Here is a 61,023-nt window from a genome sequence, read left to right as displayed (position 1 = left end):
AACGACAACATGACATTCTTCACATAATAAGAATTATATATAATATTTCAAATACTATATATATTTTAACCAACAACATTCTAAGATAATAAAAATCTATACAAATATATTTGTTATATAACAAACCTTACTGTTTCTAATAATATTGTCATATTATATTTAAAAGTAATGTCTCACAAATGATAAATACAAAACAGATACTATAAAAGTGTCACAAGTCAGAATAATAATCCCTGAAACAAATTTGAAGAGACAGGCAGAACATTTACATACCTGTTACACTTAAGTTGTTCATTGTTTATTAAATACAAGCTCTTGCTCGCGGCTTCGTCCTTGGAACTCGATAATAAGCTCGAAGAGAAGTGCATAGATTAATATCATATGATCTCGCAGGAAGTACAAGTAATTCGAGAATGAATTATAGTATATATCTTTTTCTTATCTCTGAACTACATTAATGAAAAGTTCCATCAACATCCGCTAAGTGGTTTTTGCGTAATAGAGTAACTAACAATATCAACCACAGTGCGCTTCAAAAAGAACTTTCTGCCTCGCACCACCACCCTGTGGAATCAGCTGCCTCACGACGTATTTCAGATTCAATATGACTTAGGGTGCTTCAAGCAGGGAGCGTACCTTTTTCTGAAAGGCCGGCAACACACTCTCCAACTAAACAAGTGTTCAAGGACGGCGTTGACCACTTACCATCAGGTGGCTAGCCTGCTCGTTTATCCCCTATAGTATAAAAAAAAATTTGCAGGATTTGATGCAAATCACGGCGTTTCAGTTCCTTTGCAGCAACCGTGATCACTTTCATCTCGTATAATATAATATATTAATTAAAATTCTAGATTTACAAACTTATAGTACGATTTCAGTAAATTTAATAACGACAATGATATAATCATTCTTTAGATTGAAATGTCGGAATGGGAATTAATTTGTTGCAAGTCAAAAGTCCGTTGGCAAATGAAACAAATTTCATAAAATTATACGCTTAATACGCCTTTAATTTGCAGTATTCTTTGATGAAAAATTATTCATCTCGTGTGCCCATGAGCACGGCTACAAAAGAACCGAAACGTCGGGTTTATGTACGTATAAAATAACAACAAAACGCGTAGTAAGATCCGCAAACCTTCAACAGTTTTATTTCAATTTGATGTTCTTTCTTTTCTTCTGAATTTCCTTTTTAACTGAGCGAAGCGGATCTGAACATGCGAAATTCCACTTCAGCCACATACCCATATTTTTATACAACAATTACTCAAGCATTACAAACACGATGATAATTTCTAATGATAAGACTATCAACTATTTTGTCGTCAATCTGTTTTCATCTTTATAAATAAAGTCTGAGTTATATGTGATAAAATAAACTAACAACCCAGGCTATAGCGGATGTTATAAAAAAAATATCAACATTTTTATATAACATTATCGTGTTCTCTGTAAAGTTTTTAAAGACGGGATACAATCACTCTATCCCAAAATCATAAGCGACAGAATTATCCTCATAAATCATAATGTGTTACGGTTTGTTAAGAAATTATGTCTTCCGTAATTTCCTTTTCGGATTATGTTTTAAGATAATTAGTAATTACTTTTTTGTGTGGTTTTTTAATTTCAAATTTAATAAGCACAACCTAAATAAATAAGTAAACACCAAATGAAAATGTACTTCATAACAATCTAGTTGTGTTGGGGTGACATTTTTAATTTATTACTGTACGGTGACTGTAAACTTTTCTAAAATTTATCAATACTTGCTTTACTTTCAAATATATACATATATATATATATATAAGTAGATTTAATTGAAATAGAACTTTCACATACAATTTGCTCTTTGACCTATGTATCCTATTTTATAATTTTTTTCATCATGACTAAATAATAAATATTTTAGAAAATATCCTTATTATTTTATTACACCTACAATTGTAGTAGAATTTTTTCTCCTGCGTAACTAATTCATATTATAATTATGCTCACTATAAATGTAAAGGTTTGTATATTTAGTGATTAAACAAAGCAAGAAATTGAAGAATACATGTGGAAATTTGAACTCTAGTAGGGAAATAAAAAGAAACTTCTCTCCTTAAAATCACACAGAACCTCAATAAATTATAGTGTTCATATTCATAATTTAACCCAAAAGATAGGACTGTTATTAAAACAAAACACTGGCAATTGGCATTAATTTTTTTTTTTAATTTATTAAAATTCAATGTTTTCGTTTTCGTGGTTTAAAAACTTCGACAATATCATGGACTGTGCCAGCTATGTTTATAGCGCGGAGTCCTTTACCCTGGAATCAAACATTATAATAGAAGATACGATAAAAAAAATTACTATAAAGAATACTGGCTGTTACCTGCTACTTCGTTTGAGTAAAAAAAAAAATTAAAAATCTTTTAAGCACCCGGCATCGGGATAAAAGATAACCTATATCCTCTTCCAGATTTCCATATATCTGTATACCAAAATTAATCCAAAGCGGTTCAGCGGTTTAGTCGTGAACACGTAACAGACAGACAGAGTTACAATCGCATTTAGAGATAATTAAAAATATAACTTACGACTGCTTTCGCGCCTTTTCTGATAGCGCCTATTGGTATTCTAGCGGGGCTGGCCTCAAGTGTATCAAACACGGACATTAGACATAACATAACTAGCAGTACTGCTACCAGCTTCATATTATCTGCCTGTTTTGCTCAATGTATTCAAAATAATGTACTCTTAATGTAAAATCACGCTTATTTTATACCACATTTCTTTTGTGTGATAACTGATAAGGATTCTTTGAGATGGGTACTGTACCGCGTACTTTTGATGTTGATTATTTATTTAGCACGTTTAAAATTTAAAGTACCTACCTTGGAAATGATCTCATCGTATCTGTAAACAGACTTAAAGAAATTGTTGGACGCAAGTTCGAGAAACATCTGTGTAGTATTGCATTGCGGACGTTGCTACCAAAACTATATTTTATGATCAAGTTTATATGAAGATATATATAATAGCTTGAAACTAGATATTGTTTCATATAAAAATATGTGTGTTCATCACAAGAACTGGAAAAACCTGGTTTTTGTGCGTATATTATTGACCAAGAAACCATATTTGGTAAACCTCAAGAGTACTAATGAACACACATACATAAATAAATAAAAATTTAAGTACGTATTTTACCTGTTATTATTTAATAACATCAAATATTTTACTATGATAACAAAAGATTTGTATAATTTTTATTTATTTTGTTAATATGTATTCATAAAACTATTCTTCTTTATTATCTGTTTTATTAAATCAAAATTGACATTATTTCCATCTACGCATCCCAAAAATTTTTTTTATTTTGAGAAAAGTTAGTTCTTATTTTACTAAATCATTTTAAAAACAACATTTTTTAAAACATTTTAAAATACCATAAAGGTTGTCGTTACTCGTAATTATTACTCAAATGTTATTGATTTAAATTTACCTACCGTAAGAACGAGATCGTAAGACGGAAATACCATTCATTCTCAACAACACAAACTGTATTAATGAGTACCTACTTTAGTATTGTAGACACGAAGCACGTGTTACCTGAACTAAGATATACAATGGAAATATTATACCACAATAATTATTTACGCACGCCGTGGTTGAGGTAAACTGTACGTTTAAAATGTTTAGGGGGTTCAGAAAATCCCGATGAGAAACGAAAACAGTGGGGAAGAATATAAATACAAAGGACTACGGATTAAGATCATTCGATAGAAGTCGTTGGTTGAGTTGAAGACAGCGTGTTGTAATATCATCAATATGAAGCTGTTCAGTCTGTTCCTAGTCGTTCTGAGCCTGATGTCACTCCTCGGAGGAGCGCTCTCTGCTCCACAACCTGGCAAAATAAGCGCCATCAGGAAAGGCGGAAGAGTCATTGTAAGTATTGCCAAATATCGTTCTTTATTAAATATGTTCAAAAAATCTGTTTGTTACTTTGTTAAATAGAATATTTAAAGTAATTTAATTATTTTTCTTACAGAAAAAAGGTTTGGGCGCGATTGGAGCTATTGGTACCGGACACGAGGTTTACGAACATTTCAAAAACCGTAGAGGTTGAAGAAATAACCATTAATATATACTGAATAATTTATTAGTTTTTAATAACAATAAGGTAACTAACTGATCCGTAATATATATTTTAAAGATATATATATTTTTTTATTTCGATTCCCAAATAATCATGTGTTGCATAGATTATAACTATTAAACCTCCTTTATCAGATAGCTGTCAAAATTAGTAATGAAATTAGGCAAATGACAAATTTGAGATTTAATATACAATACAAAGTACGATTTGCAAGTACTTCTTAAATTATTACTATCATATCGAAGTAAACTCAATTAATGGCGTCACAATGAAAACCAAGTAAGTTATATATTTTGATTTAAATATTGAATTTTTTTTTTAATCCAAAACTTAAGTATTAAAACAATATCAAAAACTATTGAAGTTGTAAAAATATTAAAAACTATAAGTAGTTTCGTTTTTAACTAGTGTATTACGAGGATTTTTAGTAATGACAAGAAAAAACACAATGCCATAACTGATAAGAGATAGCCTATAGTCGATTTACCATACTAACAGCACTATTTCAACCACATAACTGTCAAAACAATGAATACAGATTAAATACAAAATACTTGTAAAATAAAAATATAGGAAAAATTATTAATAATTGTATATAATTATTTTAATGTCTATCAGTTATATTATCTACGCTGTACAATATACATAATTGTACTATACTAGTTTCTACCTTGACTCTCTTTACGTAAACGTCAGAATTGCACTCAGAAACATATTTACAAAGAGTACTAAAACCAAGCATACACTCGTAATGACGTACATTGCAGCCCTTTCGTTTTAAATAACCTAAATCTAAACCATCTAAGGTGCAACCCACATGCATACAAAAAAAATCATTAAAATCGGTTCAGCCGTTTAGAAGTTTATTGGTATACACACGTACACGGAAACTATCCACCTATCTTTTTAAGAATATAAAACGTAATTAATATATTTCAATAAAAGATTTTTCGTCATCAATGTTGTGATGCTTTTGGGACATGCTTTTAAAGACTCTATTACTGGCAAGCATTAAAATTTGCACTCGATTTGTTTTTCTTTCTTTTTTGGTGTTAGTGTAAAATTAACGGAAACCTTTGTTTATATTAAGAATGCGTTCGAGATAATGGAATACAAAAAGAAGTGGCCATAACTGTTTCCACTAAAAAAATCAGATTTAGGCGCCTCTATTCTTTGATAAGATGACGTCATAAAAATATGGCTGTGATATAAGATCCAAGTAGCTCAAACATTGTATTTTAATATATTAATAAATAACCCCCAATGGTAGAGAACGAAACTACTACTATGGATATAGAGGAAATAGTAGAAATGAATCAACGAACCATTTCCGAGAGATAATCCGTATATAAAAACAATAATTTAGTAATATCATCAAGCGGCTCAAAATCTATAAGCAATTAATATACATAAACGTTGCAAGTGGCGCCATCTATGCCGAACTAATTATAATATACTATAATTCTTAGAATTATTTTTATGACTGATTACAATACTGAACCATTGTAATTTTGTAATGGCAACTTTTAAATATCAACCTATATTTGGAAACTATAAATACTGATTTCAGCCATTTTGTCGGACATTACTGGAAGTAAAGCTGAACATTCAAAATCAAGTCTGAAACTGTATCTCCGTATACTTATTTATTGAAACATTTATTATTGAAAACAATAATACACACATATAAGTACTTAAAAGGTTATATAAACTTAAATAAAAAATACCTTTATTCTAATCCAAAGCGTAGGACTTTACATTGAATTTCAAACGAGTAACAAAGAACTTGTTTATGCTTTTATTTTAGTCAAAGGCCTTTACTTTTAATAAAAAAAGAACATTTTTTTTATATTACTTTGAATAAAAAAAGAACAAAATTTTAAAATCAATGATGCCTTATGTCTTTAAATAATGCATCGAAAGGCCAAATCTTCCGAAGCACGACATATTGCTTAGCATTGCGTAAATATTAGCGATCGTTTTCTTAAATCGGCATATTGTTATCGATATTTAGAGTTGATGAGCTTATCTACTATTGATCTTATGATCATTCCTATTTTCTAATTACTAAAATTAAATTAGAGAATTAATATATATGTTTTTAATGAAATGCCTTAAATATAAAAAACGCATCGAAAATACTAAAAGACAAACCAATCTTTTTTTCTTTGTAAGAAAATTGTACAAAAAATTTAGGTGTTCGTTTTACTATTATTAAATATATATTTTTTATTTTAATACAAACGTCAGATTCCAAACGACTACTGAATAAATTCCAAAGACTCAACTAAGGTTGGAATTGTGACAGACTTGACATTAGCATTCACGTCAGAGGTTACAAAATATAGAAAACTTGTTATTATGATATATTGCTGTTCGTGCTTTTGAAAAGTTTTATTTTACATAAATATAAATCTTCGTTACATTAATCAATTTTTTTTTTTCATTGGTCATGTAATTTATTTGTGTCGTGGATTACCAGTAACTGTCAAATATTATTTTAATTAATAGTTTATTTTTCCTATTTCTACAAAAAATCTTCAATGAAATAAAAATAACTAATATGCAACTATTGCATTTTAAAGAATAATGTTTTTGTGGAAGGATCATTCTTTGGAACAAATACCATTGAAACCAATTATTATAAAAATAAGTATCAATTAAAACTCTTAATTTTTTTTTTAATTAAAGATAAGGAAATAGTATTTAAGATTTATTTTAAACATAAATTTATTTTCATTTTGCTTATAATGGATTTATTTAAAATAAAACTTCTTTCTCTATGGCTAAAAAGTTTAGAAACAATATTTATTACAATTTTTACTTAATAAATCTTATAGTAACAAACAAAAATATCAAATTAAATACAATACCACTAAAACAATATAGATATTCATAAAAATATGATCCAAATTTCTTCTATCGGTATGTTTTTAAAAAATATATGTAAATATATTTCCATTTAATATAACTGCATTAAATACGGAATTATGTTGTAAAAAAATAGACAAAACATTTATTGATTTTTGTCATAATATACTAGTGCAAGTTATGTGTCAATTTTGAAGCATCTTTTTAATAGAGGTTAGGCGTTACGGTATAACCTTTAATGTCATAATAAAATCAATACTCGGACGGTTTTCTTCATATTGTTGTATCAGTGCCTCGGTAATGGTTCATCAATTGACTTTGTTAATAAAATTGTATATAGCTGATATCCAAAGCCAAGAGCTGACATAAGACCGTTCTATTTATTCGAGAAAAAGTTGTAAATAAACACCTTCATTAAATAAATACGAGTTTAAGACCTTGCGCAGAATCAAAAATGGATCCCTCGGTTTCTGCTTTTGCGGTGTACCAGTCCAAGAAAAACAATAAACAAAAACCAAATAATAAAAAGAGGAAGGTTAAAAGACCGGTCTCGAAAAATGTCTCTGCTAAGAACATGAAAGAAAATGCCATGAAAGAAATAAGTTTGAAGCTCAAACGAAAGCAGAAAAAACTCAAGCAATCCAAGAACATTGTGAAGAAAAAATCTCTTAAAAAAAATAAATCAAAACAAGTGATCAAAAATGAAATGAATGGTCAGGCTGCCAATATGGAATCCTCCAGCTCAAATAATAACCAAATAACAGTAGAACAGACCACGAAAATACCCAAACCACCTATCATTGAAGAAGTTCCAGAACTTGTGCCAGCACCGAAACTCGAAAAGCAGGAGGTTGATAGTGCATGTTCATGTTCAAGTAGTGATGGTTTTGAGTTTACGCCAGTCACAACTCACAGTAAGGAAGAAGGCCTTAAGGTTTTCACATGGATGCTCACACCATTTGATCCTAATGAATTTCTTAAAGAAATATGGGAGAAGAAACCTTTGCATATTGCTCGGAAGAAACCCGACTACTACAAAGATGTAATCTCAACTCCAGTTATTGATAACATGCTGAGGACAGAAAATATTCAATTTACAAAGAATATTGATATTACATCATATGTAGACGGCAAACGAGAAACTCACAACCCTGAAGGTCGGGCTAATCCACACCTCGTCTGGGACTTCTACTTAAATGGCTGCAGCATAAGGCTATTGAACCCTCAAACATATGTACCGCAATTGCATTTATTGAATGCAACACTTCAGGAGTTCTTTAATTCCTTTGTTGGGGCAAATGCTTATTTGACACCACCAGACAGCCAAGGTTTTGCACCACACTATGATGACATAGAGGCTTTCATATTGCAGACAGAAGGTAAAAAGCATTGGCGCATTTATAAACCCAGGGATGAGAGCGAGATATTGCCTCGGGTGCCATCAAAAAATTTCGATGAGAGCGAAATTGGGGAACCAGTTTTGGAAGTCGTTTTAGAAGCTGGGGACATGTTATATTTCCCGAGAGGCTACATCCATCAAGGGGTGACAATTGATGGTGAACACTCACTTCATGTTACAATCAGCATGTATCAAAAGCATGCCTGGGCAGATCTGCTCGAAAAAATGATTCCAGCGGCTCTACAAATTGCCATAAATGAAAATATAGAATTCAGGGAAGGTTTGCCTCTCGATATTTACGACCATTTTGGTTTGGTCCACTCCGATACTAACACTCCACGAAAAGCAGAAATGGAAGAGATTGTAAAGAGACTATTTAACAAGATCAAAGATTACTTACCAATAGACGAAGCTGTCGATCAGATGAATAAAAAATTCCAACAAGATGCATTACCTCCCGTCTTAAGCGATTTCGAAAAAGCTGTCACTGTATTTGGTGACTCTGATGTTATGATAGAAAACGGTAAAGTTACCAACAGAGTTGAAATCGGTCTCGACACAAGGATAAGACTACTCCGTAAGAATATTCTAAGAATTGTTTCCGAGGAACGTATCAAGTTGTATTATTATGCTGAAAACGCTTTAGAATATCATGGAGCTGAGCTGCCGTTCCTGGAAATCGAAGAAGATTTGGCCCCAGCTATCGAAACCCTCATAACCACATACCCTGAATATGTTTCTGTTGAGAACCTTGATATTCCAAGTGATTCTGATAAGATTCAAATATCAGACGCTTTATGGAGCCGAGGTCTCATCATGACCGAATATCCTCTGGAAACTATTGACGATGAATAATCATTTTACTTCTGAATGTCTAGTTATTAATTTTAAGATTATCATGTTATAGATGTTGTAACAAAAAAGACTATGTATTCCGAAGTCCTGAAAATAAATAAAAACAGTACAAAATATTTTGTGAAAAAGACCTTTTATTTTGTCAGAATTATGATAACATCCCATGAAAATTCTATTCAAATAAATACAAGTTATTAGTAATGAACATCATACTGAGTTGGTAAAAAGAAAATTTATATCAAAATGTATGAGAAATTGAGCACCTCATTCATTTATAGCACATTTGATTAAAGATATTTTAACATATACATTGGCTTAATCTACTAACAAATGGCAGGTTTTATATTTCACTAAATAACAATATTTTTTTGTGTCATACTGAATAATCATTCAGATGTACATAGGAACAAGTGATACAATGAAATTTATGTTATACATGATGTACTAGACCCGCAACTTATATAAAAAAATGAGGATTATAGCAAATTATTACATCGACATGCACCAGTTTTATTGTCTTAAAGCTGCCTTTAATTTTATGGGTACAAATTATGTTTCCGATTAGTGAATTTAAGCCTACATTGATTTTAATTCACAGTAGATAGTTCGAACAGGAAGCCGATTTATGCAGCGACTTCACTTTTATTGTGAATTTCCATGTGGGCCTTGGACGCACATTTGTAATGCTTTTTCACTTCATTATTCATACCTTCTCTATTTCTGGCAATTTCTATAGCATAAAACTGTACACGAGGCACTAAAATGGTATTCTGTTCCGAATAATCACCTTTAGTGTCAGCACGCATTAAAGTACCGAAACTGTAGTCTTCTACAATTGTTTTAAACTTTTCACAAAATAGACGCCACCTTGCTTTATTAACATTATTCTTGATCTCGTTTTCCTTTATGTAGGAGACATCAAGGTCAGGAAAATCTTGTCTAAAATGGGTATATATCAGATCATCATGCGGAGTCAACCTAAGCCATCTTGTGTCCACAGAACAGAGCACCTGGAAATTATTAGTTTGAAAATTAATTGCCTGAGCTTTTAGAATTCGTTTCTTTATTTAACTTTTTTATTTAGTTATAATATTGAAATAAATCACAAAACAAATAAAACAATAGAATTTCTAATGAAGTAGTAACAAAAAAAAATTGAAATATAACCTACATTGAAATAAATATCACTATGTTCCATAGCTCTAGCAGCCCACAGATGTTCGAGGGTTTCATCGTTACCGAACTCCTCAGCAGGTCTTGTTAATACGTCCTGAAATACATAAAATTATAGTATCGCAAAATAAAAATAAAAAATAATAGATATGCTAAAATATTTACTATAACTATATGTACTTGCCATTATTGAAAGAAGTGAAAGATATAATCCACGATTAAAAACTAAGGATGGCTCTAATTGCGTCTTTTACTAATTATTTAAGAGTTAAAACAAATTAATATACACTCTTTTGGAGTTGGTAAGTAAGTAGGTACCTATGTCTTAACAAGTTAACTCTCATGACCGGGAATGTGAAGACCGTCAATGTCAAATCCAGACAGAATAAATATAATTTATAATATAATTTACAAATCCAAAAATTCTCACACCACAGAAAAATAAAAAAAAGGATAAAAGATACAGAAAAAACTTGATAAAACTTATTTTGTCTCTTCCAGACAACGTAAGGATAATATATATAAATATATAAAACAGAGGAAAGCAGTAGGTCTTGGTGATATAAACAATAAGAAATAATAATGCATAATAAAAACAAATTATCAAACTAAACAATATTAATTTTAGCAAAAAATACAGCAAATATATTATTTTTTATTGTTGCTTAAAGAAAAGAGTACCTACCATATTTTAAAATAACGTACAATAAAGGTTGTTTTAAATCTTTTGTATAACGGAAGTGGTGCTATAAAGAAATTTAAAGAAACTGGTAAACCCGGCGCTCTGAATTTCAAATAAATTCCAATTGTTCCTTCAAATACAAATCCTCTTTGAACGAAATAATTCATAGCAAAAGAGAAGGAACCATGTACATCCTAATAATAGCGCATGGGTACACAATTGAAATTTGCATGAATTATAGAGATGTAGTTGTATTTGCGTAACCAAATATGAGCCGATGTTTACGGTAAGAAATCTCTTGAGTATATCAAATTTATCATCGATTAAATTAAGATATAATTAAAAACAAATTAGGTTAGGTGCCAGAAGAGAAATTATATTCATAAATTTCTGTTCGAAACTTATAATTTTCTGTTAAAACATAATATCATCATTTTAACACAACTAAAATACAAAATAAACAATAATATAACTATTATTTATAATTTAAAAATACATGTGGTAAAATTTTATATACGAATAGATATAATCACTGAAATATAAACGAAGTTTTTTTTTTAAACAGACTGTTTATTCATTTCAGAAATTAATTCACTAATTTTATAAATACAATGTCTAATATTTGTAAAAAATAAAATGGCTTGAATATATGTATATTATGTCAAATGTGAATGAACAATAGTAGTATATAATGGGCGTTTTTATCCTAAATTAAAATGAATTGATATTCATTATAATAATAAAGAAAACTCTTTTCTACAAATTATTAATAATTAATAATATTTAGAACTATTTGGTTTATATGGATGGTTTCGTTGAATTTTTATTTTGTAGGTTGTTTGAATTCAATTAGTCAGGCATCTTATTTAAAAATTGTAACTGAACGCTTCGGTAGTATTAATAGGTAAGAAAGAGACAAGCAAATGTGTCATAATGAAAAAAGAGGACAAAACATATTCGACAGACATCGTCGAAACTTCGTATTTCACTAAAATGTTATTGGCTGTTAGAAAAGAGGGTGGCGCATGCGCGTTTAGCCGACGCCATCTCTAAACTACTGTGCATAATACTTGTTGAAAGATTTCGATGACTTAAGTGTATTTCGTGTATGCTAATTTGTGTTTAAAAACGTTTACCATGGATAAATTACGTCGCGAGTGAGGTCATGTGCTTGTTCTTATAATTTGATGACTTTTATATTCCAATCAGCACTGACGGCAGGATCTCGATCTTGCGGAAGTTTCTTAGCTATAGCAACGCATATTTTTTGCGGCTATCTCTACCGCGCTCCCGATACTGCGATTTCATGAGCATTTTCCATCAATTGTATTAGTGGTAATGTTAGAACTTTATAATTTTGGTTTTTAACGCGGGACATTGTTGAAAGTGTTATAAAACGGATAGAATTTACCTTGGCGGCGTTCTTGCGCGCGTACGCTTATACATAGATACAAGTCGTATTATGTATGAATTATTGTTTTGGGTCAAAGACATCGTAGAGTTCTAAGTTGCATCAACAACAGTGTAAATACAGTCTTTATGTTTCAGCTTTAACTACGGTGAAGCAAGTGAGTTTTAAGTTGATATGAACTCTGCTTTAAAACCAGTGTTGCCCCAACCTGGGGTTCCTCAAGCTGCCGGCCAGTCGAGTCCCGCTAAGGGGAATGTTGCGACCGCCAACCACGCAGTAGGACTGCCCCAAGGCGCGCAAAACTCTCTGCATCACGGATCAAATAACCTGGTTGGTCAGAACCTAGTGCATCACGTCATAGTGCCACAGCTTCCCTCACACGCAGCGCCCTCCATGGCACCCGTGTCTGCTAACATGGCTCAGATGGCACAGAACATGAGCCACCATGGAAACTTATCTCACGTTACACAAAACTCAGTGACCCCAGCGAATATCGCAGTTAGTCCAAGTAAAAGTGCTACTACTAGTTCTCCACTCAGCTTAGTCCAAGAGAGCAAAGCTACCCCATCTCAGCCCTTAGCCTTAACCAGAACACCAGAGAAAAAGGAGCCGGATTCGACAGGAACGGCGAATGGTACAGTAGAGTCCCCGAAATCAGGGTCAAGTGCACCAGTTGCATTAAAGCCTCAAAACCCTGAACAGAAACAAGACAAGCAAGATATAGCTAAAACCTCACCAAGTACAACCAAACCACCTGAAAAGCCAGCCAGCACTCCACCGAAGCCTGAACCGTCAAATCCAGTCAGCCAAACAGATAGTCCGGTTCAACCTAAAGTAGCCACTGCCAATGAACCACCAGAAAAGTCACCATCAAAACCGACGGAATTAAAATCGTCACCAACAGCTGATGTAGCACCAACACAGAGTGATAGCAAACCTGTCCCTGAATCAGCAAATGAGAACCAGGCTCAAGAGAAACCTTCTACACCTCAGCCAGAAGTTGAGAGTGAAAGCGCAAAGGTTGAACCTGTTAAAGAAGAAAGCAAAGAAGAAGAAGTTGAGAAACCAGCTCCCGAAGTAGAGGAGAAACCAGAAAAGAAACCAGAGTCCCCCAAAGAACCAGAGGTAGAAAAAGCAGTAAAAGATGAAAAGGTGGAAAACAAACCTGATGCAAAGGCAAATGCAGCTAAAACTGAGCCAAAAACATCTAAACCAACACTAAAATTGGCAACAGTGACGCCACCTATGAGGAAAAGGAGGCAGGTTTCCGAGAAAGAAGCTACTCCAGCCAAAAAAGTAGCTGAAGGTGACAACACTCCAGACACAAGAACTAAGAGGAATAGGACTAAGGTAAGAAGACAATAGATTTTAATTTCCTAAAATCTATGGTAAAATATAGTAGAAACTTCCTATCCAACCTTCATACTTCCTACCTTATAACCTTAAATTAAAAGTTTACAAATTGTTTATGGTATTTACAATACTAATTCTAATGACTGTATAAACAAATGCTTAATGCTTTAGATATCAGTACATAAACATATTTGACCGTTCCTTTTCTTTAAGTCTTATATCTGTGCATACATAATTTTAATAGCGTTTTTTTCTACATTATATATAATGTATGACTGAACAAATATGTTGTAACAAGTTATTTATTACAACATATTATCAATGAAATTACAATAAGTATGAGAAATAATTTATATCACTGGAATATTTTTAGTTCATGAATACCACATGTTCATGTATAAAACATAATACGCATGAACTCTCAACAAATTTAAAAATGCGAAAATTATCTTAAAGATACCAAATAAAGGGGCAATGAATGTGTTCTAAATGTTGATTGCCTTACCATTAGTACGTGTTAACAAACTAATAGTTGCCAGTTCTTTTATATACCTGTCATTACTCTTGAACTGTCTGTACTCAGTTTAGCATTCCAAACTTAGGTAACAATACAGAATCTCATTGTTGAAGTTTATTAATTATAGTATTATTTACTTCTAGGTTCAGCTCTACCAGTCACCGACTCCTGAAATAGCGATGGCGACTAAACTATCAGCTTCAGCTGGACGTTCCACACCGACAAAGCAGAACGATGACAAACTCATTGTATTCTACAAGTATGTTAAGTCACTACATAGTCTATGAAATTAATTTTATTATATGAAAATCGGATATTATAAGACTGACCAAGAATTTTTTAAATCTGTAAAAAGGTTGAGGTATTAATGAAAGTTGAACACATCATGCATTGGTGTGGTTTACTAGAATTAAAAAAAAAAAACATAAAATTTAATATTGGTGAAATAACCTTGAGCTACTGATAACATATTTATAGGAAAAACAAAGTATGATAGTGAAGGTATGCATTCTTATTTAAAATTTCTAATGTCACAGAATTTTATATTAAACTTTTATTTTCTTCATAATGGTAGAATATTCATTAATAGGAATGCTCGTTATAAATTAATGTTTAAGATAAGTACTTTAAAACATGCCTTTTTTTTATTTTTCACAGAAACGAATACTTGGCTGTACGTAATGCAGAAGGAGGCTTCTATGTGTGTCAGGCCGTGCAAAATGTTTACCGGACGACGAGAAAAATCAAAATACGTTGGCTCTCACAGGACAAATCTGATTCCACTGGAGAGACGTACAAGCCGGATTTTTATGACGTTACTGGTACATTAAAGCTTATATATATATATGTTATTATTCATTATAATTTAAAATATGTATTTCATTTAATTTCTTGTTAATTCTGGAACTAGCATTATTATTGTTACTATATAATATCAATTTTACTAACTGACCTTACAAGATAGGCTTAGTATTGTCGCTAAGACCGCTTTATAATAATTTTGTAATTAATTTGTTAGTAATTGATTAAATGTTTCTATATACTTAGTCGTACATTAGTTCTCATATAAAATATATATATTACAGACATGGAGTGCGTATTGACGACTTTATCGCTGTCTCGTGCGAGCGGAGGAGCTCAAATACTGAGGGCTGCGGAACGTGAAAGAGCTCAGTCTATACTGCAGAGGGCGCTGGGGGCGGAGCGCGGGGACAACTGTCTGCTTCTCACTGAAGAACATCCTGATGGTTGTACGTAATATATAGAAGGGTCTTTGTATCAAAAATACTGTCTGTCCTTGATAGTTTGAAAGAGGTGGGCAATTTAGCATTTTGAGCCCTAGAGGCGGTTTATTTAGTAAAAACTATCACATTTTGTGTGAAGCCAGTGGAATGCTGTAGTCGGGAATAAGGTCATTCATCCACGGAGATAATCTCGGCAACCGTATGTCCTATCGAGTCGAGGTTTTTGTTGTTAGATAGCCTAGCTATCTGGGGCGGCTTTTATCAAAAAAATAGTTTGGACAACCAATTTCTATTTCCAAAGAACGTCGAAAAAATGGTTCCGTAACGAAACGCTAAGGTCGTTTAACTTAACTGACATCGATAGCTTTTTTCGATTGAAGCGAAAAATATGAAGGTGCATCTCCTAGGGCTTATTGAGATTCTGGTTTAGCCATCCCATATAAAGTAAATATAGTGATATAAGGTCTTTTTTAATTTGCCAGAACTAAGGTCTTTGATCTGCTCGAAATATGATGATTTACTTTTGGTTTGACCTCATTTTGATACTTTGGGTCGTTTTATCTTTATAAATAGATTCATATCTGTTTAGGAGTAAAAGATGTCCGTGACAATTTTTTTTTACACCTGATTTTGCTGCCCAAATTCCAGTAAAAGCTTTTAATTATTAAATATGAGAAACCCAGAGGTCATGATATTTGATTTTCCACAAGACTTCATTGGAATTACTAACTATTTCCGGCCGTTTTGTGATAAATCTTTTTATATAAGTATTGTTTTATCTCAGTGTGCTAATCGTCATATTCTGTGTAAGGCCAATAGTTCAATTGCCAGAAATAACTATTTTCTCCATTCAGTTTAATGTCCTTCAAAATTTGTTTAGTTCACGTAACAAAACACTTGTATACAATACAGCAGTGGGAATTTATTTGGTTACAGAATATGATGCTTGTCTTTAATTAATAGAAAATAAGAGTTAAAACATTATATTCTACAAAAATTATGTCAATGGTATGGCACTGTCATGCGGCCATGGTAGAAATCTGTTTGTCTTATCATGTAGATCTCTCAGTTTCTTGTTCCTCTCGATCTGTATTACGATACAGAATATTTATTTAGCACCTAAAACGCGCTCTGAAAATGGACTTAATATGCTTTTGCTTATATTTGATTTTACTGCTCCGGAATCTATCCTTTCGACGCTCAAAATATACTTAGCAAATAATGCTTTGAGTATAATACCCTAAAACTTTACCTTACAAGTAATGACACTGGTGTATAATGAAAAACATCCTGGGCTATAGTTTCTTTGCGTCTATGTATGCTCTGAAGGAAGGATTGATGTGTCTCGTTTACTCCACTCCACTCCTCTTTGCTACTTTAAAGATATTTTCCATTCATAAGGCACTCCTTATGAACCACTGTTCATAAGAGTTGAGAGTTTCTTTCGTGTACTTTCTCGTCTTTAGACCTTGGAAGTCCTTGCATTGAGTGAAGTTTAAACGACTATATTATCTGACAGTTCACAACTTTGAAAAGGTGGTGTTTTAATTATGTTATCTTCAATGCTGTTCCTTGCATTCAAGTGCTGATCTGATCAGACCAGAGAAGATATCTTTAATGGCACCAGCCATCCAAATTTGAGCTGTCCTACAATTAGTACATCAAATAACTAATTCGGGATGCGTCACATTTCGTCATAATGATTGATTAGTTAGGCATTCTTGAGAACAGGTTGTGGTGACATTCGCCTTTATAGATGAATTTTTCAGTTTAATTAAAGTAATCTTCCTGATGCCCTTGGACAAAAAAGACACATTATCTTCCTGGAACCAACTTTCATAATGCTCTCTATAGGATATGTAGTACAAAAAAAAAAATTATAATTACTATAGCAATTTTTTTACTTTTGAGTACGTCTTAGTTCCTTTCAAGAAAAGTTTTATATTTTTCCCGTCATTTTGCCATTGAACATTAACAAAATTAACTATCAATATATTAAATGTACCTAACAGGCAAATATAATATGTGTTTAAATGACTTTCCAGTGGACCTGTCATTGTATACGGACGAATCGCAGTTGGAGAAGAAATCGCGTAAAAGAAACAGCTCAAAAAGTTCCCCGAGTGACGCTACCGAGACTGCAGTGAGTAACCCACGAGATAATATTAAAACATAGTCAGAAACAACTATCTCTCACACTTTACGGTGTAGATATGGTTTAAAACTTCTAACCTAAAACTGAATGGTAATTGTAAATTACTAAATTTCACTTCAGCCTGCTTATGCACAAATATTCTTAAACAGAAAATATTTATGGTCACAAAGCCAGTTAAAATGCACACTTCTAACTCTGGAATTATATTTGCAAGAGAAGTTATTTTCATTAGTATGAAGATATATTATAGTCTACACTTTCATTATGTTTTCCTGTTAGAAGGAAGAGGCGACGCCTAGCAAAAAGGCGCGAACGATGCCAAAACGCAGTCCGAAAAGCGTCCGCAAAGCGAAATCCGCTCCAAAAACGCAAAAACGAAAATCTTTAGGTAGTACGCCCACAGTGGCGACCTCTAGCAAGGTAGGCATAGTACGACGGATATATAGAAATGTACGTATCTGCCGCCATCTACTACATACGTGAGCTAGGCGTGTGAGGCCGCGAAGCTTTGACAGTGACGTTTGTTGATTGACAGATGACAGTTGATTCAAGATTATTATTTTTTTTAATTTTTTATTTTGACTTGGATTCCGTTTATTTAATACTCTGAGGCTATTATAATATTATTTTCAAAGCTATCGTTGTTAGATATTGTTTTGCTGCGTTTATTTTAAGAGCCTAATTATTGTTACTTGTCTCGAGCTAATCTTGAATCAACTGGTTTTGATAATTTAATTGAAATTACCATTAAATATGTAACAAGCAAAGCGGACCGGGCCGAGTTAGTTAGTGAATGGATTTGAATGGATGAGTGTACTTATATAAACTGTGCATGCAATGAAAGTTAAGAATACGATGTCAGTTGTATGGGTCGAGGTATTTATTTCTATTATTTCATGAACCATCGCAATTCACAATCATCCATACAGTTGTACTAAAAATTGTAACAGACGCAGGTCTTATTATTTTTGTTCAATATTAACGTACAAATGAAATTGTATGTTATCAAGTCTGTAAGTGATAAATATTTAAATAGAGTAATATTTGCAGAGTTAACTGAGGATGTAAACTAAACTTTATTCATAAATAACGATTTTTTTTTTTTTTTGGTAATTTTTGGACACAAGGAAATAAAACGAGAGTATTCTGATACTGTATTTGTGCAATATTCTAAACAACTATGTTTCATTCACTTTCATCTATCATTGCTTGCTTTTTGTGTTGTTTTAATTATTTTTTTTTTTATTATTTATTTAATGTTTTATATAATTTAATTTTTTGGTGATTTGCAGGTTTTTCAAGTATATTTTTTCTAGCATGTAACTGCATGATTTGGGAACTTATTGTAATGATAAAATTTAATTAACTTTTAAAGAGTAATGAGTGAGTGTTATAAAAAAAATGTGTAGAGAGGTGTTGCTATATCAATAATTTAAATTTTCAGACCGCTACAGCTTTGAGTGAGAAATCAAAGAAGACTCCTCCAAAGAGAACTACAGTGAAGCAGACGAAAATAGATACTCCGACTGCCACACCGAGAGGACGACGGGCTACTAAAGGTTTTCATTAAAATCGTCCACTAGATATTTCCTTTAACTTTAAAACTGGACTCTTTGTGCTAGTTTTTATACTTTGTAATGTATTCTGACTGTATGTACATACCCATTTAAGGATTTTTTTTCATATAGTCAATGATTTTAACTAACTGACATCTTAATTATATATATACAACTAATATTTAAGGCAGATTGACAAACTTTTTTTATATAAACCAAAATTGACAATACTCTTAACTTTGCCAAGAAATTAAAGTTTTATATTTGTTAGGAATTGATGTCATATTGTGTCCTAAAAACCAGAAAATGTATTTTTTTAGTATAATTTATTTTGTCATTGTTTTTCACTTATTGCTTTATTTCAGAGAACAAGGCGTCACCTATAGTGCCAGTCCCATCGACATCATCAGGCAAGACCGGCAGATCTCGCCGTTTGCCGAAATAACACGAACTCTGCCTCCGTGACAGCTGTCAAAACGGCCGTCACAACAGCTGTCAGCTCACGGATGACAGCTGTCAGAGTACCGACGACAGCTGTCAAAGTACCGATGACAGCTGCCAGTTTAGAGACTGCAGCTACCGAGAGACAAGTGACCGCTGTTCGCACATAGACGATGACAGCTAGTGAATACTAAATCTGCTGTCATCCAACTGTATTTGATTGACGTCAAGGCTTTAGGTTCCATTAAATTGTCGAAATTATTTTTGTGTTATCTGTGTCGCTATAAAAAATATTTTCCTAATAATTATTCAACCAGTCTCTCAAAACTAAAACTGTTTTAGTTAAAATAAAATTGGTATTTGTATGGTGAGCTATTAAGTTTTATGGAATATAAATAGTGTCTGAAATTTATGATGTAATTCTATTGTCTTGACGTGAATAATCACAGTTTAATGTTAACGAAAGGACTGAATGCTGCCACAACATACTGCAAAGAAAGTTATATTTTTGTTATGATATTTTAATGGTGTTTCTGTAAAGTTTCCTTGATTACTTTTTTTTTCATTATGTTATACAGTTAATTTGTGAGGACAGAAAGTTTTACCGGTTTATTTTATTCACTAACCACGATCGTTCTGGATGTTAAAGTATTGCCATAATAATAAATTAGGCCCTTTTATTGTGTTTTCCTTCATGACTTTATATACATGTGGTTTAAATAACAATAATAGAGTACATTTATATATCTTTATTGCACTGACGTTTTTAAAAGATTCATAGGAAGTTATATATATGAAAATTATTAATTATTGTCACCAATAAAACGATGTGTTAAATTATAATAAGTGAATACTGTACATACCTTTTTTTTTTGTCTGTTGACTGCATTTTGTGGCGATATAACTCGTTTACTTTTTTTTTATATATATTTTTCATTACTGGTAACTTTTTTTAAAAATGTTTATAACGAAAATTATTGAAATCATTCTTAAAATTAAGTAAATTCTTATATAAGAAATTAATAATTTGGAAACAACGATAGCACAAGGTTCATACATTTAGTATTTTAATGAGAGTGAACATTTTATATGGTTCCCGTTGTAATAGTGATAAATAAGAATTTAATAAACTAGTAAGTCTTTGGTGTCCGTCAATTTACATTCAGTAGGATTATCAACTATGACCTAAAATGTGTCTTATATGTTGTTGCAAACTAGGATTTGACATCACAAATACATTATGAATTGTTTTATGTATTAACAAGCAATGTAAATATATATATATAAATAATTAAATACATATATTATCATATATTTTGGATGTTGGGACGACTCGATTATTGTCGTTCCATCATTCGGTGTTAGTGGGTTCGGGGTTTTTTCACCTCGTTCATAAAATAAGCAATAGTTTAATAAGTTTCATTTTCTTTATTTTGTATAAGGTTAATAATAAAAATTCTAAAAAATTTAGTAATAACGTTTTTAATGGATTGGAAATTATTGTATATTTAGTACAAAGCATCGGAAAACGGTGACAGAAATATATATCATCAGATGTCGCTTGGTAATACATTATTTTGATATGAATTGTGGTTATTTTTTAAATCGGTATATTTAAAGCGCATGTATTTGACGAATCAAATTCTAAGTCTATCTGTTCGGACCAATCATTTTAGTGGGGACACGTTTGTATACCAAATGATTGTTTGGAAATGTTCATTGTTTAGTGAAATGTAATAGAATTATGTACACTATGAGAGCATGGGCGTGCGGTGGACGGGGCCCGGTGAACGTTTTGGACATCGGACGACGCAGCTCTGTTTGTTGAATCACTTGTATTCGATAAATATTATTGGAATACGCCAGACCGTACATCTTGTTGAATGTTTTCCGTACAAGGATGAACTTGTTGTTGTGTCTAAGCTCGGTGAGCGTGTGTGTGTGCAAATCTTAGGTGATCTAAGTACCTTAAATTTAGATTGTATTTTTAAATAGTATAATTTCTAAAGAGAATATAAGTTTAGTATGTAAATTATTGCGTGTGAATTTTCTGTTTGGGGCGAGTGTTGACTGGTGTTCGGGTACAATGCCGTACATGTTTTAGCGTTTTATACAAAGATGTCAGTCGAGATAACTATTGTAACAGAAAGTCCACAGATTTATATGCAATTCAGAAATAAATATAAATAATTTAAGCAAAAAAACAGTATCTTTTTTATTTTAATACATCATGCGTTATTTACTGACTAAATAAAATCAACTTCCGAACGTACAAAATATGTAAACGTGTGTATATATATATATATATATATATATATACACAGGACATTGATGTCATACAAAAAATTTCATCAAAGAAACCTGCTTCGACAATATTTGAATGTATCACTGACAGAACTATTGTCGGAGATTATCTAGTTCGGTCATAAACCCACATTGACACTTTCATGTGTAAATAATTATATTTCAAAGACTTGAAACTGTCCGTAAGTAGTATTGAAAAACTTGTGATAAGGGTGTTTATTAACTTAAAGATGGTGGCCTGATGAGATACATTCATATAAATTGGTTTCGTCAAACTTCCAAATCCCAGCATGCTGAGCTGAGCTTGTGGCTTATAGAACTAATTTAGTGTAGTCTTAAAATCAAGTACATAATCCCCCCTATAACACGGTACTCTTATAACGCGATTTCATGTCCCTCGTATAACACGTGTTTTCCCGATATAACACGGGGATTCCCAAATGTTCTTGGTTTGATTTTAATAAAACGCATATATTTCGTTCATAACATAGTTTTTCCTTAATATTCGATTTAAACCCTCTTTAACAAGAAAAGTTAAACGTGAATCATTTGTATATAACGCGTTATACGAGGTCATACGAGCGCGTTTTATGAGAATTTTCGTACAACGCGTTTTCCTATAACGCGGAACAAATATACCGTGTAATAGGGGGGATTACTGTATTTTGGAATTTAAGTTATTAGTACAAGCTGCTATTATAAAAGTAAGGAACTGATATGCGATACAAAAATCTTCTTTATTGCATTTTGCACTATTTAAAGAATTTATTGAAGTTGATAGAATTTTCGAATATGTTGTTCGAGGTAAAGTTTCAGTCTTGATTGTTATGTTCGGCGTTTATTCTACCAATGACCAACAAAATGGCGGAAGCCAGTATTTATAGCTTTCAAATACAAGTTGATACCCAAACGTTCATCATCGTCATCATCAGCCTATCGAAGCCCACTGCTGAGCAAAGGCCTCTTCTCACACGGAGAAGGCTAGAGCATTGATCGCCACCCAAACGTTGCCATTACGAAATTAACATAGGTTAAGTACTATAGTCAATTATAAGTAATTACAAATAGTTATTTATATGTTTACTACATAACTTAAATTTAGTATCACGTTCCCACAATTGTATCCGGGCAATATCCACAGGAACAATAATTTATTATTATAATCAATCATTAAAATAAGTGCGAGGATTTTAGTATAAGTACTGCACGGATGGCGCCATTTTCGTTATTTTTTGTTAGTGGTATGTAACGTAAGTTGTACCAGTCAGTTTATTCAACTATAATATCAAATCAAAGTTATAATTTTAACCAATATAAATATGAAATCCATAGATTTTATTAATAACTTTTAAAGTAGCAAGATTTCAGTGAATATGCATAATAAAATATATATATTGTAAATTCTTTACTCGTTAGAAAATACTTGATGAAAACTATATGTGAATTAATTCAAGGGTATAAACACATGTGCATAGTTTATTATAAGCAAAAATATGTCATTTCTATTCTTAAAAATCCTTAAATAATCGTTAAATAAAAAGCATATCTGAGTTTTATGTTTTGTATTTCTTAAATCTATGTTCACGAGGTCTCCATAGCTGTAGCTTGTTCCTCAGTGTATTTTCCCTTTCCGCCTCCAGTGGCCAGGTGTCTACCCTTTGATCTGCGATCGAGTATCGCCTTACGATCTTTGTTCATCTTCAGTTTGACGATAACACACTGGAAATTTTATAATTTTTAATACATGTTTTTGTTTAAGTACAGATATGGTTGTGGTAATTAATATCAGAGCCATGGAAGTGTCTCCGCACAAACAATGTCTATGATAATCTGGCACGCCAAATTAACAATCAACAAAGTCTTAGTAATAATATATCATCATTATAATTAATGTATATAACAAATATAATATGTGGTTTCTATTTAATTATATGGAAATAAGTTTAGGTATTTATGGTATCTGAATGAAATAATACTGACCTTTGATGGATGGATGCCAACATATGCGGTGGCACCGTTGGCCTTTTCTCTCTGGATCCTCTCGATGTAGACGACAAACTTTTTACGGTACACCTGAACTACTTTACCGATCTGTTGGCCTTTGTAATGTCCACGTACTACCTGAAACAATTACCAATTTATTAGACCAAGAAATAATTATAGCTTGTATATATTATTCGCGAATATGGTATCAGAGCCAATTTTTGAACCATGGTGTACGTTTGTATGCTCTTCATGAAAGCACTACAGAAAACCTGAAGCGCTAAACATTTAGAGTATACTATACAGTACAGTCTGTGAATGGTTTGTATCATCATATAAATAGCATATTATGAATGAAATAGATTATTGATTCATAAGTCATGTTATTTTAACAGGTGTATACATGTAACCATACTATTTGTATTGAATAATGGCCACATGTATATAATGATATCAATATAGTTTAATTGTTGACAATGTCTTATAATATTGATACTCATTTTGCACACGATTTAAACTTAAATTAACAGAAATGAATTTAAAGCAATTTAGAATGCTAACCTCCTAAGTTTATATGGCGGTATAACAAGAATACTAAGATAGATAATTATAAACAATAAAGAATGTTTAGTGTTTTAAGTTACCTGTACTTCATCGTCCTTGCGGATTGGCATAGACTTAACATTGAATTTTTGTTTAAGCTCCTTTGAGAGTGGTGCAGACATCAGCACTCTTCGGATGTGGGAAGGAGCACTGAAATGCCTCTTCCTGTTTTTCCTCCTGGAGGACGTTACCAGCTTATTGTACTTCATACTGGTATCCCTCGCTGTGAACGCAAAATAACCACGTTATATTCCACAGTTACGAAAACATTAGGTTAACAAACTATGCATGCTAAACGTCAAGTTGCCGCGACGAAAATAGCGATTGTAAATCATGTATATCCGGAAAATAATCATGTTACTATAAAGTCTACGAATTATTAATTGTAATATAAACTTAAGGAATAGTATAACAAGCCGCCTATTGAGATTTTTACGGATTTATTAACGTACCCGAAACGACACGGCAAAGAATCGAATCTAAAAAGACATACAGATTATAAAGACAGCGACATTTGAATTACTAAGTTGCCATATAAATAATAAATATTAGATACTAAAATGTATTAGCATGTTCTGCTATAAAAAAACATTATTTTTTTTATTCTTGTTGTAAATGGGAATAAATCATATTTTAACTTTAATTGGTAGTAATGTTACTTTATAATATTTTGAATGATTCTATATTTAGAAATAAAAATGTTTAGACGCTGGAGTTAATAATTTATTTTATATGACATAAAATGAGATATGATATTTATTTATGGTAAAATTTATAATCCTTTATTATATCAACATTACAAAATTACTGCAGTATCTGTTTATGAAATAACTCTAATCTTTGCTATTACAAATGAAATCATCAAATTAAATTAACCTGAATTATGAAGTACCTGACTTTGGAATTGAAATACATGGATATAATGTAAAAGAAAAAAAATACGTTAAGTTAAAAAATATGAAAGTAGATAAAATAAAATTCTACTGATACGTTCACGTTGTATCAAAATTAATCATATTATTTTTATATAATCCGCACTAAATAATATGACTGGTTCATTCTTGTACGACTCATAACAGATTAAAAAACATTAGAATGTTGACACAATGGTTAAATTATATTTCGCTTATTGTTCCTACTCAAGTGATAATTGAATGGTTGGAAATGAATGGAATGTTCAATAGTATAAAGCTTATTTTTTGTCTAATTTATGTATAAACAGTATATGTTTTTTAAATAGGTTAGAGCAGAAGCAAGTATAATGTAGTACTCAATTCCATAAGTCATCATCATCATCATCATCATCAGCCTATATTGGTCCACTGCTGAACATAAGCCTCTCCAATTGCACACCACTGAGATCGATTTACGGCTACTCGCATCCAGCTCCTGCCAGCCATCTTGCGCAAATCGTCACTCCACCTTGCCTGAGGACGTCCTACACTACGTTTGCCGAGACGCGGTCTCCACTCAAGAACTCGTTTACCCCAACGGTTGTCGGTTCTGCGGCTAATATTGTCAGCCCACTGTTACTTCAGCTTGCTAATCCAGTGGGCTATGTCGATGACTTTGGTTCTCTGCCAAATTACCTCATTTCTGATGCGATCCCTCAGATAAACGCCGAGCATAGCCCTTTCCATAGCTCGCTGAGCGACTTTGAGTTGGTGAACTAGCAGTACGGTTAGTGTCCACGTTTCGGCACCGTAAGTCATTACGGGTAGGACGCACTGATTAAAGACTTTCGTCTTTAGGCATTGTGGGATTGACGATGTTAAGACTCGGCGTAACTTCTGAACTCAGCTGAACTCTTCTACTCACCTCGTCCTCCAAATTGTTTCTACCCAACTGCAATACTTACTCCAGATAGACATAATTTTGAACAACTTCGGGAACGACATCGTGGACTGCAATCGGTTCCGATAGAACATGTTCATTGAACATGACCTTGGTTTTGTCCAAATTCATCCGTAGGCCGATGCGTATAGAAGAGTCAGCCAGGTCATCAAGTATCTGTTGTAGGTCCTGTAGCGTTTCTGCCATAAATAATAACGTGTAGTATCAAAATTAATATTTAAAGCATTTTTACTGACTTGCAATGTTTGTTTGTATTTGAAACTAGAAAATCGATTTAAAAAAAATCTTGTTAATTTACTAAGATTTCCGCTTGAAAAGAAGTATGTGTTTTCACTAAAGTACAAAGACTTTTTCGCGATAATTGAACTTGGAAAGTAAGTAGACTCTAAAGTTGTCGAACGTCTCTCACTTTTCGTACAAAGGCAAAGAAAGCTTGTTTAAACAAAGGACATAACCTAAATGTTTGCTGTAAGAACTCCATAAAAGTTATTAAAATCAAGTTTTTTTACATACACATTAACGCATTACACTTAACAAGAGAGAGAAAGCTCATTACGTAATTGATTAATTCTATTAAAATTTAAAATTTATATTTTTTTTGTGAAGAACGTCAAGATAGGTGAAATCATACCAAAAAGAATCTGAGGGGCACACGTGTTTTTTAAAAAAAAAGCCTCTTCATCAGAATCACAGGTTTTCTATATTAAGTTGGAACTGCTAATGTTTTAATGAAAAGTATTCAATGAGAATATTCTGTCGTAAAAATTAAAGTCAATACAAAAGGAAGCAAACAATGCTGATATGAAATATCATTCAACAGGAAGCGCCTCTGTCTTCATGAATTGGATGATATAGGTCTCGAAATTCATACCAATCATCTGACTTGCCATATCTTATAAACATGTGAGAGTAGGGTGGATCGTAAGGATATTAAATAAGCCCGTCAGACGCGGGCTGTGTTTTGTTATAAGTACCATATCGCCTTGTATAGCTGCTTGCCTGCGAAGTGTTTTGGAAGAATGCTCAACGATAAGTGTGAATTGTAAGTGATCGCAACGTTGAGTTGGTAGGACAATTATCCTAGGCGATGTTTCTTGCATAACCACCCTCGTGTGGCCCCGAGTGGCTTTTCGTATCAAAAAAATAAAATAAAAATACCCTCATAGTTATGACACTGTTTTGTAATGAAACTAACTTGAAGAGAATCACTTTACTGTATGAAGGTAGTTTCGATTAATAATTATTTAAACGTTAAAGTTCCCAGTTTCAGGGTTGCGAAACTGAAGACTGGAACTATTTTACAAAATTCAAACCCTATTCTTTTTTTATTGTTTTTAAATGATTTGCTTCAAAAATATTAACTTTAAAGTTCGAGTTACACAGGCAGTTTTTTTGAATTCATATTTATCAGTTTTTCATAATTTTAGTTTTCTTTTTAATATTATTAGATGTCTCTCATGGTCGTAGGAAAATAACTTATTTATATTATTTTTGTTTAGCTGAATTCTAATAGTTATTATATTTTTATTATTTTTTGTGCTTTTATATATTTTGTTTTTATTTATACTTATGAAAATTAATTTGTTCTCTAAATAACCTATTTGAAATTTAAGTATCTATAATATTTTATTACATTAAAATATATGGCAATATTCATGTTTTTATTAGTTTCTGTTGTAACGATAATGCTCAAAAGGATTCGTATCCAGAGCCGTAAAAACATTTACAAAAAAAAAATTAGGCTTTGCTGTGACATTGACATTTATGTTAATGGAGGTCTTAACTCTAAGATTATTTATGTAACAACAATAAAATCTTCACCCACAGATAATCAGTTGTAATAACATCCTAAATATATGATTAGCGTTTCAAGTTGCTAAAATACAGTTTATTGGGTTTCAAAACTCATAGTGTCTTCCAAAATATTTCCAAAGATATTCCGTTTTTTTTCTTCTGATTGATATTATCGGTGGCACGGAGGCACAATATATTTTTAATAAATAATTAATCTATGTCATAAGCATGACTTGTCTTAACTCAGCTCCTATCGTTGCAATAAACAAAAGAAAATTTTAATGCCAATCCTCAAGCTGTTCCCGATGTTAGATACAAAATTAAAGATAAGAATAATCTTTTTAAATTCAAAAAATTAATAAGTTGAAATAAAAAAAGTTACTTAAAATGATATTACTCGGAGGACAGGAATTTGCATATTATGATCGATGTTTTTTTGGTTTGTTTTTATGGTAAAGGAACCTGGGAGTTTTATACTTTATGGGATAAGAAATGAAATAAAGCAGAAATCGCTGTTTTAATAGGACTCGTCTAAAACTCAGATATGTATGTATATTTAAACGGCTACGTATTTTATTACATGCTTTTTTATTTCAGACTTTATGAGCTTAATAAAATATGATAAAATTTTGATTACTCTGAGACATTGGATAAAAAAACCATGAAAAATTTAATATTGATTTCAAATAGAGATTTTCGAGATTTGTTTTGTATTGGATAGTGAATAAATTTTGATAAAATGAGAGTATTTTTGTAAATCATTACGATCTTAAACCTCCTTTTCTTTTAAAGTTCAAAAAATTATTCAGATTGTTAATAAAACGTACATATTGCTTAAGTGTGTAGCGTTGTAAGGAATGTTTTAAAATTGAAAACGAAAAAAAAGCTGAACTATCAACAACAAAAGACTATCGAATACTTACACAAAATTAAATCTGACATGAAAGGTGTTTATTCAATGTAACTGCAAATGTGTCCTCAAACCAGCCTACTCTATTAGTCGATTCAACTCAAACACGCAAGCATAAAAGTTGACAAGCGAGGCGGGAATTGTTTATTTGATGTCTTAGGTTCCAGCGACCCTATGACCTCTGAAGCCCAACCCGAATGCGTGGCCAAGAAACTGGAACGTAGATGGCTCTCGCGGCGGATTCTGCGCAGTCCTAAATTCGCCCGGGCTTCAGTGAGTGTTCAGTGAATGAAGCCTGCGTTTAGGGATCGCACGCCTATTGATATGAGTGTCGTGTTGTGATCAGTTATGACAAGGTGAACGGAGAAATGGCTGCGTGCTCTCACGAGCTCGCCGCTTACCTACCATGGGCGGAATCATAGGTGAGTGAAGGTCGAACATTATCTCTGTGCTGGCTCCGGCTCCGCCGAAGACGCGAGCCGAGCGAACGCACGGCAGAAATAACCGCAGACCTTGTAAATACATGACATTATATATTATGCTTGACACTGAAAAATATACCAAAATATTTATTAGTATATATAAATGATTTATATATATTTTTACATTTTCATACGAAATTAAATCTACATAACCACGTTTTGGGCGTAATTTAATTGATTATTTTAAAATAACAATTAACATGACATAAATGTTGGAGGCGTGTAGATTATATTGCTAGGGTGACATCCAAAATACCGATTTCCATATTAATAAGCGAGTTAACGACTCCTATAATTAATATTCAATACAACCTTTCCAATTGCATTATACGTGTTTGATGTATCTGGAAAAATATTGAATAATGGAATGGAAAATATAAGGAGATGTAATTTTAAGTCATGGAAGATAGATCAAACTGCTGGCATGTGATGCATTACACATATACAGCTCGGAAGAAAATATATCACTGACATTAAACTAACTGACAGACATGAAATTTAGTTAAAAATAATTTAATAAATCGTATTGCATATGATAATAGTACGAGTACATTTTATTGATATTTAATATTAATAAGGATGAAGCTAAGATATTTATGTTTTATATTTCATTTCAACCTATAAAAGAGCCGTCAATTTTTCCCTAACAAATTCCATTAGGGTCTGTGACTGTAACGCATTGATATCGCCAGGTGCTCAGGAATAAACAGCACTGTCGGATCTTTATTTCACGAAAACATTTACACGTCAACGTCACAAGGCTTTTTGATATATTGAAATAAATGCGCATTTAAAATAGATAATAATGTGTAATCAATTAAACTATTAAAATATTTATATATATTTTTTTAAATTATTACAACGAAATTAATATATTAAATCTATCGTCTTACATCCGACTCGCTAGATTCTGGAGTATTAAAATATGAATGAGATCTAAGACTTCCGCGAGTTTTATTCATTTAAATGAAACTAATATATTTCGGATATACTACATGTGACATCACATCTCGTCTGCCCGTGATCACGGTTGCTGAAAAGTGACAGAAACGTCGGGATTATGTAGTTTTAAAATAATAAAATCCGCGCAGTATATCCGAAAATATATTAGTTTCATTTAAATGTATTAAAACATTGGTCGATTCATTACATGTTTAGTAAATTTGAGTTCAAGTGAACTCGTATGTTACGGAATTTCCTTCAACCATTAAAACCGTACAACTGATCGCAAAACAGATACGTAGACGGTATGCTATGATTTATTTGGCAACGCCATAACTCGCAACTTCAGTACCAACTCCAACCATAAAGCATAGTCAATTATATTTCTCTATAATCTATGACTCTAACTTAAAGAGGATGAAATCGTTAGTGTATTTATATTAAATTAATATAAGGCCAGCATTCTAAATGGCCAGGAAAGGCCTTCCATAAAACGTTTTCCCGAGTGATTTGAGACAATATTTCAAGGTTCCCTAAAGTGTTAAAAAACATTGATCCAAATCAAACCATGATAACGAAATAAACATATTAAATATTTACGTAACTTATAAGTTCACACGTAAATATTTAAGATATACCTTATATACCTTCAGGTCCTATAATATACGTCGATATCAATTTTGCTAACCTCTTCGGGGATTTCAAGACGAATGTGAATGTATAGTTTTAACGAGGTTTTTTTATCTAGGCAACTGTTTTATTATATTGCTCTTAGACCCAGTTATGTTGGGTAATAGAAATATGTTGGGTAAATAAACCCTTTTTACCAACTTCTCGTTTGCTGTGATGTTGTAAACACGATCGGATCTAATTAATAAATAAATGTGTAAATTTGAGACAGTTCTATTCCCATAGGCATTTTTTTAGGACTTTTTTTTTTTAATTCCTCAGCATTAATAAAAATATTCTACTTTTATATTCAATAATAATTCCACTTGATTTCGTGATTCAAACTAAATCCGAGTCGATGTTTTTGGGCGTATAAAAAATTTATAAGTTTAATTGAAAATGACAGAAATATATAGAAAATAATAGGATCATTATAAATAAAAATATTTCCATTAAAATAATTTTAAGTACATACATTAGAAATATTTGAAATTTAATATAATATAATATTATGCAACGGTGGCTTACTTGAAGCTCGGCACATGTACGCTATAAAACTGTTTCGTCTTATGAATAAGTTATCAGGGAATCCTGAACTCTTTCCTCTGCCCATTAACGGCTCCCATAGCATATCTTCATCCCTTTTTCTCCCATAAAGAGATGAAAGCGGGAAAGGGATGAACGATATATTGGTTGGTAATGACCGTAGAACATGGTAGGAGTTTATAGGTTAGGGAACAGTCCTTGATAATCTTGTTCGTATTCCGTATTAATTTAAAACTTGAAATGAAAGAGAAAATGTATTTAAATGCAACATATACTTTGTTTCATTTAATTTTTTTAATGTAAATAATACATTCATGTAAGTATTTACACTTTACAACACTGTTCTTAAATGTTTTTGACATAGCTTTGCAAAGCATTTGAAATTTTTTCCAATGAATCGTGACAGTTAGATGATTTTGTAATTTAAATTTATATCAACATTTGAAATTTATATTTGCTTATTATGTGGTGAATTATTATATAATACATTATTGTTAGCAGTTTTTGTTTGCAAACCACTTAGTTACTGAGTATTTTTGTCTTAGCCTCTTGCTTCTAAGCTATTCTGAACGATTTTGGCCAAGTCACTGTGAAGTTGATTAATATGGTGGCGATGAGAATATTCTTTTGGAAATGTATTTATTTATCTGTTATATTTTATTTGTTATGAGGATCACTATACAGTTAATACTATATAATTTGTACGTCTATATATTTAAATTTTTGGGAATCGTTCAAGGAGAATGCATAGTAAGTATTCTAATAAATATGTTTTTTTTTTATCAGAAAATATTGCTGTGTAAATTATATGAATGTATATAAAATACTAAATGGGATACTAAAATATGAATTGAAAAAAAAAAAATTATTTCAGTAATGTAAACAGCAGCTGATTTGATAAGTCTTTCACATAATATCTGTACGTAAGCTAATGAATTACTTTCAAACTGTATGTTTTTAGGTAACGCTCACGCTTACTGTACCTCGATCTAAGTTATAACTGTCGTATATGCTATACAAGTGAAGAGATAAATGGTTGTAATGAGATTTTTTTTTAAATATTTTCAGTAATAAGCCATCACCAAAATTTAAGTGACGCGTTCCAAATTTAAATCAATCCGTCTAAAGTTCACGTATCGTTTGTTACCAGCATTCTGACATATTCCCTGTCATATTTTATGAATTTATTTCAAATGTATTATTATAAATAATTTGTTTAATATATATACTTCGCACCTATAAATTATATTAAGTTAAAGAATATTCTTTTCTGACAAACCACCTGAGGAAAAGTGCGTACGAACAGAAATATATTTTACTTTCAAATTCAAGATTTTATTTATTTTGCCCGTAATATTAATTGTGTTATTATATAAAGGTCTCGCTAAAAATATTTTTATTTTTCCAAGTGATAGAGAGCATGGAAAAGATACATTACGGGGTCGGTTATGAAAATGAAATCTGCAGAATGTGCCTATGTTTAATTGAAGTCGAAAAATAGTTAGTGTTTATCCTCTTTGTGTTCTTGAATTGCAACCAAACGCATCAATGGAATATGAAGATTTTTTTTTTTGGCGCAGCGGACATTCATGACGTGTTATAAGTAACCATAAATTTTAAATCATTTGAATATAAAACGCCGTTTAAAAATGAAGAAAATCTTCCGAATAGCTGTATTATGGCAAATAAGATTATTGATTAATGTTTTAGTGAACTCGCTACTTCGTATTTGTATGTTATATTCAACAATTTACACAAAGTATATATTTTGTAGGAAGTTACGGTGAAATTGCACCTCGTATTTGGGCTGTAGTACCATCCTCTCATTGAAGATCTGGGGTAAAGTAGCCATTATAATTTCCCTTTTCCTGCTATCCTTATCCCGTTTTCACTTTTTATCCAAACTGCTCCCAGGGCGATAGTGATCATTTTAATGTCAACAAAATTTTCTAAATGATTCAAAACTCGGTACTTCTCATTGATATCAGTGATGGGACCAAAAATATTTTTTAATATTATTGTTTATATTTAATATATCTTTGTATAATTTTATTTATAAAATAATTTATCATTTACATATTCTTCATTTTTCTTATTTTAACTGTTTTTTTTTAAATCATATTTTTTTTTTAATTCGTGTCCATAATGGGGTGTAAACGATGAGCTCATTAAGTGTCATGCTACAAATGCCTAATTCTTTATGATATGTTACATTTTAAGGACGTTTTTGTTCTTAATATTTATTCTCAAATCTTTATTCATAAATTAAATGTATAAGTGAATGTTTCATGTCTTATTTTCATATCATTGTAATCCTTTTAAGGGCATATGTACACATAGTTAACGATATAATTTACCTCCACACCCATTACTAATTCCGCTTTATATAGAAGTCTTTTATCCTTTAGTTCGATTTTCTACTCGACTACTTAGATAAGTAATTGATTTTATTCTCTTCTGTAACGTAAAAACTATGTTTAACTTCCTGGAAGAACACATTTTATGTCATTATGTCTTTTAATGAAATTAATATTGTTCGATTACTACGCGTATTTTATTATTTTAAAAACTACATACTCCCACGTTTCGGTTGCTGCAAAGTATAAAAATAAAAATACGCGTAGTAATACGAAAAGTGTTAGCTTCATTTAAATGAATACTCGCGTGTTAAATCTCATTGCGTCCTTATATCTTATTATTTTACAGTATAGTAAGCTTACTAGAAGTCTTGCATCGTCACACTTCATTCTTATCGTTTCCCGTTTCTCGTTCAATAACTTAATAAAATAAATACGAAAAATTTCGAAATGGTTTACTAATGAAAAACTGAAGACGCTTCTATAGAGTGACAACGCAAAGATGTGGGAAACTTCACATCACACAGTTACAGTATTGAAATAGCAGTAAAATATTAATCTCTGTCGAGTTTATAGCGGTTTTAAGACGAATAGATTGTCAGTTGTTTCGTCCGAGATACAAGTTAAGTACATAACAACCTCTAACTTATAACAAGAACCACACACGACGTTAAAACATGCCTCGACTAATTAAAATCGCTCAAGTCTTAACGATTTAAATCTTAATATATTTTGATCTTAACTTTATATGCATATAAATTAATGTGCGTTGAGTGTGTGTTTGTTATTTTAAAAGTGTTTTTTTGGTATATCAACAATATGGAGAGTATTTTTATTTTATTTTATCTGTCTGTCTCTTACGGTTAAAGTCAAACCTCTAGACCGAATTCGATGAGAATTTGATTGGATGGAAGCTGATGTAATGATTGGTGATCTAAACTATTCTTATTGTAGATAATATTTTTTTGTATAATTAATGTAAGTTTCAAAAATACAACTATTATGGTGTTGAGGAAACCACGGGCATAGCTCGTATTTTATTAGGCAATTTCATTTATAATTATATTCATAGTATTAACTTATTATATAAATTAAGTTAAGCCATTATAGTATTTAGAAATCTTAAATCTAAATTTAGTTTTGAACAACTGAAGTAAAGGCGACGGAGTAGAAAATTAGTTTCCCGAAATGACCTCCTCCTGTATAACTTTGTTTGTATGTAATGTTTATAATTTAAGACGAAGCAACATGTGTGTTATATTTTAAATATTAATAAACATATTGAAGTAACAAAAGCATGATATATTCAAAGCTCATTTTTTAAGTAAAAAATATATTATATATAACACTTTCATTCACGACTATACCATAGTACAGACAGGATCAACACCTTAAGCAATTCCTCTTCTTCTTCTTCTTTTTCCTGGCAATTATACCAGCTTTATCCAGGGTCTGCCTTTCTGCTCAAACTCCTCCACTTTGCACGGTCTTTGGCACTTTAAGCAAGTCCATCACAAAAAAAGAAGTAAAAGGAAAGGATACAACCCTTTCCACAAAGTATAGTTTGTTTTCAGACAAACAATCAGTAGTCAAATATTTTCGAAAACTATCTAAAACATTATCATATCATAAAATTCCATATAAATTTTTGAAAAAGAAACAAATTAAAAGATATATATTTTTGTCATTTAACACGATGTTTATTGATTTGCTCAGCACGTTATTTATCTTTGCCGTGATTATTATAAATACATCAAGAGGGAGTTTGAAATCTATTGTATATTTTTAATACAACCCATTGAAGGTAAACTCAAAATAAATTAGTTTAAAAGTAATATATACGATTTGATAACCTCCTCCTATTTTGAAGGCGTTTGATAAGTTGTCTTTATTTTGACCATTAATTACCCCTAAAGCTGTGATAGGAAGTGCTTCAGTTCAGTCAGTCATCTGTAATTCAAGCTCATTATAGCAGCCTTAACTCTTTGATTGAACAAGGCCAAATATTGGTTTCTTATAAATCTCTGTATCGTGGTATGGGTCCGAGACTACAATTTTAATAAATGATTTACCCAGCTTCAATAAATTCCACACTATAAGAATTTTATTTACCCTAAGATTGATTGGCGAAAAGGGAAAAAGGAAAATGGACAAAAGAAATTTTGTGGGCCTTGAAAAAATATTCCATCAAAATTTTTTTGTCTTTACAAGCTATCAAGTAGGGTATAGCAATCAAGAGCTTTTAAATATAAAAGCCTTTTCGGTAGAATGTAAAACATTATTTAATTGAAAGAAAAAAAAAGAAAGATTAAATTGTCATTTTCTTTTTTGACATCTCATCTATATTTACAAAAGGAGTAAGTTAGTTGTAAGTGTGATCAGAATTGAATATTTTTTGACTAATTCCTTGAGGCCTAATAGTGTTGACGAGATTTTATATTAAAATTCGTAATTGAGTTTACTTGAATTGAGTTGAGTTAAGTGATTTTGTTATAAATGATTAAATAAAAAAGTAATAATAATTTCAACAAATGAGAAAGTTTGATAAAGAATATATATCTATATATATAATGTCGTGTATTGGAAATAGAATTTTAGTTTAAAAAATTCTTTTACTTTTCATAGCACCATCATACTTTTGTTACAATTGACTACCTGATACAAGTGATGTTTTTTTAAGTGTCCCATTGAGGTTGCATACTAGTTCTGAACGACCGCTCGGTAGATTCATGGGTATATGATGCGAATAAAAAAAATTTTTCGTGAGGGAATGAGAAATATTATCATATGATTAACATTTTAATTAACTCTGATTCTGTTTGCATGTAAATTGATGTGAAAACCTTACATTTTGACGACCCTTTCGTGAGTGCTTGATAATATATATTTTATGCCCGCTGACTTTGTCGTGTGCGATGTATGAGGAGACGGAATTACAAAAACATGACCGTGAAGTGAGGATGTCAGAAAGGTCTGAACGAAAACGGAATATTTCAGACGTCTCAGGTTAAAATATTGATATCATGCTATTAATATTAAACGCTCATTTTTTTTTCTATGCATTTCAAAATTGTGCAAACAAGTACTTTCTGTTAAATTTTTTTTTTTCACATTCATCTCTCTTCTCACGGATCTTTGAAATGAAATGTATTTGAAATCTGCGAGTGGGCGGTGTCAAAACAAACATGTCAGCGTCGGGGATGGAGAATGGTATTTTTTATACTTTACATTGAAGACTTCTATATATGAGCCTTGGCTTAGTGACGCTTCAATGAGCTAGGGAAAAAAAAAAGGTTCCGTGAAATAGGCTGTATATGTTGTAAATTTAGCATGTTTTTTTTTAATATTTAAATTTGAACATTACAATGAAATTCAGAAGTGAATCGCTTGTTACAGCCAGTAGTTTATAACTTTAATGTGAAATACATAAATAATTGAACGAGATGTGATGAATCATTTGCTACACTATTGAGGTTCAATAGACCGTTTTCCTATATGCTATATGATTTATGGCGTCGAGAGCGTAATTTAATAGAGACAAGGATGTATACGTGTAATTAAAATTAAGAGAACTTTATTAATATAAATCCTAACTACAAATAAAAATAATATATGTGTATATTAAAATAAATAACCGTTTTCGCAGCACAGTAATAGGTTTGTAAATTTTATAAGTAACAATAAATTGAATTCGTACAATAATACATGTTAGAATTCCTCTTTCTTTATAAAAGAACATAGCTACTAATATATTTTTCCTTTATTATTACTAAACATAAAGGTAATGGAAGTGCCAGATTATTACTATTATTATCTTTGTGACGGAAATATCTGTATAAATTACGGACCTATAGAAGTGATCTTCATATATCAACTGATGTTATTGATATTAGACAAAATTTGTCGAGTAGCCCTTATGAATTATATATCACAGTGAAAAAAGAGAAAGAGAGAGAGAGAGAGAGAGAAAAGAGAAACAGTTACCATTCAAATAAAAGACAGAATCCTACAAAATTTAAGTTATAATTTAAAAAATAAAAATTTAAAATTTAAAATGTCAGCAGTGTTATTAAAGTCATATAAATTTTACTAGATTGACTTGGCATACATTTTTTTTTCAAATATTTTGTTAATTACGTTAAGATTAATCTTAGGAAGTGAATATATTTTGCTATAATATAAAAAAAGCTTCCGATGGTTACATGCAACTCCATTACAATGTAGCACCTTGGAAAAGCTAATAACTTTTAACCATGCCCGTAAAACGGTAAATTACTTTTCCAACCATGTTTTATTACTCAGCTTTAAACATGGCCTCGCTATTAAGGCTATTATCGGATGTTACGTCAGTTGCAATACGATACTGAGGCTTTTTTTTTTCATTTTAAGCTCAGCAGAAGGTTTCTATCGTAAAGCCTTAGTGGCATCAGATAGAGATAATTATTTGGGTTATTAGTTAAGTATTTTACCTTGAATTACCTTTATAAAATGTTTTAAGAATACAAATACATCTCGTTTCGTAGAACATAAAAACAAGTAGTCTAAAAAAAAATTCATGAATTACTTAATAACCTTGTAAAGTTATTTCAGTGGAAATTATATTAAGAAAAAATCTATTATCACATTAAAATGCAAGTGGAAAAATTACAGAGTTGAAAGGCTGGACCGATTTAGTTAGCACGCTCTTAATAAATAGATTCATATTTTGATAAATAGAATCGCAAAAATATAATAAAAATATAGAAAATACTGGAAGAAGGAAATATTATATAGGCTACTTGAATATTTATTATTATAACAGTATGTATTATAATTCACTTTCTCATATTAATATTAGGATTAAAAAATATATAATTACTATAACATTTAAGTTGAACTATTTTAAATAATGAAAACGATATTAAAAATTATATGAAAGCCAATAACTAAATATGTTTCTGATAAAATTTAATCATCCGTTTTTAAGATGACTGAACACCCCCTCAATTTAAAAATACATCGCTTACGTGGACTTAATCAGACCCGTCCTACTTACTGGAGTAATGTACTGTGGGTAGCTTTATATATAGACGGAGGGAAGACATCAGGGATGTATGCGGTTTTAATTATATCCTCACGTTTTATCATTTTAACTATACGGACGACGGTTAACTATTCATATTAGTATAGAGACTATATTTAAACTTGCATTGATAGAAACAAAATTTGGTATAGTGAAATTTTTTAAGTTATATCGCATTTTCTCAGATATTAATGCTGCTATCATCTGAGGTTATATGCTCGTAGCTTTAGTCTGTGAAAGTATAATAGTTTTGGATTAGAAATGAACAAAACAACCAAGGGTTTCCAGCACTAACCCTCATTGAAACGTACCTAATGATTACTCCGTAGCAATCAACTATGAGTGCTCCGGTCAAGTCATATCAGCTTCATTACGACTTACACTCCTCTAGCTACACTACACGGGAGATAATGATGATCTAAACTTTTATTGATAACCTTAAATTTAGCAGCGATATCAACCTTCTAATATGTTTTCTTTATTCTATTAAATTATGACAACAAATAAACATTTTATTAAAAATTATATTTTGAATCAATTTGAATATCTTTATATTTTTAGAAAGATTATCTTGTTGCCACCACCAGGAAATATTGGAGTTGTTTTAAAATTGTCATATGATATAAAATTTTCGTCACAAACTGAAGCGAGACGCTTCCCCATTTTTCAAGTACGCTACAAAAAGATTGGAACAATTTGCCCGCGTTTGTATCCTTCTTCTCATCTAATAAGGTTGTGTATATTTATACTACTACAATATTCAATACTATGGTTGTTTTAAACATGGCCTTCATCTGTGCAAAGACGTGCACAGTATATACTGCCAGTGTCGTATTCAATACTATTTCTTGAAAGTACACTGACAGTAATGTCTACGTGTGAAATATCAACATCTTTAAATAAAATGGAAAATCCTAATTGTGACGTCAGTCGAGACTGTTAAATTTTATTTCATTCAAAAGTCAATCCCGGCTCGTGTCTCCTCCATTCTACACGACACTGGCAGAATATACTGTGCACGTGTTTGCACGGATGAAGGTAATATTATAAAAAAAAAAAATTGAGAAAATGTTCATAAAATTTTAATATTATCACAAACCAAATATAATGTTCCGTTTCCGAGAATTTTAATTTGTGTGATGTAATTTGGTAAAATTTCGTACTTTGATTCAAATTTCAATTTGCTCTTAGAAAACTTTTACTTTCACTTTATTTGTTCGATAAACAGGTCAGCGAACTAATCTATTATTTAAGTTTTATAAAATCTTTAATTATATTCATATATTGATTATAAATAAAAGCAAACAAAGACATTATATTGAAAGGGAAACAGAGGGTAGAAATAACAAAAAAAAAAATACATTATGGGTTAATCATAATAATAAATAAAGCCTCCCAAATATTATAGAGGTCAATAAACTTGTTTAGGTCGCATAATAAAGGCGAAATTGATTGTAATATGAAAATAGTATAAAATATTGTGAATGTAGCAGATTATGTAAATTCGTCTATTTAGTAGGACGCTATGACGAGACTATTCTTGTAGAGATTATGATAATATGCTATGTCTCATTGAGAACAATATAATTATGCTAAGTCGCTTTATTAGGTTTTCTTATTTCTATTATGTTTTAGTTTGATATGATTAATTGTTATTTTATAATATTATTTTTATGAAATAGACAGATTTTAAAATATCTGTTTTGAATTTATTACTGTCTTACGCGGTAACAGATATACATATATATATATGCTAATAATGAGGTTGCCATGATTTGTTACATTATTTACTGATATTAAGTAATAAAATATATCTTTATTTTTATCCTTTAGTTTTGTATTTTTTTAACAATTCTCTAACTTTACCATTTTAGTGAATTTCAGTTATAACTTCAAGATGTTATCTTACCTGTTTCAACAGCATGGCGTTTTAGTCTCGCAATATCAAATCTTGTCACATGTCAATGTACAGACAGAAACACATATATATATATTTACATATATACTATATATATAATAAATAAAATAATAAAATTAATTATAAGTTTTACTCATAGTATTTCACAGTAGAAAAATAGCAATTGATTCACATTATTACGCGGATACTTGGGCCCAAAAGCGAATTAGGTCCTAAGAAATACAAAAAATCTTGTAACTCGGTTCCTCTGAAGATATTATTCGCTTGAGAGCATTTCATTGAAGCCTTCAGCTATACATTATTGCAGCGAATGACAATATTTATAGATTTCTAAAGTTTTTTTTACAGGTTCCGCTATAGTAATAATCTTTATATCATCATAATTTCCTGAGTGAATTTCATTTTAAATCTTCATCGCGTTCATTCGCGTCTTAAGAATGTGTTAACATTATATACTATGGAACGATAAAATATTGTCTCTATAAAATATTTTTTCAATAGAAAGATTCTTTTATTGATTTTACAAACGACATAAGATAGAATACAAAGAAGCAAAGACAGGTCGGCAGCTAAAATAGGCCACATCGCAAACGATTTAAACGGGTCGATTTTACTTAAGAAAACTGTATTGAAACTTATAAAAGTTTTAAGACCCTTACGAATTTATTTTTTTAAATAAAATTACTTTTAAATATTATTAAAAATTTAATGTGATGTAATAAAAGGTATTGATAGGATTTTAAAATAATATATTCGTATTTAAAATCACAGTTCACTGTGAATGAACATGAAAGGTACCCGTAAATTATAACAGAGAATTAGTGTAGATCGAATATGAAAATATATGATTTGGTAAATTAGAGGACGTAAAATATATTTTCAAAAACCATTACACGACGTGATTTACTAAGAGTAGCATCATAGTGAGTCTATAATGGTATGAGAAAAGTGTTTTATCAAAAAATTACCAGTTAAAAGATATCACCCTTATAAGTTTTGCTCGGCTGAGACGGAAGAGAATCCAATTTTCCAATAACGAAAATGTTACTCTGAATAAAACCTAATATAAATTCCCTTTGGACACGATTTGCATCCCCGGCGTGGATGTTGGAAAATTTTATAAAATACACACACATATGAAACTCATACAAAATTATATAATTTTACACACACATACACACACAGAACATATTTTCCTAATATTAAATATAAGAGTATGTTTTTACTAAAGTTGTTTAAGAGAATATCCTAATCTTTATTCCTGTATAAGAGAACGAAATTTTTAGCGTGTCGTAAAAATGTGTTGGTATATTTATCAAACAGTCACTTATATCTCGTAAACTTCAAGCCATTTATGGCTCCCAATTTACAATGTTATATTTATTCGGGACAGCTCAATGTGTGTTAAGGTTGAATAACGAGTGTGACTTTTCATAAGAAGGATACTGGAAAATAAATCACGAAGCGTTCTTGTTAGCTTTCATCGGAGTATTTTTTAATTTGCCGCACGGAAACTAATTAGTTTATAGTTCATTATTCTTTGTTTTATCATAAAAATGCTGTTGAAAATTCACGTAGTAAATAAAGAACGAAAAATATATTTAAAACGAGCCGGATACGACGCTATGACTTCCGTGATACCAAATGCAGTTTTGTACATTTTGTTTTTTCTGATTAATTTGAATTTAATATTTCATTGACTTCAATACTATAAATATATTTGTAGTAATTACATCTATAGCACAGATTAAAAAGTAAATTTGATGTAATGTTTTAAGTATTATGATTTATATTTGAATTATTTTATGTCATCTATATCAGTTGAATAAAAGGTCAGATTTAATGACAGATCGTTAAATTGTAAAACAGATGATAATGGGGGGGATGATAGACTTTGAGGTATTTAATAACATTCTGGACAGGCCTTCGGATGTAGACTGAGAGCTGAGCGTGGAGTACACCTAAGATTTTCCAACACATTTTTAACCAACATCGTCAATGGAAGTTCTGTGTGTGTACTGTATATGAGTTCAATATTTGCAGGTATATAGTGTGTTTGTACGTCTGCCATTTACTTTATATATATATACACTGTATAAGAATAAATTCATTTTGATTTTAATAATATATGTTGATATTGGTAAATATATTATGTATCATAATTTCTCACGAAACATCTACCCACGGTACGTTTCAAAACAATATTTTGTGGCAAAAAAGAAAGAAAGATAATTTGTTACATTATCAAATCTATAAATAAATGTTAAACTATTATAAAAACGTAATACAGTAAATGGAAGGAAATAATTGAAAAGAAAAAATAAAGAATAGTCGTAATAATTGTACGGATGGTAATTTTTTACGTAATATCTCAATTTGAAAAAGATCTCTCAACAATGAATATCAGATAGAAAATGAAAAGGCATTATCTGCAGATGTCAGCTCTTCTGCTAACCGCCCACGTGTCGTGTCCGTGACGTCATCCGCCCAAATACCATAGTTTCCCTTAACACAAGTCTCCATAGTCACATTACATTCCTGTCGTTTTCATGTTTTCATTTATAATAGTATTATTATTATTATTACATGATAGTATTGACGCGTGTCCACGTGAGAATGAAGTCTTGTAGTAAGAAAAAATTTAGAACATTGCCAGTCGGTAAAAGCTTTGAAAAAAGCTGAAATTTATTAGCAATGTTAATAAAATAGAATTAATAAATTTGGATTTAGGGATTTGCGTTCTGATAAACCAGAATTGCTAATTTATATTTTAATAAAACTTATAATATTTTTACACTAAAATACCACAGAATTGGTTTGTGATATAAAATTTTTATAATACAATATTTATATATGTAGATTTTATCTTATAAAATATGAGACGAAAGATAAACTTTATTCAATACGTTAAAATATTTCAATAATAAAACATACCGCTCCAGCAGATCAGTTTGTTTGATCCCAAACCAATTTTATCTCGAGTATCTGTTGTTTTTTTTTAATATTTTATATATTTTGTTTACGTTGTTTAAGTAAATGTTTGTTATTCTTACCATTATTTATTTACGTTACGTGTATGGAGGATGAAGTAATAATATATATTTTTTAATAATTTTTAAACGTAAGTAAATGTTTAAAACATAATGAGATCTAAGACTTTCGTGAGTTTTATTCATTTAAATGAAACTGATATTATTCGGATTTACTACGCGTGCTTTATTTTTGTAAAAAACTACATACTCCCGACGTTTCGGTTTCTTTTTAGGAATAAAACTAGCGAAAGTCTTAGATCTCATTATCTGAACCAGTACGGACTGGAGAGACATTCACATCTCGTCTGCCCGTGATCACGGTTGCTGAAAAGTAACCGAAACGTCGGGTGCGTGTAGTTTTTTTACAAAATTAAAGCACGCGCAGTATATCCGAATAATATTAGTTTCATTTAAATGTTAAAACAAACAAAATTTTAGGAGGTTCTCATTAGAACTTTTGAATTATCTTGATTGAAAAGTATGATGTTAAAAAGTATAATCTGTTCAATTATTCAGTATGTTAACTTATATAGACTTGTGTAATATGTCTGTATGCTTAGTAACATATAAGATTTTACTAAAATGTTGTCATTCTAACACAGAAATAGAATTTTTTATGCTTACACTCATTTATTTACAAATATATGTATATATATTATATACATATGTGAATATATTTTTAATTATTTGATAAAAAATTTGCATACAGCCAAATCAAAATAACATAAATTCTTAATTCATATAGAATAATTACTGTAGAGGGCGTCTTGGAGTCTTCTGTGTTGAAAAATATGTTAAAAAAACTATCTAATATGTATATTAAATTACCAAAAAAATAAGAAACTGTAGAACAAGATTTTAATGTATTATTTAGGTATGGTGTAATATTTTCAGTAATAAAAAAAAATGTATATTTATATAATTCTTATACGATTTTTTGTTGATTTTATGTTAAAAATGTTTTTAGAGCTGCACGTAAGAATGGTTGGTTACAAATCATGTCCAAATCTGTTAGAAGTATTGTTTTTATTTCGATGCCCCAGTTCTGTCACGGCTGCATTTTTTCTGTACTTACGGAGAGGAATCTCGTTAAAGTTATATAGATTTAAAAATGCTCGGTAAAAAATGGTTTACAAATACTAATATAGCGGCGAGTGTTTGCGTTCTACCTTGTTTCATATCTGAGTAGGCAGTTCCATATTGACTCGCGCCATGAAACACTCTGAACTTTTATGTATTCACTATTAAAATATTCATTAATTCTATTGATAATAATGTACTAATTAAGAATCGTATATTAAAGCAAGGACGATATTAACTGATATAACAATTAAGTTTAACTTTTCTAAGTGCAAAATGATATTAAATTAAAAATATTCGCCATTTATTTAACGATTTAAATTAAGTAATAGACATATAGCAAGACATGAGTTTATTTACGTTAAAGATTACCTCTATATTTCATATGCTTGTACACACCTTTGCATGCCTCAATCGAATTTACATGCATATGTAAAAGGGTTAACGCTCCCTCAAGCGTTGCCCTAAACAATAGAGCAATATGTAATTAACAGCTCCTAGTTTCAAGGCAGTCCAATGCATAATAGATTCGTTATATCCATGCAACAGCGTAGCTGGCACGGTAAGCTCTTATTGTGTATACCTCAAGACAGAACTTTAAGTTAAATGTTCATTGGGTGAGAACTTAAATTGGGGTTAAGTGTGACTTGGTATTGTGATAATGGCGTATTTAGTATCGTTTAGCTATAACAGTTATGGATCGAATATAGTTTTATCTTTATATAATATACAGTACAGTAGAGTGAAACTGTAATAAACATGGTATTAAATATTTAAGACAGTGTTTTAAGGTGGTGTGAGTGGGCTCTGCCTACGCAGATCCTACAATTTACGGCCCCCCTATTCACTACGGCTCATAACTCATGGTGTAATAAAATTAGTCGGTTTATGAAGGAAGAGATCTTATGGAGTCCGAGGTCACCTATGGGGAGCTGTAGCGTTCCCTTGTTTAACGTACATTAATTTACAATCCTACTGAATTATGTTTTATTATAATTAATTATATTCTTAATAACTTAAAAACATATTAATAAATTTTTATTTCATAAGAATATTATGTGATAACATTAATCATTATTATTATTAAATAATTAAGGAATTAAGTGTTATAAAATAATTTATAACAACTATTGTCAAGACTGATGTTTTGCTAGTCCTGTGACTGTTGATGTGTCTAGATACGAGAGCACATCGGAATAAATCATTCCAATGCTAGATATAAAAGAAAAACAATAATACGTGGAAACTTTTAGTTTATATAACCTTCCTATTAATGTGAACTCTGCCTAACTCCGAGCCCATTTGTCGATCGTGACAAACAAACTTGCTCTGCTTACTCGAGTGTTAGAGATCAATTCGATTCAGTCAACAAATACCTAAGCCCAGTACTGTTCAAGCAATTCTCGACCCTAAACATGCTTCCGTGTTCGTTAGCATCTGATAGCGTTTTGTTTGGAAAATTAGTTAGCATTGTACGGCTACAGTCGTCTGTACTGATTTCTATAACGTTTGTGTTGTTAATTTCTGTCGTTAGGACAAAAATAAGTAGTTGTCAAAACAATTTCACGAAAGCAGCTGTATTCTTAAAGTTACGTTTTTGATACCCATAAATATTTTGGATTTTTTTTTTGTTTAAATTTAAGGTTTACAAAGTTTATCGAATTTTCATGTAAAAAAAGTAATAATGATTTTACGCGTCTTCTGTTATAAGTAAAAAGATGAGATTGTAATGTTTTTATTAAATAAATATAAAATTAATGAACGCATCAAGTTCTATATAAAAAGTTAATCCATCAAGGAGGAGGAAATATTTTGTTATAATTTTTAATTAACGGACGCTCCCTTATATTTTTAATATCGTATAAAAGGTTATTTTTAACATACATATGTTTTTAAATAATTCAGTATTACTGTATTATACCTTACTGTTCATTGTTTTATTTATTAAGTAAGAGAAGATATTTTATTTTCTTATAAATGTATGATACCGTTTTTAACATAAGATATATTTGTAGCGAAGTGATTCTTAGGGTTCAAAAACTTCATTTTCTCATATACGACTAGATTTGACGTATTTTGTATTTTAACGGAGAAAGGATCGTTTCCGGCAAATGTTATTTTATTGTTACATTTAGTTTATAGGTTAAATATTTCGTTATATATTTTACCGACTCCAATAAAAAAATTACCTCCATATTTGTTTCTCTCTGTGTTGCCATCTATATTTACTGGCGATGTTTATGGTATTTCCTTTATTCAATCTCCCGTTTCCCGTGAATCGGAATAAGCGGCAACATTAGATTAGAATCCGTTTGATACAAATGCAATATCCTCCGCCATATTGAGTTATTATCGTTACTAACTCACTTATTTCTTACTGGATAATACGCAATGTTCCATATTATAATTCTTTTATATCCAACGATTCCAACAGTTCCATAATATGATTTATTATTATGAAGGTTATTTAAAAAAAAAAATATCAGAATAAAACCTCATTTCGATAGATTTGTGTTCTGAGGATTTACTTTAATATTAGGAATCTTCGGTTGTTATCCAACGGGGTGAGAGTTGACAATACTCAGCCAATATTCGCCTTTCTTGAGATTAAATTTTCAATTACAGTTGACAATCTCCGAGAGCAGCATGTGCCAATGTGCCAATGCCTCGTATAGAGTTAGATTTGTAATATTTAGCGAATATACATTCTGCTGGACATTGTTCGCAATTTTTTTCTCTTTTATTTGTTTTCTTACATTTTACAAACGTATATCAGGTCATAAAAACCAAGTTCCTTTGCTATTTTCTTCTAAAAAAATACATTCAATGGAACAAATCAAAAGGCAATTAAATACTTACAAATTTTCTTATTCTATTTTAATAGAGTTTTGTATTTTATTAGTAAATATTCACAAGTATATTTGGTATCGATTGATTTCAAGGTTATTTCTAGAAGCCAAAGATTTATCTGCACATTTGTGGTTTAATTTTAAGAGAAACCTTCTGCAGTGCGCTCCGTATCTCGCAGATTCATCTCACTGATAGCCATGTACGACTAATGGGGTTTCCCAGAAGCTATTATTATACACTAAGTCAAACCACTTACTTGAAAAAACCGAAGATATCTTATACTCGGCACAATCTAAATTGATCGAAAAATATTTAACCGGGCGTTGTGTGAAATAAAAATAATAGAAAGACGAGTTTATTTGTCAAATTTAATTTATTAATTACGTGTCCGTTAACTACAGACATTTGCATTGCTCTATTATGAACACGTCAGTGTTACTTACTATTGAACTTCTATGGTTGTGCTTATGGACAAACAAAAAATACGGTTGACGGATACTCTATAGTTTGGTGTAGAAGTTTATACATTAATAATATTATTTTGAGTTGACATCACAAAGGAAATCGCGATTCATCTCAACTATTAATTATTGCTGTTCGGGGTCGCTTGGAGGAAATACCCACTGAGAAACTCCCTTGGAGAAGTTTCCTTGGAGAAGTTCCCTTGGAGAAATTTCGTTTTCTAGAGATGACAATAATAAAAGGAGTAGAAAATTTAATTTGGATATTTTCCATGTAAGAGATTCCTCTAATTCAGAATTTAGAAACTGCTTTTCACATCTTTCATAGATTTCTCTTTTTATTCATGAACAAGTTTAAAAGTTTCTTCTATACTATAAAGTTATGAAACATAGATTAGGATTTTCGTTGGTGAACCTGATGTATGGTGCTTTCTTTTCGATGTGACGGTTAAATATGCTTATATTTATAGCATTATATCACAGTTGGAAAGCTACTGGTTCGAGCTATTAGAGGTCACAAGTAAACATCATGTTTGTGTCGAAAAATTTTTCAGCATAAGTATATACACTATTTCGACATTATGGTCCTAAGTTTATTGTTGATATAAAAAAATATTAATTGATTAATATTAAAGCTCTACCAATGTTTCAACTAACTCATAAAGTAAATATTGAGCTTTCGATACATGATGCTGATTAAAGCGAAATGAACGCAATTTCGTTCAGAAATAACTCTAATTTAATTATTGCAAAATTTTAAGTTTGTGATATAATCTAGTTTTGTTATTTTACAGAACAGTTAAGTCGACTAAATTGTTCAATTGATATTTATGTATGAAAATAAAGTTCAGGAATTCAGTATTAGATAAGTCATAAAATAACTATAATATCCACGTTTCATGTTTTTGAACGGAAGCTCGCAGGGAGGGGAAAACTGCTGAGCTTTATATCTCTGTTAGCGAATATGAATGAAATAAGGAAGATCAACTTTTTACTACATTTGAGATGAATAAACAAGAGCTTTACTGCTTGAATAGTTTTTGTATTATTTTAATGTAAATTTACTAAAATTTTTCATTAAAACTAATTTAGTTTAAATTACAATTTAAATTAGAAAATACAGAATCTAAAATTCGTCGAGACGAATTTGTTTTGCGCTTACAACCTCCAAAATATAGCGTTCCAGAAGCTTTAACAATTATACATTTTTTATTCTAGATTATATAATTGATTTAATGAGATCTAATACTTTCGCGAGTATTCATTTAAATGAAATCAATATTTTTCGGATTATACCAACTACGCGTATTTTATTATTTTAAAAACTATAGAGTACCGACGTTTCAGTTGCTTTGCAGCAACCGTGATCACGGGCAGACGAGATGTGTGATCTCATCAGCCTCGTAGAGAGAGCTTTGTATATCTTTACATATATACAAATTAGGGCTTCATTATCCAGGTTATTTAGAATGAAAAGGCTGCAACGTATTTTATATGCATTGTTTTATCACACTTTACACATTTATCTCTAATCGCACTCCTTGTTTTCACGCGAACGGAGTCGCAGTCAAAAACTAGTATGTTATAAATATTCTAATTACCAAGCTATTTTCCGTACAGCACGTTGCATATTTCTGTCCCATATTGGAATATTCGGTAACCTACAAAAGAAATTAAATTTTCAATTTTAGCTAACAAGCGACACAAAAACACGGCGTTATTGAAAATTGTTTAAGGATATTAAAACAGATTTTGTTTAAGTTTCCTTGTATTATTTATAGTAAATATGTTTATAAGGATAAGATGTGCTCTAAATTTATATTCACACATCCTTGGGTATTATTATAATGGGAAAGCTTATGGCTTTGTTTTGATGGCGTACAACATTCCATGACTTAGCTGCTTTTGTCTTATTAAGTTATATTTATATCAAGTCATCTCAGCTTCGAGTGACATAGAAAGAAATGTAATCAGAATTCCATTTTTATAATTAACAAACCTAAATAATACGGATCAATTAAGTGAGGACTTAGTTCAGATAGTTAAAAAAAATGTCACGTCCGAACCATAGACTGTGGACTGATAACGTGACCTCGGCCACTCTGACCCAATTCTAGAAAGTTCAGTGATTAGTGAAGAAAGTCTTAGAAGCGCCCTCTGTCGTAAACAAAGTGCTCTCGTGTATATAAGATTATTCTCATATAGTAACTGAATGTAAAATATATACATTAATACACGTAACCTATACACGAGTAAATAATTTCAGTAAAAATATAGTCTAAATAAAACTAGTATTATTCGGATTTACTACGCGGATAAATAATAAATCCGAATAATACTAGTTTTATTTAAATGAATACTCGCGAAAATCTTAGATCTCAAAAATATAGTCTTTTTAATTTTCCAATTCTCGCCTAGTTATAGTTATATTAGTCCAAGTAAATAAGTATATATATTTTACAGTCAAAATGTACATTTAACAGTTGTATGTCAATGAAGTGAAACGAGTGGTGTTGTAAAGACAAGCTCTTATTGGAGCCGTAGATATATATATATATATATCATGTATCTATCTGAATTTTTAGATATAATAACATAATACACAATCAAATGATATATATTAAATTTAATTAATAAATATTAAATATTAATTAACTTCTATTAAATGCCATATACATATAATTGTTTTCCAAACTGTTGTTAAATATCAATTCGATAGAATATATGTAGGTGAAGTTTCAATTAATTTGAACAATTTTGTACTTAATGAGACCTATACTTAACCTATCGCCATATATAACAGCGACTCATTTGTATCTGACCTAACTTATCACAATTTTTTAGACTCATATGTTTCAAAGATATTTCATCTTGTTAAAATTATTGCTTGTCATATAATCAGGAAATGAGAAAAAGTTTCGATGTAGAAAAGTAAGCAGATGGATATTTTCGTATCTTTTGCATAAAATATTTTAAATTATTTTCTGCGTCGGCGTCCAGACCAGACATATTTCTGTATTAGCGAATTTGAAAGCGCGTTGTGCTAATAGAGCTCACGGTTCCTTGGGAAACCAACATCCCCAAAGACCGTGCCATCAAAGTCAATAAGTATTAGCAGCTCACTAACCAATTCACTAAGATCGTTTCGCCGTAAATTTGTACGCGGTAGAATCTGGAGCGAGAGGTAAAATAGCTAAATCTCTCTACAACCTGCTAAAGGAGTTGGGCTTGTCCAGAATTGACATCAGTTCATTCTTAGAACGTGCGTCGAAGGCAGCCCTAGTAGGCACGTTTCAAATTTGGTTAGGTAGAGAGAGGAGCTTGGACGGTGGAGATGAGTGTTTAGCGCGTTAGTTAGGGGACCTTAAGGTCTAATCTAGGGGGAATAATAACCAACTTAGTCTTAACGATTTTCATCCTTGCTTAAAATCCGTGTAGTAAATTGTTTTTAAATTATTTTAATGAAAATTCTAAATAAAGCTATGGTGGCCTGGAGGTTAAGGCCCGCCTCTCGTTGCATGAGGGTACGGGTTCGAAACCTTTCAAGTACCAATGTAATTTTTCCGAGTTATATGAACTTTTTGAAAGTATTTAGACACCACTGACCGGTGGTGAAGAAAAACATAGTGAGGAAACCTGGACTTATAATTTCAAATAACAAGTTTAAAATCGTAAATCCGCTCCGAGCAAGCGCGCTGATTAATGCAGACCAGACGAGATGTGCCGTCCCGTGATCGGGAATGTGTTGTTTTTAAAAATAATAAAATACGCAAAGTAATCCTAAAAATATTAGTTATATTTAAATAAATACGTATGTTATAAAAGTCATAGTGGCCTGGAGGTTAAAAGGCCCGCCTTTCATAGGTGAGGGCGCGGGTTCGAATCATAAGTGAGGGCGCGGGTTCGAAACCTGGCAAGTACCAATGTAATCTTTTCCGAATCATATGTACTTTCTAAGGGTATTTAAACACCACTGACAAACGGTGAAGGAAAACATCGTGAGGAAACCTGGTCTTATAATTTCAAATTATAAGATTAATGCTCTAACCTTCTCCATTTGAGAAGAGGACTTTGCTCAGCAGTGGGCTTCGATAGGCTGATGACGATGATGATGATGTATGTTGCAATTAAAAATATGTTTTAAGGCTTCTGCAGGAGCCTTTAGTACGAATTAGGTTACGTTGTACCGACTAACGCTCGATAAAAGACCAACGACTGTCTGGTAATTTTAAGTGAACGAGTTATTCGTTCGTTTCGTTATTTTCTTATTGAACTAAATGATAAAAAATATATGTTTATGAGACAAGTTATATTGATGTGAATTATTAATAATATTTTTCTTACGATATATATTATTTATTTATATTCCATTATTTATATTTTTATATTGAGCGTTTGTTTTTCTGTCATTCTATTCGTCTATTGTCGGTTTATTTTGTGCATATACTTTCAATGTGCGCATATGTAAAGGAGAAACAAAATATGTACTGATGATGATAATACTGATGATATATATAAAACATTGATTCTTGTGAAGCGCTCTTACGTATTTTTTTGGCACAATAGTATGAATTGGTGCCAATTTATTAGTATTTTAATTGGTTTGTTATGAAAATAATAAATTTATTCTCACTTTCAACACGTTCGTTACTCATCACAATGAGATTGAATAAATATTTTTAAAAAACTAATATGTATTGAATATTATGCCTGAAAATTATAATAAATTGTTTTAAGAAAAGCTTCATATGTAATTTAATAAAATAACTTTTTAAACTTAACAGTTTTATACATAGAACTAGTATAACAAGTTAATATAAGTAATGTCTGTCTAGCTTTTAAACTTTAAAACAAAGACATAAGACCCTATTTCGCTTGTCACATCAGTCTGTGCAGTAACAAACCGAGAGTTGTGTCTAAGACAGTTTTTCACTTCTTATAATTAAAAACTCTGCTTTGTTTACTAGAAATATCAAACAGATAGAGTAACAAATTTATATACAAGATTATAATTTTGTTCATAAAATTATAGCAAATAAAAAAATCGAAAACGACATGATTTTAAGGTTTGATTAATGGTACATTTTTTAAAACGATTTTCTGTGTCGTATGAAAATTACAGTTTCATTAAACATCTCTATATTCTAAATTCTATATTATTAAATTACGTGAGGAAATTGGGTCGGTGGAGTGTTGCGATGTCATTCAGATTGATGACAGCTGAAAATGAGTGAATTCCTAAGATTTCAAAAATGCATGTCAAATGAAAATGTTGCTCTCTCCATTTAAACACACACACACACACACACGCCCCTATACACATATGTGTATATATTATGGCTCCCAATTAAAGGCTCAAACAGATCGATCCCTAACTGAATTCATTTGCGTTAAGCATGAGGTTAGTATAAGCGTATCCTTATTTCTCTTACAACAAAGACGAACATAAAATATCAATTGTAAATTACATTATAAAATACATATTATGCTATTATATAATATAATAAATACAATATTAATTTAAATTTGTATTAATATCAAGATTATAAAACAATTAGCGAGACAATGATGATTGAGTCAGATGTTAGAATACAAGGAAATTAACAATCTCTTTGTTGTCTGATGGGGTAAACGCTAAATGCTAAATACATTTGAATGCTCAGAAGTCTGAATTGTTACAATGAAGAATGTATAAATTTTCTTTATTATTTAACATTATTCTATAGTTATTTATAATTAATAATTCGTATATAGTATTAAGAACATTAAAGTTTGTTAATCTATTAATTATCAGTGTCGATGAAATGTTACAACGAAATGTATTATCTGTGAAATTATTATCTGTGAAAGCTTTATATGTAGCACGTAACTATATCACATCTGTGGCAAGCTGTGACGTTCCGGTTTCCACAGCTTAAAATTCAGGCTGTGCATCCAGCTTGTAATAAATAAACGTGTTTGTGCTGTGTCATCGTAATATCTGACGGTACGCGTGATTCCTATTTCCGTCTAAACTGTGTATTAAAAATTCTATATAGTATAATAAGTAAATGAAAAACTATATTTAAAATTACGTATGAATTTTATTCTGTTATTACCTCTTTATTATAAATTTTCTTTAGTCTTCATATATTCAATATGAGTTTTGTACATTGATAATAAGGTGTCATATAAGATTTGTTTTCGACTGTACCACAAATCATATAACTTTTGAACAAATTGCAAGAGTAGTTATGAATTTTTACAATAAAATAATCAAACTAGCTTTATATATGAACTAATGGTTTAAGGTTGCATTAGGTCAAATCATTTGTCTTAAGAGAGTTAGTCAAATTGCAATTCAAGACGCCCTCACTTTGCATCATACATGCTACAATTTTCGTAGCTGTCGTAACTTTATGCGCTTCGTAGAACAAGGTTGCTACGAATTCGCTACGGAAATACAAGAGCGTTCAGGCTAACAATTAATTGTAACATAACAGCTTTTATTGTAAAATAAAGGATGTTTTTCATTCTGTACAGAATTTTAAATATGTACATACATTATGTTAATTATTTTCAAGTAAATACATTATACATTACGTTTTTTTTTTTTAAGATATTAGATTACTATTAGAGTTGGATGGTACTGAACTTTTACTTGGATAAAGAAAAAAATCACAGAATTATACATTATTATTATTTTTGAGAAATCAATTCTTTTGAGACATCTGTCAATGTTTCAGAATATTTAATTTTCGACTATTAGTTGTCATGGCTTTACCCGAAAAACTTGGCATAATTTTTAGGAACGATGACTTAAAAAAAATCACATATTTCTCTTTCATTCATTTATATTTTAATAAAGAATAATCAAAATAAATGAATAATCTTAGATCTTAAGTGGCGCCTTAGAATTTGAAGTTAACTCAATTGAACTAATTCTAATTGTGTCTGGTTGTTAACTCCTAATGATTTTTATGAGCAAATTTTGACATTGAATTAATTGCTATACAATTTACGAACCAACCGTTTTATCACTGAACAAAAAATCATGTTTAATTTGTTTATAATAATAATTTTATAACAGTAATGTTGTCAAATTTGTCATATTACGTTTTTATGCTTCACCGCAACATAAATTCTATTATAAACGAACAACAGTGTCATATTATATATACAATTCTGATGCTTTTAATTCTCAAAGCAATATTATTACTTCCAAGTTCCTTTATTAAAACAAGGAGCCGAATTAATGGAAGCATTGTTCCCACCGTCTTGCTTCAACGTTGGGTGAATTTCATTAAAAATACTTTAACTGGCAATTGTGTTTTCTGTTAGTTATTTGAACGTAGAAATTTTAATAAATATATATATATATACATATATAGTACATTTCAAAGTAGAAGATATTTTTAATAACAATAATGCAATCAATGAAAACATGAAAAATATTAAATATTCTGAATGATATGTTATGATATGTTAGTATGTTTTCAAATAACATAGAATACAAAGTTCAACTACACAACCTGAATCCGAATCTGCAGCCTAAGAGATATAGTGTTCCGGATGTTAAACCAATTAAGATATCATGTTCAACATTGATTTAATGTTATAATATAACTAATAAACCTAGACTTATATAGACTATGAAAAGGTTATAAAAGAAAAGTGAAATTAAAATTTAAATAAGGTATTGTATGTGTGTATATGTGTTCTTAATATTTTATAGTATAAATAAAATTTATAAGCCGATTATTATGAAATAATGTGTGATAAAAAAATAATGTAATGATAAATATACGATATAAAATTAAATTGTCTATAAAAATATGTATGTGATATGAAAAATATATATAGTTTTTATTTATAGGATACACGTATTGAGAATATTATTCATGTTACTCATTTTTTTTATGCTATGGTTTCGTTCGCGCTGGGATTGTCTAATATTCTGCCAATGTCAACGTTTTTATTCGTTGGACGAATTATATGTGTGATTACACATTTTATAACAAAAACACTTATTTTCTGTCATTTTTGATATAAATATTTAAATCAAACTAATATATTTCGGATATACTACATGTGACATCACATCTCGTCTGCCCGTGATCAGGGTTGCTGAAAAGTAACAGAAACGTCGGGATTATGTAGTTTTAAAATAATAAAAGCCGCGTAGTATATCCGAAAAATATTAGTTTCATTTAAATGAATAAAACTCGCGAAAGTCTTAGACCTCATTCTGATATAAATATTTCAAATAAACAGGTACTTAAATATTTCATATAATTAAATTAACAAGTTTAAAATGAACGTGTTTATATAAGGAACCTTATAAATTATAATTTATACAATCTTTACGAAAATCTATTTCATTATAATTCTTATACATACCTTTTTTATGCTATGGCTTCGTTCGCGATGATATCTTAAAATATTTTGCCGATGTCAAAGTTTTTATTTGTTGGTTGAATTATAATCTTGAGTACAGCGCGGAGAAAACACGAAGGAGTTTGTCGAATAGAATAAAGAAGATTATTTAATTATTATTATTACTATTATATTAAAAGAAGTCTGTATATATGTTTTTACAAGCAACTAATAAAACATCATTATTTATATTTACAAGTTAGTTACAAAGTTTATTTTATTTGACATTTCTTATGACATACATTATTAAGCTCTGTCTGGATTGTGTGTCACCTACATTCCATGATTAATTTCTCTACGCAGATGTTTAGAATTAGGCTATATGCAGTTCCTTGCGGTGAGAGATGACACAGGCGGATTGTAATATTCGGTTAATTAAGGCTTCTTGCGGTTCAAATTACTTTACACAATGCGAGCATATAGTTCCTTTATGTAAAACAATTCACCAACAGATGTTATGTATGACATTCGATTGGAAATATATTAAATTTTTTTTTGATTAAATGTAATGGTCTAACTTTTTCTATTATGCATATTAAAGTTTTCGTTTGGACGACAAATTGTTTGTGTATATCTTTGTATATGTAATTCTGATATATGTACGTGTGTTACGTACGTGCAATATATTGAAAAATAAATGAACATCGCCGGGGCAACATGACTGTATGGATAAAATATCGTATTACGAGTGACGTTGCTGACTCCGCGGAACGAACACCCAGCCCTGTGAACCAGAAGATCCCTGATACCACACAAGCTATGGAATGGCATTGCTATCCTAACATCGGGGCAATCATGTAGTCTTAAATATAGATATGTAATTATTATTATAATACACATATACGTAAGTTTCTTAGTTTTCCTGGAACCTCTGGTTGCCACTCTATATAATTCGTGCGTATGTCACTGAACTTCTTCTAAACGGCGCGATCGTTTTGAATGACTTTTTTGGTATCCATTTGGGTGGCTTTCCAGATGGTTAAGATTTACAAATCAGACCGGCACTGACGCTGCAGTCGGTAGTTAAGTTACTTAAAATGAAGAAAGAGTCTGCAACGTAAATTATTTTAACTCATTTTATACATTTCTCTCTAAGTTCAACTCTTATGTTCACGCTGACGGAGTCGCAGGCAAAAACTAGTATATAATAATCTGTAAATAGTGCATGTTATATTATTTGAACTTTTGTAACATGAATACAATTCTTTTTATATATACTCTAAAATAATATCTTTCTATGTAAAATATATATATAATTTTTTCACAAATTATGCTTTTCCTCATTAAAAAGAGCTTAAACTTTCCTATTCATATTTAATAGACATAAAATACAAACGAAGGCTGTATTACAATAATTATTAATTAAAACTATTAGTTGAAGTGATATAATTTAACTAGGTGAAGTTAAACAAAAATATGTTGTAAAATTTTTAATACTTTTTATATCGTTATATTTGGTATCGTGCGAAGCAGGGACAGATAACTAGTCTAGAAAATAATCATGATATTTTGTCGATAGCCGTAAAATAACTATAATATACTATGACTTTACCGTGGCTTTTGATTGTACTTGTATGCTGATACGTAGCTTAATATATTCTGTGTACGCTGAGAGGCTTCAACGGTACCAACAAAGCTGTGAGCTTAGAAACCCTCTGGATAGATATTAAATTTGTATTATTTTGTTCTTTGTGGGCTTAAACAAATATCTCAAAATATCTTATCATATTATACAAAATATTAGTTTATTGTATTAAATTAATTAATATAATGTTATTTAATCTTAACAATAAAATTTTCGTCTATACATAAGTATTATAATATGCAAATATAATGTTAACAATATATTTATTAATGTACAATTCAGTCTGACTTAATATTTAATAAGATTTCAAATAACATCAAATTAGTAGTTTGTATAATTCAAGGAATTATATTTAGAAACAGAAAAAAATGAACTGTCAAAATTTCACATTTAAAAACGCATATAAAATTAAGCATGTAAGAGAAATAGTTTTATAATTTATACTTACAATAGAACGGAATTTTTTAATACCAGACGAAACAAGAACAAACCGGCTTGAACCGGAATAAAACAGTGCATTCAGGAAATATCAAGTCTGCAGCGACATTCGTATATTTATTATGTGTGACGAAGCACAATACAAAGACAATGAGATTTTACTGTCATGAATGACAGTGTCATTAAAAACAGTATGTCATTGCTGTCATCTTTGACAGCATCATTGTGGTCATCGGTTAAAAAAGACTGGTACAGCGAATTACTCCTGAAGTATAATATTATTTTGTATTTCTTTGTATTCAATAATGAATATAATGAGTCGAGTTTGTATATTGTCTAGTTTGCTTGTTGTAAAAAGATAAACAAATAGTAGCTCGTACAATAGTTTTATGTATATTGGATTAACGAGAAAAATGGAAAATAAAATGTCTACTTTTTTTCCTTTCTCCATTTCTATTATATCACTGTATTACTTCCTAAGTAATTTTAAAGATGTCCGCTTTATAAGTTATACTTAGCTTGTTTAACAACCGAATACCTAAAAGTTTTAAACCATCTCGTTGTTAACAATAAGCTAAATCTTATAATTATTAAAATTCCTACATAATAATTTATCTAGCAGAACAAAGGTACGAGTCGAATCTTTAAAGCAAAATTTTCAAAGTACGTCCTTTTAAATCCGCTGAGAGACTTTACATCGCTCTCTCAATTGCTTTGAAGAAATATTGCACACGATTGTAGAAGGCATACCTATAAAATTGGAATAACGGTCAAAGAATTTAATAAAGAATTGAATACAATAATGTTGTACTAAACAATTATTTTTAGAAAAATAGAGGATACTTTTGCACGGCTAAAGTGATTTGAAAAAACAGAATGCTCTAGCGATCAAAGTGGTTATGGTTTGGTGTTCGAAGTTCCGTGAAAATATAATAGTGAAATGTGGTTAAATTTATCTTTATTTTGTACCAGATATTACGGTTGGACTCGATTCATACTGTAGGCTGGTAAAAAAGTATTTTTTTTTGTGTGAATTTTCATAAAGAAAGCGGAAAATGTGTATGATAGATCAAAACTGTTCGTTTGGAAAATGTTACACAATAAATCCCGCACTTAAAATATCCACTGAAAGACATACAGACAAGCATAATTCTGCGTAAATTTATAACATTATTTTGGGTTTGTATCCACGGGTTAACTGAATCTGTCGCCGATTTAAAAAGAAGTAATGAAGCGTTTTCTTCAATTGATTTTTTTTGTTTGAAAGCGATTTCGTATGAAGCAGCTGGCGGCTTCGAGTGCAAAAAGGCTCTAAAAATATATTGCATTGCAATATTCCTCTTGACATCCTGTTTGTGACACGAATCTTTTATTTGGACATGCAATATCGGGAATTCGGGGAGTCGTTGACCCGGAAAAATTTTGACCATCACATATGTATGTTTACCGTTTAAATGTTAATCTGACGTAACCTACTTCTTGGTATCAATGGAACATTAATTTATGACAAAATTTATCTACTTTTATGCTTCACCGGTGTACACGTTTGAATTATCCGAAACATCTAAAAATATATTTGCTTTTGTTTGTTAAATTTCTTTTAAATATTACTTTTTATCATATTTGAAATATCTCAATTTGTTTTTAAAATTTCCTCTAAATAAATAATTAGATTTTTTGTTGAGTAAATTCTTGTAAACAACTTTGAGAAGTTGATTTATTTGATTTTTTATGTCTTATTTATAACAAGGTTATTTACAAAAAAACATTTTTTATCTTTCGTGATACTCAAAAATATTTTCTTTAGATTGGAAATTAGAGAAGAGAACGAATCGCCAAAAAAATTATCATAATGAACAGTATCAGTATTATAAATCCTTGTATCAAAATACATACTCTACGATTATACTATAATAATAGGACTTTCACACACATAC

General features: G+C 30.6%; 4 protein-coding genes across 9 annotated transcripts; 2 read left to right on the top strand and 2 right to left on the bottom strand.

Moving 5' to 3' along the window:
• Positions 1–7,212: 7,212 nt before the first annotated feature.
• Positions 7,213–9,385, top strand: LOC116769433 (bifunctional lysine-specific demethylase and histidyl-hydroxylase NO66). Its single transcript, XM_032660523.2, has one exon. It carries the CDS (start codon positions 7,470–7,472, stop codon positions 9,267–9,269), a length of 1,800 nt encoding a protein of 599 aa, XP_032516414.2. The 5' UTR covers positions 7,213–7,469; the 3' UTR covers positions 9,270–9,385.
• Positions 9,384–10,813, bottom strand: LOC116769434 (protein PBDC1). The gene is made up of 3 exons (XM_061522540.1): positions 10,627–10,813; positions 10,441–10,539; positions 9,384–10,279 (listed from the first exon to the last, which is right to left on the bottom strand). The coding sequence occupies exons 1-3, from the start codon at positions 10,627–10,629 to the stop codon at positions 9,893–9,895; spliced, it is 489 nt and encodes a 162-aa protein (XP_061378524.1). The 5' UTR covers positions 10,630–10,813; the 3' UTR covers positions 9,384–9,892.
• A 1,325-nt stretch (positions 10,814–12,138) lies between these two features.
• On the top strand, positions 12,139–22,005 carry LOC116769408 (proteoglycan 4-like). Of its 6 annotated transcripts, none has more exons than XM_032660481.2 (9): positions 12,139–12,459; positions 12,673–13,885; positions 14,549–14,664; positions 15,063–15,226; positions 15,491–15,655; positions 17,695–17,792; positions 18,084–18,254; positions 19,249–19,363; positions 19,726–22,005. In XM_032660481.2, the coding sequence occupies exons 2-9, from the start codon at positions 12,710–12,712 to the stop codon at positions 19,803–19,805; spliced, it is 2,085 nt and encodes a 694-aa protein (XP_032516372.2). In that variant the 5' UTR covers positions 12,139–12,459; positions 12,673–12,709; the 3' UTR covers positions 19,806–22,005. The 6 variants fall into 6 exon arrangements, with proteins under 6 accessions (XP_032516372.2, XP_032516371.2, XP_032516375.2 ...); XM_061522472.1 differs by having other exon boundaries at positions 12,140–12,459; positions 12,732–13,885; XM_061522471.1 differs by having other exon boundaries at positions 12,140–12,648; positions 12,732–13,885.
• A 1,647-nt stretch (positions 22,006–23,652) lies between these two features.
• On the bottom strand, positions 23,653–25,221 carry LOC116769672 (large ribosomal subunit protein uL24). The gene is made up of 4 exons (XM_032660830.2): positions 25,144–25,221; positions 24,733–24,914; positions 24,086–24,226; positions 23,653–23,824 (listed from the first exon to the last, which is right to left on the bottom strand). The coding sequence occupies exons 2-4, from the start codon at positions 24,898–24,900 to the stop codon at positions 23,687–23,689; spliced, it is 447 nt and encodes a 148-aa protein (XP_032516721.1). The 5' UTR covers positions 24,901–24,914; positions 25,144–25,221; the 3' UTR covers positions 23,653–23,686.
• Between the last annotated feature and the right edge of the window lie 35,802 nt (positions 25,222–61,023).

This window comes from Danaus plexippus, chromosome 14 (assembly GCF_018135715.1).
Source record: "Danaus plexippus chromosome 14, MEX_DaPlex, whole genome shotgun sequence".
Taxonomy (NCBI): Eukaryota; Metazoa; Arthropoda; class Insecta; order Lepidoptera; family Nymphalidae; genus Danaus; species Danaus plexippus.
This window is presented reverse-complemented; position numbering and strand designations above follow the sequence as displayed.

Excerpts from the sequence above, each read along its gene's own strand:
- LOC116769433 (XM_032660523.2), top strand. The coding sequence starts at position 7,470 with ATGGATCCCTCGGTTTCTGCTTTTGCGGTGTACCAGTCCAAGAAAAAC.
- LOC116769434 (XM_061522540.1), bottom strand. Across the intron at positions 10,280-10,440 it reads ATAGTGATATTTATTTCAAT|GTGCTCTGTTCTGTGGACAC; the intron begins GTAGGTTATATT and ends AATAATTTCCAG.
- LOC116769408 (XM_032660481.2), top strand. The coding sequence starts at position 12,710 with ATGAACTCTGCTTTAAAACCAGTGTTGCCCCAACCTGGGGTTCCTCAA. Across the intron at positions 14,665-15,062 it reads AAACTCATTGTATTCTACAA|AAACGAATACTTGGCTGTAC; the intron begins GTATGTTAAGTC and ends TATTTTTCACAG. Across the intron at positions 19,364-19,725 it reads AGGACGACGGGCTACTAAAG|AGAACAAGGCGTCACCTATA; the intron begins GTTTTCATTAAA and ends GCTTTATTTCAG.
- LOC116769672 (XM_032660830.2), bottom strand. The coding sequence starts at position 24,900 with ATGAAGTACAATAAGCTGGTAACGTCCTCCAGGAGGAAAAACAGGAAG. Across the intron at positions 24,227-24,732 it reads GCAAGGACGATGAAGTACAG|GTAGTACGTGGACATTACAA; the intron begins GTAACTTAAAAC and ends TAATTGTTTCAG. Across the intron at positions 23,825-24,085 it reads TTGGCATCCATCCATCAAAG|TGTGTTATCGTCAAACTGAA; the intron begins GTCAGTATTATT and ends TAAAATTTCCAG.